This window comes from Mus musculus, chromosome 13 (genome assembly GCF_000001635.26).
Source record: "Mus musculus strain C57BL/6J chromosome 13, GRCm38.p6 C57BL/6J".
Lineage (NCBI taxonomy): Eukaryota > Metazoa > Chordata > Mammalia > Rodentia > Muridae > Mus > Mus musculus.
Genome location: NC_000079.6, coordinates 73455892 through 73517517, shown reverse-complemented (window position 1 = coordinate 73517517; position 61626 = coordinate 73455892). Strand labels below are relative to the sequence as shown.

The window sequence follows — 61626 nt, the reverse complement described above, 5'->3', positions numbered from 1 at the left end:
TTTGCAAGGGTTCCGGAGAAAGGAAGCGAATGTGGTGTGGGCAGGGAGGGGAAGTCGCTTCCCAGCTTCTGTGTTGGGTTGGGTCGGGCTGGGCTGACAAGAAGCCTACAGGGCCAGTGAAGAGTGCGGCAGAGCCTCAGGTGGCATGACGCTTCGAGAGAGCAGATCTCTCCCCAAGTGTTACTGCTCTTAGGACAAAGGCTCAGACAATGGAGTAGTTCTTGCACACCTTTATTCCCTGAATCAGACTTATATACAGTTTTGGGGATGATTCAGGATCTGACAGCAGGTACTTCTCATTGGCTTGGACGGAGAGTTTGGGAAAACCTTATTTGCATGTGGGAGGGCTTGGTGCAGCTACTGGGTGATTGATGCTGCATACCTCTCTGCAGGGGGCTGTGGGAAGCCTGTAGCTACGTGATAGGAGCAAGGTGCCCAGGGGGCGTGGCCGAACACCTGCCATCCCATGCAGGTGGAAATCTCCTCCCACTGGGGCTTGGGCATGGGTGGGGGGGACTGGGGGGTTGTGTGTTCCAGACCTATGCTCAACCAGGAACCAGGTTATCTGTGCACAGCCCACCACTCCACAGCTTGATTATCATATACATGTATGTGTGTGTGTGTACCTGGGACTATGTGTTCTTGCTCCTCAGGCATAATCCAGCCTGTTCTTTGAGACTGGGTCTCTCTTACCAACTTGGCCAACTGGGATAGGCTAGCTGCCAGTGAGCCCCAGGAATCCCTTGCTGTCTCCCTGGCACTCCCAGCTCACTCACCTAATTGCATTTTTATTGTTGGTTCTGGAGACTGACTCAGGTCCGTAGGCTTCTGCAGCAAACATTTACGCACTGGGCTTTCTCCTCAGTCCTCCCCGCACCTTTGGAGGGTGTGATCATTTACCTGTCGTTTTACTTCTTCTTACACAGGTTTCAAAGGATGGATCTGCTAACAAATGTGCTTACGACTTGCGTACGCATCACACAGGAAAACTACAGAACCAGCTGACCCTCCGGATGCAAGGCACCATGGCGTGTCCCGTGAGTGACAGCAAACTTTCTAAGTGAAGCTTTTATTAACAAAACACACTCGAGCCTGTAAAACTTTACGTCGTGTCATGTTTATTCCACTGAAAACCTGAAGCCCGCACCCCAAAGGCGCCCGCAGACAGGGCGGGCACTGCCCCTTCCCCTGCCCGGTATGTACATTCACAGTTCTGATGCGCGGACTGAGGTTACTAGAGAGAGTCATCAGGAGGATGAACATCCGTCCCAGGTCTGCTCAGGATTCCTTCAACATGACCAGTGGCCATTCCTCAGGAATCCATCACTTGCAGATGGCAGGGCAGAGCCCAAGCCTCGGGACATCTCAGTTCATCTGTCTCCTTCATTGGCCTTTTAGTGGCTTTTCTCTTCTGAAAATTTGTACTCTACAGTTATAAAACCAACCCGTTAGCTACAAAGGCTGTGTTCACATTTCATCCATACCTAACCAGCTAAGAGCTCAGAAATCCATCTCCCTGCCCATCCCGCGGCAGTGTGGCGCTGTGTGACTGAGGTTGACAAGTTTTGTTTATGTGACCTCTCTTGGGGAAAGCACATACTGACACTCCCTCTGAGAAACTCAGAAAACAGCTTTCCTGCATTTACTGGCTTGGTGGTCATTTCCTATAGCAATGCCCCAAATGAGAAAAAAAAAAAAAATCTAGCTTAGGAGTAAAAAACAAGATTCCAAAGCTTAGGAAACAAACTAAACCTACAGTCACTGTGCTTTACGGATAAGTCTTGTCATAAAAAAAGAGGAAACCAGGTAATGCTGAAGGTGACAGCCTGGACCCTGTTCCTTCCTGATCTCATGAAGGGCCAAGCACAGCAAACTCTGTGGCCTGTCCCCTTCAGCTGTCACCCCCACAGAGTAAAGCCACCTACGCTCAGATGGTGGCTGCTTTCCCTAAGTCACCATGGCAACCAGTGCAAAGAGAGGGTGATGGGCTTTGGGCAGGACCTCCTGGCCTTCTCAGTATGTCTGCTCAGAGGGCTAAAATCAGCACAAAGATAAGGGGACACTTTCCAGTTCTTTCCCTCTGGCTGACTCTTTAACCCACATTCAATGCTTTTACTAGATACATGAAGTAGACTTTGTCATATTGAAACTGAAATACCAAACTGGCAATGTTTATAAAAAAGATGGAGATTCAAGAAGGCTTAAGGAAAGCAGAAAAGGACCCCGGGGCCGGTCTTTGTGGCTAAATGTCCCATGACTTCAATGGGAGCAGGGCAGTGAGGCCCCTTACGCTGCGGCCACCAGGACGTCTCAGAGTCTATCAAAAGCAAGCCTGGAAATAAATATCCTTTCGTTAAGGTGAAAAATGAAGTAGAAAACCAATTTTCTTTTCTTTTTTTTTTTTAAAAAAAGGTTGAATGTTTTCAAAGTACTTAAGTGAGGTTTATAAAAGAGTCACGACCTCCTGCACCGACACAGAAACACTTAGAATCCGATGATGCCCCCGTCACGTGAGCCAGAGACGGCAGAGGCACTAAATTAGGACAAGGTGACTGACTGTTCCAGGGAGGGTATGTGCAGCGCACGCACAGAGGTCCTGCATTGTGCACACCGCACAAACAAAGAGGGGAAAGACAGACACAAACTCAAGACCAGCGTATTCTAGGTGAGCACACAGCCATACCTGTGCCCACTCAGCCTGTGGAGTCCTGCCCCACAGGGAGGCCCCGAGCAGCCGCCCGCCCGCCTGCCTGCCTGCAATGGGCAGATGGGACACACATACAGCTTCCCTGCAAATGCCCAGCTGGGCCCTGAGACAGACTTTACAGAAAACAAATAACATCACAAGTCTCTTGGACCTCAGGCCTGCAGACATAGAGAGACAGGGAAAGGTAGAAGGCGCAACACACAATCAGGCTCCAGGCCACTGGAGGCAGGTGGTGATGCGGGAGGGGCCTCATCCCTCCGGAATCTTCCATTCTAGTCCGCTTTCTTACAAGAATTCTTTCTCCCAAAGTCTGAGTTCTCAGGGCTGAAGTCAATGCAGAAGCCATTGGGAGTTGGTGCTGGGGGTGTCTGTGCACAGCTGTCGAAATGTGTCTGATCAGGGTACAAGTAGTCCTCTGCGTAGTCGGGGTACATTTCCGCAAACCCGCAGAAGTCATCTGCAAAGACAAGGAAGCTGATTATTGGGACCCAAGAGAGCCCCATTACCAGGCACTGGTTAGAGATCCCTGCTAGAAAGGCGAATATTTCAGGAAAAGTCGTCACCCCCAATGCTGGTACAGGAATGACAATTCCTCAAGCCAGGGCCCAAGTATAGGGTGCCAGGGTTATGGTGCTGAAGCCTTCGGGAAAGCAGCTTCAATGGAGCTGGGGTGGGTGTCCTCCCCACAGGGGACCCAGGTCAGAAGTCCCTGCAGCTTCTTCAGGGGATCCAGTGCTATGTGAGGGGAGAGGGTAGCCTGGTGTGTGCAGATGGGGCAGGGGGCTCCATTCATGTCCCCTGGCCCCCTGGGCCGGAGTACCCAGAACATCCGACCTCTGCTTCACTTACCAAAGGTGATTCTTCCCTTGTCCTCTTGGTCAATAGCCTGGAACAAGTCGGTCACTGTTAATTCTGATACACCCAGTGCAGTCTTGAGGATGCAGGACAGGTTGGCCTCATCTATGCTGCCATCCTCAGGAGATCCGTACATCTGCAAGGGACAGTGAAGAGTTACACTGGGGACGCTCCTTCTGGTGTTGGGCAGGCCTGGGACATTTTCCCCAGTGCTCCTGACCCCACTTTGTTCAAACAGCTGGCACCCTTGAGCAAGTGGTGCCTAAAAGTATATGTTAAGGCTCAGGGTAGAGTTGTGCCTCTGCCTCTACTGACCTCTGCCCGTCCCTTATGGACATTGCACAAACATGTCTTGGTTGAGACTCGGATGCTATAACTGTGGGAGCAAAGCAACAAGTAGAAGGAGACTGAACAGAGTCTCGACTCGAGCTGGAAGTAGCAGAAGGGCTCAGTGTGGCAGAGCAAACCTGGGGCTGCAGGGCTCTTGCAACAAGAACCGGGAAACCAGAACGGTGTGCTTCTGGTGCCACCTAGTGGTCAATGGATAAACTGCAGAATCGTTTGGTGATTAAGGTCAATGCATTGGGGTTGTGAGGCTGTGGTTCTGAAGAAGGCAAGGACCAAGTCTGCATTTCTAATCAGAAATCTTCACTGTATGAAAAAAATGAGCAACAGAAAAAAAGCAGCACCCAGCCTTGTTATAGAGCACTCCACTGATACCTTGTTACTGCCACTCCTGTCTAAAGTTCCCAGGGCCATTATGACCTGGGGATAGCAGACAAGGATAGTTGCAGGTATGGTACTGTGGAAGTCAGAGGGGTGACAGCTGGCCTAAGGAGTGAGGTGCAGTGGGGCATGGTCACAGTGGGGATAAGGCCCCAGCATGACCACCAGGATGCTCAGCCGCCTGCTGCACTTGCTCTTCCAGGCAGCTGTGAGAGGTTTGGACCATGTTCTGCTGTTTGTGTTGCCGACGAACCCGAATGCTGCTTGACACCGTTACACTCCACCACTACAACAGATTCTCCTTGATGACTTTAAGTCATCCCAAGTGGGATCGAGCCATTAGAGCAGAACACATTGTAAGTGCAGGAGGGCCAGACTTTCCCAACCAGTCAGCAGGTGTTGACACCATAGTATTCTCCTGGAGTGACCCATATGAGTGACCTTGGCAACTGGGGGTACATCCTAAGAGTACTGAGGAGGGGTGCAGCAGGTAAGAAGAAAGCAAAGGAGCTTTAGGAGGCCGTGAGAGACCAGGGGCTCCTAATACCTCGGAGCGTTATCTATGAGGGTGCTCGCAGATAATCCTGTCTAAGAAGGAAAGACCCACTCTGAATGTGGTGGTGCCATCCCATGAGCTGTGGTCAGCTGAGTACCAGCATCCCTCTAGCTCTGTTTGCTGGCCGTGGCTGCCTCACACTACTGTGGCCCTGCTTTCTCTGCCATGTTGGACAGTAGTCCCTTAAACTATAATCCAAAACAAATCCTTCCTTCCTTAAGTGGCTTAAGATTAATTTATGTGTATGTGCCTGTATGTTATGAATGTAAGTATGTATGTATGTATGCATGTATGTATGTATGTATGTGCACCATGAACAAGCACGTGCCCAGAGAGGCCAGAAGAGGGAATCATGGTGTATGGGTGTAAGCCATCTGACATGGGTGCAAAGAACTAAACTCGGGGACTGTGCAAGAGCAGCAAGTGTTCTTATGTTGAGCCATCTCTCCATAAGACATTCAAGTGGCTTCTTGTTAGGTATTTGGTTACAAAAATGACAAAGGTAATTGATATAGAAAACTGCTAACAGTTTGTCTTAGTTAGGGTTTTACTGCTCTGAACCGACACCATGACCAAGGCAACTCTCATAAGAACAACATTTAATTGGGGCTGGCTTACGGGTTCAGAGACTCAGTCCATTATCATCATGATAGGAGCCTGGTAGCATCCAGACAGGCGTGGTGCAGGAGGAACTGAGAGTTCTACATCCTCATCTGATGGCTGCTAGCTTAATTCTGGCTTCCAGGAGGCTAGGTGAGGGTCTTAAAGCCCAGACCCACGCTGACACACCTACTCCAACAGGGCCACATCTTCTTATAGTGCCACTCCCTGGGCCCATCATATTCAAACCATCACACAGTTCTTAGGCCTTTGGAACTTTTAAAGGGGGGGGGGGGGTCTTGAAGTCTGGAGATGCAGGTTAGGAAACACTTCTGGGCATGTCTGTAACGGTGTTTCCAGAGAGGTCTAACTGAGGGAGATACCCTTTGAATGATATAGAGCCACCCCACAGGTTGGGGCTCCAGACTGAGTAAAAGCGGGAAAATCAAAAAGCCACCTGAACACTGGCATTCATCTTTTACTTTTTAACCTCTAGTGTGACACAGCAGCGACTTGACAGCCTACCCTTCATGACTTACCCACCATGGCTGTCACCTCCTCAAACCACATCCCCATAAACCTGCCCTCCTTTCAGACGCTTCTGCCAGGTGTTTGTCGCAGCAATAATAAGCGTAACTAACAGAGACACACATCCCACTCAAGGAATCCACTTGCCTTGAATGCCAGCTGGATGGTGGCTAAGGTCTGGGATGGCCTGCACACCACAGACAAGGCGACCACATATTCACGAAGGTCAATCTCACCACCACCACTCTGCAAAAGAGACGCACATTCAGATGATGGCTTGGTGGCTTGCATGTCCCAGGGGAGCTCTAGCTAAGTGACTTGGTAAAATCTACAGACATAAAAACCTGTACTTGGAAGACCATTCCCAGACGTAATTGCTTGAACCCCATTTAATTCTTGAACATGAAGCTTTGCCAGAAGGCAAACCAAAAGCCTGCACTTGGAGAACAGGCTGGCCGGCATCTTTGTGGGTTCCAATCCACTAAGACTGGCTTACACATTCATAAGCCAGAGGTTTTGCCCTGAGCTCCCCAGTTAAACTCACCTCGTCAAAAAGCGAGAACATGTCTTCCAGTGCATCTGAGACAGGAACTTCCAAGTAGGCCGCAAACTCTGGAAGGCGGATTTTCTCTCCTCTCTTCATCCTCGCACTTTCTGAATATTTGTCTAGATCTTTTTCAAGATTTTCTGGTTTTAGTCTAAATAAAAAATGAGGGAGAGGTTTATTGATAAAATCACAGCGTAGGGCTGGGGAGATGGCTCAGTAGTTAAGAGAGCACTGACTGCTCTTCTGAAGGTCCTGAGTTCGAATCATAGCAACCATATGGTGGATCACAACCATCTGTAATGAGATCTGATGCCCTTTTCTGGCATGTCTGAAGACAGCTACAGTGTACTTATATATAATAAATAAATCAATCTTTGGGCCAGAGCAATTGGGGCCTGGAGCCAGCAGGGTCCGGAGCCAGCAGAGGTTCTGAATTCAATTCCCAGCAAACACATGATGGCTCACAACCATTTTTACAGCTACAGTGTACTCATATACATTAAATAAATAAATAAATAAATCTAAAAAAAAATCACAGCATAGAAACTAAGACAAGAGACTCATTTTGAGGTCTGGCAACTCATCAAAATATTTTTAAAATTTCTTAACAATCACAAAGTCAGTTTCTGAGCCTGGCACATCCTTACTTTACAAGATGCTAGGCTTCTGGCCCCTGGGTATATTCCTAAGCTGGTGTACAGGGGCAACACCCATACACACAGGTGGTGTCCAACAGTAAGGTTTTAAAGGTCCTTCTATGTGGCCTGCTGATGACACCTGAAACCCAACATAAACAGAAAGAATTTCCTGACATATCTCTTGCAAACCTCAGCAGCACGTGGTTCTAATGAACACTCGAGAGCTACAGGCAACTCACCCGAGGCCCCTCACAAGCCTGGCAAACTCTAGCAGGCAGGTGTCAGCAGGCAAGCGAAGTTGTCCTTCTGCCAGAGCCAGCTGGCAGTCCTCAAATGTATAGTCGGTTACTGAGACACCCAGGGCCCTGCAAAAGAGATCCTTTCATGAACCCCATCTCTTCACCCAGCAGCAACAGTAACCACGATAGCTACAATGAACTAAGTGTCAGAATGCAACCATAGTGGACAGCTCCTGATGGTCTGGGGGGAGGGGAGGGAGGGGCACTCACTATGACAGAGATGCTCATACCAAGAGAAGAAAGCCCAGGGGACACCAGAGGCATTGACTACTGGACACCCTAGTACCAGGATGTCAGGGCCTTCCCTGAGGGGAAGCAGCTGATTAGCATCATATACCCTTGTCTGAGACCAGGATGGGTAGGTACGTCCTTCCCTTCCCTCCTGGAACCTGGAGCTAGTTAATCATGTGTAGACAAGGCTTTTGCCGAGATGACATTAAGTGCTAATATTTTAGCCATATAAAACATTATTTTAAGTTATATACTAAGAAGAGAAATTTCTATGAACACAGAGAGAAGCAAAATGAGAGTGGCTGCCACTTCCTAAGATCGTGCCCTGCACAGGGCTCCTGAGAACAAGAGTTCTGCTGTGTCCTACGTGCAGTGAGCCCACACGCTGGCACTGCCCAGACATCCAATGGGATGCCTGCAAAACCATCACAGAAGCACACACTGAACACTCAGATTCGCAGGAAAACCCTCTGGACTCTGGTCCTCAGGTTCATTACATGCTGTGAGCCCACCAGAGGCGAGGGCTGGCATTCGGCAGAGGCTTAGGGCTGTGGTAACATGGTGTGTTTTCTTTCCCATGGGTATCAAGGAACCTGGGAGGAGCTGGAATGGAAGAGTTTGCCTAGCATGGGGCCTGGACCCCAGGCTTACTCTCCTGCGTCCAAGGGTAGGGGCAGCTCTGCCACTATGTCACTGAGGTAGACACAAACAAGCAGGAAATGCCACTGTTCTCTCCAGGAAGCTGGTCCCTCCCATGGTCTGTCAATGGAAACCTAGAGGGAATGGGTGAGGGAACCACAGAAAAGACCCAAACAGGAACTGACACCCCTGCCACTGGAATGTTCCCCAGAGCCAGCCAGGATGAGACTTTTACATGAACTCTGGAAGAGAGGAAGTAGGTTATGGCCAGCAAAAGCCTTGACTGAAGCCCAGGGTGGCAGTGCTGAGTCCCCAAGGGAAGTAGTGCTGAGTGCCGAGTCCTTAGGGATGGCTATACAGAATGCTCAGCCCCACAGTCCTACAGCTACAGTCCACAATTTGCACTGAACATGTGTGCTTGACAGCCATCTCAAACTTCCCTTTCTCAGCACTCAGGCTGCCCAGACCTGTGTCTGCTTGTTTCTGCTACCCATTCCACGAATACCATGTGTGTCTGTGGTCTGAACAATTGCAAGGTGTGCATGTTCTGTATGCAATCAGTACAGCATAGGCCCTTAGACCAATGGGCCTGGAGGAGCTATTTTATTATCCCACAGGGCCTCTGCAATAGGACAAGGTCTTATCCTAAGAATTTAACTGTCATAAAGGATATGTCAGATTTCAAGAAAAAAAAAATACATCCCACCCCATATTAAACACATTTATGGAGAAAAACTCACTACATGCATTATGAAGAAAACCCCACAAAACTCCCCTAGGAATCTCCTTAGAAGAATGGGCTTTCCTTTGTTTTGAGTTATTGGCCAAGGTTGTCCAAGAGACACTCAAAACATCACAGGCTACTGATACTGCCTTCGGTTATCCTCAGAGGTGAAAAGAAAATCCCTACTACTGAAGACACCAGGCATTTTCCACACAGGGCCCAGAGGCCTCCATGCTAGATCTGACCTTAAAGCCTCCTTCCTGAAGATTAACTTTCATGTTACCAGAATACAGTAACTTGCAAGCTTCCAAAGGAGGGCAGTGACCATCGGTGCTACTCAGCTAGCAGGGGTAAGAAGCACAACTCTGACTTGAGGGCACTGTAACCAGAAGGATAGTGGCACACATACCTTGGCAGTAACCGAACGCTCTCTATCGGATTTAACATCTGTTCATTAAGAGGGAAACCATGTCTGGTACCAAAAACCCAGCAAACTACCAAGGGCTACTTAAGTCATGGATCTTGAAGGATAGCCTGTAACTGCCACATCTTTAAACTTACAGCACAATCCCTAATTATGTTCTAAATATTTGCCCTCATATCCATAGATAAGTGTCGTTCCCACCCTTCATCAAGGAAACTTTCCCTCGCCACAGAGACGACCATAGAAAAACCACAACCGATCAAAACAAAGAGTTGTAGAACCCAGCGTCGACCGATACTCCTGCACCTACTGCTCAAGAGTCATGGAATAGTGGGCAGAAAGACTGTCAAAGCCAGAGAAACAGGGAGTTTCCTGTAAGGTTGTGTCTCCTAGAAATATCAGAGATGCTATACCAGTGAAATCTTACCAACATGGCTGCCTAAACATGACCTGAAGAAGGATGGCACCAACAGACATACATGCTAGCATAGGCAGGGAAAGCTCGGGAGGCCTACACAAAGAACCACTGGCAACTAAAGAATCCTGAGAGTGGGAGAAATAATATTCCCAGGAGTGAGCACACCGATGACTTATCCAACACCAAATGGTCAGCCCTGGAAACATACATACAAGTAACATTATACATACATACAAGTAACATTATAAAGACAGGCTGTATTTATGTATTTAGCAACACACTCACACACTCACACACACACACACACACACACACACACACACACACACGATTAGAGAAAAAGAGGCTGCCAGGAGGCAGGGGCAGCAGATTACTGAACTGAAGGCCAGCATGATCTACAGTGTGAATTCCAGGATAGCCAAGGTGACACAAAGAAACCCTGCCTTGAATAAAACAACATCCTCCACCCCAAAAAGGCTATGAGCTTGCAAGAGAAAGGGTGAATGGGCACATGGGAGAGTCTGAAGGGAAGAAAGGGAGGGGGAAGTAATAAAAGTGTATTATAATATCAAAAATATTATTTTATTGAAAATAATTTCATACAATATATTCTGATCATGTTTTCCCCTTCCCAACCGCTCCCAGATCCCCCAACCTCCATACCCACCCAACTTTTATTTTCTTTCTCTTTTAAAAAGAGAAAGAAAGAAAACCAAAAACAGAAAATGCACTTCTGGTAAGTCTGATGCTGCCCAGCAATGCTGTATAAGCAAGCAACCAGAAAGCACATGATAACATGCGGTTAGGAATGTGGGCTGCAGACAGCCCACAGAAGGGGCTGAAGCATGGGGCGGGGATGGGCATGGGACAGGACACACAGCAGTCAAGTTCAAGGTGGATTGGATGGTACTGTAAGAGAACACTGTGTTCTGTTCTCTGCACTAACTCCTTAAAATCCCTCCAAATCTGACTTAGGCAGGTGCTATAATCTGGTAATAAATACAATGGCAATCACTTGCTGAGTTCTAAAAGATCCAATTTCTTTCTTCCACCCTCAAAGCAGATCAAGTCAGAATGGAAGACAGGGATGCAGGGACCTTGGCCTGGCCTGAGTGGTCCCTTAGTTAACAAGTGCTCAGAGTTGTCTGTGGTGAAGGCTAAATGAACTTCAGGGTGGAGACTGGAGTAACCCACTCCTTCTCTGGGCATATACCATTCAAGTGGGACAAGGAGGAAGTAGGCAAGAACCAGCTCTAAACAGTGATTACAGATCTGAGCTGGGGTCTTGTCAGATGCGCTCCTAGAATGCTCTCTCCAGGTCTGTTGTCAGGAACTGAGAGTGGGACAGCCCTCCCTGCCCCCATCCCCACTGCCAGGTGGAGGAACCTCAAAGGTTCCAGCAGGTGCTATTGGTAGAGGCTACAGTTAAGCTCCACTGTATACAGCCTCTTCAGGAGACGAAACAAGGCTGGCCCCCTGGGGCTGCGATTTTTGCCTGGTGTGTATGAGGAATATTAGGGACCTTGTTTTAAGTATATGAATGAGAGATAGGGCTCAGAAAGTCAGAGAAAAAGGGTACTTGCATCACTGTCCAGACTCCAGGAACCAGAAAGAGAAAACAATACTTATGTTCTCAACTGTACACCAGAGGCAGATGGCAGCACAGGACACCCTAGGGGCTTAAACATACAGATACTACAATTCTGCCCAGCAGGGGGCGTGAGAGTGCCAGCAAACAATCCCCAGACAGAAGCACAGTGAAGCCTCAAGGAGGCTGTGACCTGAGACTGACATCTTCCCAGGTCAGTGCATGACCCCAAAACACACCAGGGTCACAGATTACTACGGCGGGTTTGAAACTTGCGAAATGAAGCAAAGATTAACCATCTTCTAAATGTTAAACAAGTCAAAACATCATCAGATAAAAGCAGGAGACACAAACTCAAGGGCAAGCACACGATACTGCTAGCACATGCAGAGCCTGCGTGTTCACTCTTGTACAAACCCACTTCCCCAGCACCGCTGGCAGCCGCTCACTCACTTGGCCATGACACGCCTCACATTGCTGGCATACAGGGCAGGATTCCTCTTCTCCTCTTCAGAAGGGCAATACACAGGCAGAAACTGAGAACAGAAGAACGGTGTTATCTCTGCTAAGGCATGGCACTGATCCCACCAAAGCCACCATAATGGTTACCTGTGTGACATTAAAACTAGCAGAACCCTTCCTCTGGAATTGTCCACCCATGACTATACATATTTACATACTCATAACTACAATGTCCACACTACACATACACATATCTAGACCCACAGGCACACAACACCCATGTGCATGTATGTGTACACACAGACATACACAATACATATATACTCACACTCACACTCACACTCACTCACTCACTCACACACCTGCAAACTTTATAGCTCAGCACTGCTAACCAGGAGTACTTACTGGCCCAGGGTACAATGTTCAACTCCTAATGATATGCATATTTCTATCCTTCCATGACAGTTTTATGTTGGGGATTATAGAGAATGCAGTTCTGTAATACTACAGTTTCTACACCTGAAATCTACTGTATCTCTGTGATAAAACATCCTATAAATACAGCACTTAAAATGATCGAGTGGCTCATGTTAGTGCCAACTTTACCATGCATGAAAAGTCAAAAGACTATTTCTGATTCCTATTCTTAAATGAAGATATTAAGAATATAGGAACATCCTGAAAACCTAGCATACAGTGTGTAATGTGTTTACAGTTACATTTTAGGAATTTCGAAAATTACAATGGTCTTTCTCATTAACGGTACCATATACCAGGCAATGTGAAGAAGGATATGTAAAGATTATTACAGGGCCATTCTCAGTTTCTCTTATCTGAAGATGAGACCAGGTCTGGAACAGTTCTGCTCAAAACCACAGGGGTCCCAACCAGTACAAGACCATGTTCCTTCTCAGACCTGATTCTGTTCTCTCCTGACAGCTGAGAGAAGAGCCACAGAAAGATCCACAGCAGAAGGACCAGCACGCTCTGGGCTGGGCTCTTAGTAGAAGTCACATTAGCTCATCTGTCCATTTTGTAATGCTCTGCAGTACTTATGGGAAGTAAACAGACTGTTTGACTCAATACAGGAGTGCATAAACTCATCTCTGAGGTTAGATGTAGGCCCATCAGAAGAATTCCCTTTTTATTCTTTATTTTCTTTTTAAAAGAAAAACAAATAACAAATCCAAAATCAAAAACACCAATCCTTCTACTTAGAGAAAATTCTATAGGCCACACATATGATTGTACTGAATTTAGCCAAGAGGGTAAGTTCAGTACTTAGGAACCTGCCAGGAGCTGGGAGCTGGGATGGCGGGTTATACTCCATGACTTACAGCTAAGCAGTAAAGTGACAGAATGAATTTAGTTATTCAAATCTAGCTATAGTAGTATTAGTACTGAAGGCAAAAAGGTTTCTCTTTTTATTGGTTTTTTTTTTTTTTTTTTTTTTTTTTTTTAAGACAGGGTTTCTCTTTGTAGCTGGGGCGGCCTTGGAACTCAAGAGACCTGCCTGTCTTTGCCTCCTGAGTACTAAGGTTAAAGGCATGTGCTACCACTGTCTTGCTGGCAAAAAGATGTATATGTATCAATTTTATATACTCTTAGACAATTTTATATACTCTTATATACTCTTCATCTCAATAAAAAAAAATGATTGCTTTAGTTTCCTTGTTAATTTTTAAAAATCCTGTCGAGGGGCTAAAGAGATGGCTCAGAGGTTCTGTTTCCAGCATTCATTTGGCAGCTAACAACCACCTGTAACTCCAGTTCTAGAGGATATGGCACCCTCTTCTGACTTTTATAGGCAACACACATACATAGTGCACATACATGCAAGCAAAATACCAATAAACACAAAATAAAAACAAACAAATCTTTTTTTAAAAAATCCCATCCAAATGTATTTAAGCTATACAAAGGGCACAAGGCCACTAAAGAAAGATGACTTTAAAGTTCTTCTAGGACCAAGACAAATGAAAAGATACTTAAGGACTGCTATGTAACAGTATCTGTATAGATTAAATACTTTGTAACAATCAGCACAGCTCTTGCTTAATAGCATTTTAAATAAGTATCAGATTACAGCGTTACACTGTATGATATTGTGTCAATAAGAGTCTCAGTGCAACATTATGTGACATTGTATCCACACAGCTCTGGGTTAACATTGTTGTAGCACTGTAACATTACAGACCCCAGTGTAACACTGTATGACACTGTATTCACACAAATGGGGGGTGGGGGTGTTTAACCCTGCTGTAACAGACTCCAGTGTAGCACATTGTATCCATTCATATCCCAGTGTAACATTGTGACACTGTATTCACACAGCTCCAAGTCTAATAATGTTCAAAAGCTGCAGGATTTCAGACCCCAATGAAACCCAGTGTCCCAAAACCCATGGCAGAACTGACCCTAGCCAGATACCACCCCCACCCCACCCACTACCCGTACTTCATAACACTATGTCCACTCACTTCAATTTCCACTTGGTTTTGAAACTGGCACAGAGTGAGCCACAGGATTTTCAACCTTAAAAACAGCATTGAATAAATTTACAACCCGGTTAAAAAGTAAGGCTCCTTTTTCTTATAGCTGAATGATTCCAGATTCTGCCCAGAGCCTCTAGGAGGTGCTGCTGAGCAGTGAGTCGGGGAGGAATGGGAGTCTTCTAAAGTTGAAAGGTTAAAAAAAAAAAAAAAAAAAAAAAAACCTGAGCAAATATGATTTTAACCAGGCAGGGATCTTTGGTTTTCTGGTTAAATATTTGCTTTGGTCCTTTGGTTATTCTAGACAGGTATATACTCCCCTTGTCCTTCTGCTTTGACAGCCTTGTCTCCAGGATGCCCAGCTACCTAATCTAGGCAGACAGAGATCCAGGCTTTAAGTCATGCCATGGCCCATTTGCCTGACTTCCAGGGTCCTAGATATTGAGTGTTGTTGCCACCACTTGTTTGTCTTAATGGAATTACAGAACTACCTGGAGTTCCCATCCTTGAGGCCACATTCTTTTCTCACCCCCTTGAAGTCAGTCATCCCCTGTACTGGCTAGTTTTGTGTCAACTTGACACAGGCTGGAGTTATCACAGAGAAAGGAGCTTCAGTTGGGGAAATGCCTCTACGAGATCCAGCTGTTAGGCATTTTCTCAACTAGTGATCAAGTGGGGAGGTCCCCTTATGGGTGGTGCCATCTCTGGGCTGGTAGTCTTGGGTTCTATAAGAGAGCAGGCTGAGCAAGCCAGGGGAAGCAAGGCAGTAAAGAACATCCCTCCATGGCCTCTGCACCAGCTCCTACTTCCTGACCTGCTTGAGTTCCAGTCCTGACTTCCTTTAGAGATGAACAGTAATGTGCTAAGTGTAAGCTGAATAAACTCTTTCCTCCCCAACTGCTTCTTGGTCATGTTTGTGCAGGAATAGAAACCCTGACTAAGACAACCCCTAATTTTGAGCCAATCTGTTTCTGCCCTACTATGTCAGCTTGAGCCCAGGAAGAGACACTGGAGCCCAGTTCCAAGTACTCCTCTCAGCCTGACTTCCTGCCTCAGAAGTGGTGGTCTGACATCACTGGAGTGGCACTGCCCCAGCACTGTGCTCCAAATACTTTGGAAGGCCTAGGAGCAAACTTGTATCTGACTTGACTTCCTCCTTGAAGGCCTTGAGGCTGTCTTGTCCCTGGATGGCCCCTTCTCCCTACACACAAATGGCAGCTGCAGTATTATGGACATCCTTGTGCCCCAAGTTTGGCTGCTGTTGTTTCTCTTATTCCATCAGGTTGATAATCACAGCACAACGGATTCCCGGTGTGTGTGCTTGTAGGACAGGGACACCAACTCTAGAGGGCCACTCTCACCTAGCACCACCTGAATCTCACTGCCTGCACAAAAGCCACCATCCGGAAACACCAGGCACTGCCAGGTAGACAGTACCAGATGTACTAGGAGGGGAAGGGAAGGGCTCAGTTACCTTCCCATGGGTGCTGGCGTCGAGGAACTTATGTCCCCAAAATCCAGGAGTGTTACATAGCCACACGGGAACACTTAACTTTTTCACAATGGGCCGACCCTAATTGCTGTCAAGAGTAGTTTTCACATTTGCAAAAGTAACGAGGGCACAGGGAGTCACCAGCGGCCTGTGTATCCACAGAATGAGAGGACAGACAGGATGACACGGTGTCCGACTTACGCTCCAGGTCCTTGCCACGTCCATGTGATGGTGTCCTAGGAGTGAGAAAGAATAAGGATTAAATGTAGAGCCAGACATGTGAGGGCCAACCTCGTGCAGCCCAGAGATGGAGTTATTGTCCTCCCACATTGATATAGGCAGAGTAAGGAAGCTTGTGTCCTGGATTCCAGGGCTCAACCAACCCAACATCTTAAATGTCCATCTTTCTCATCACTTCTCCGAGGCTGCCAATTCTAACACTGGCTTAAGTAGGCTTGGTAACCATTACCTCTCTCCAAAGGTGTTCCAGTGACCTGTAATTCCCAACTGTGCTGTGTCACCTGCCCCCTCTTAAGATGCCTCATAAGTGCCTCAGGTAAGGTTTGTCTAGACCTGGTCACGAGATCTCATTGCCACCTCATCCCAAGGCAGTATCCATACCCCAAGTGTCCCAACACAACCACAGATGTGCTCTTTCCAGGTCAAGCCTGGACTTCAAAGGGGCCCCTGGCACCTGAGAGACTTGGCTGCCTCACCTTATGTGTATCCAGACGGATTTGAGAAACTACCCTTAGCAGCTGCACCATTTTCACAGGAACTGGGCAATAGTTACTAGACACCTCGCATGGCTTCTTTCTTTGCCATCCTCAATCTATTTTTCCTACCATGATTTGGCTCCCTAGGCAGTCTATGCTCAGAACTCTGGCAGTGGGGGTACATCCTGCAGCTAAATGGCCGAGGAATCTCACAAGGACCTTAAAAACGTAAGTATAGGCAAATTTCCTGTTTCTCTGATAACCAAGATTCCAAGGCTCTAGGAGACCAGTGAAGGCTATGCCCCACCCCCTCACCCCAGGCTGACGAATCAACTCAGAATGGAAACCTCGCTCCCACATAGGCTGGCAGGCTGCTCCATTCCTGGGTGTTCAGACTCTCTGCAGAGGGCAGGACCTTCCTCAGGAAACTAACAGGAAATGGACTCTTCTGTGGTTCAGCAATACCCGGTAGAGTCGTCCACTCTGTTAGTGTTAGTAACTGATGGTCCAGATGGCCCCCACTGCTTATCCAGTTGCCTCAGGGGAGCCCATGCCTAGATAAGCAGGCCTGGTTCCCAGATGGGCAGGCTGGACCCTGTGTCCATAAGGTGTCTATATTAGATTGTGAGCTGAAAGGTTATCTTCCGTACTGTCCTCTGCTGTCATGGTGTCTAACTGAGGCAGACAGGGAAAGCTCTCTGTGGTAAGCACCTCCACTTCATTATTTCCACCAGGAGCTTACTCCACAGATGAGTAAGAAATGCCACATGTGTACAGTACCTCAGGGCCCTGGGGACTCATATTCATAGGCTGACCACTTCTAACTGTGCAAGCCATCAAGGCCTAAGAAAGCCTGCTCCAAGAGTCACATCAGAAGGGAGGCTGCAGCTGGCATCTGTGAAAAGGGCTGGCTCCGACTCCTCTCCTTGGGGCATAGGGAAGGGTTAAGGGCACTGAGGAGAAAGGCCCAGTGGCAAACCCAGCAGAACTTTCTCTGAGGCCTCCCTCATGCAGAATCCTCTCTCCTATGGGCTGGGGTCCTTCCAGGTCATCGAGAGCTCTGCACCCAACTGCCCTGTCTTACTTTAAAACAAGTCACTGAGACTTCTAATTGGAGTAGGGGGAAGTACAATAATGTCACATGACCTCTACAGCCACTTGATTCCTTCTTCAGTCTTCTAGAACATAAGCAGCCCTGGATTTTAAACCTGCCAGGATGTATGTGAGCCAGGCTTTTGCTTCAGGGCCTATGCAAAGTGGAACTTTGTGTGCCAAGACCGAGACTATTCTAGAAGTGTCACAAATACACCACAGAGATAGTTTACACTCGGGACTCCACCTGCAGAGCCTGCCTCTCCCTTTCTGGGCTGAGGCTGTGTGATGGTGCCAACTTTTCTCTCAACTATTGTGTATGAACAAAGGACACAGGGACACGGCAATCCAGGCACAACCAAGACATCTACCCAGCTCTCATTCCTCCTGAACTCCTCTCAACACGTGTCCCAGGACATGACTTACCAATTTGTTTGGGTAGCGTAGCACCACGGGCTGGACAGGAACTCCAGGAATGAACGCACCTGACAAGGAAAGTGTAGGGTCTCAGTGCTGGCAACAAGAAGCATGGGAGGTGGAACCTAGCTGTGGCACTGTTGCAGGCTTAATGAATTGAGCTTTTCTGGGCCAGTTTTCCTTGTCAGTGGAGATATTTTCTGGATTCCTGGACTATTTCCTCTACCTCTTTTCCCTGTTCAGGAAGAGTTGCTAGTGTCTCAGTACCAACATGAACACACAGATGGGAAGTGAGGGGCTCCAGTGTGTCGATATCTCAGAGCTCAGAACTGTCACACCCTCTTCTCTATAGATCTGTGCTGTCCATCTTGGTTTCTTCTCATTGCCCATGGCCTGGATTTGGGGTAGGTCACCATGGAGAATGAGGAACACCTGGTCTTGCCTGGGGTAGGACAGTCTATCCTAGCCCTGTCCCCATGTGAGACCAGCCTTTGCCTGAACACTGGAGAAATCTCTCTTGAGAACGCTCAGGACTGCCCTGACAGTTATTTCTACTGTCTATATACTGATTGAGCTACAATGTTCTATTCCATTTAAATAAGGATGTTTGAAGGTTCATTCCTCTGAAAACCAAGGTGTCAGGGACACACATACACTGAAGGATGGGCAGTTGAATGTGTGTATGCGTGTGTGTGTGTGTGTGTGTGTGTGTGCGCACATATGCATGTGTGTGTATGCATATGCATGTGCTTGTGCATGTATGTTTGTGCATTTGTGTATGCACGTGTGCTTATGAATGTGTGTGTATGTATATGCTTGTGCATGTGAGTGTATGCATGTGTCTGTATATGTGTATACATGTGTGTGTGTGTGTATGTTCTTCTGAGCTGATGGAAATCAGTGTCCATTAGTAGTGTGTGCCCATTCTGAGAGGTGAAGGCCCCAGAGGGAAGCTCTCTGATTGCTTCAGCAGCCACCTCTATCTTTTAGTTCAAGATTTCTGAATACCTCTGGAAACATCTGCACGTGGGGTGGTCAAGAGTTTCTGTCTCTAAGGCCAGCTCCCTTTCCACAGTGGTCCAAGCCAGAGACAAGTGTCAGAACATATCAGAGCTGATGACCCAAGCTCTTTAGATTCTGCCTCAGGCACAAGAGCCTACAACCCTCAAGTCTGACCTTCAGTCCCATCCCTGGACCCGTAGGGCTGGGGTCATGGCTACGCAAGCATTTCTATGTACATGTATACAGGCAGGGGTCGGTAGACCTCGGCTCATATTTCATCACCAGGACCAGTCAATGGAGCCCCAGCATCTTCAGACGTGCATGCTAGTGAACATGCTTATCACCTCAGGGGACTAAGCATGGACCACAAATGCCTCCATGATTTGCTGGCATGACAGCAGTATTCACTGACACATTCATCTTGACATGCGTCATGGTGACACTGTTCAAACCAAGTGGTAAGCGTTTAAAAGCCACTATTTTAAACTTCTCATGTCTAATCCTGGAACTTGGGTGAACGTGAACATCTGAACACATGTGGCCATGAGGCAAGTACAATGTGGGAGAAACAGATGCCGGACTGACATCAGGCTCCAGAGCAGCAGCCACTGCAGGCATACTCTCAGGAGATGCCCCTTCCCAGACTGCAGAACACAGGAGTTCATACCACAGAGAGACTTCGCATGTATCATAGAGTATGGTAGCAGGCTGGATGCTGGTCCAGTGCTAACTAAACAACAGATTTGGTGTGAACCACAGCTGGGAACCACACAGTTAGTCCTTGTGGGTAACTGAGGCATACAACCTCCCCCATGATGTGCGCTGCCCTCTCTGTGTCTACATTCCTTCAGCTTCACACAGGAGAAGCCCAGCTGCATCTGTGAAGTGCCAATACTCAGGTGTTCTTTTCAAGGACAGGTAAATCCCACTATTATGGAAGACAGATGGCTCCCTCACAGCTACCTGTCATGGCTTGAGATGTCCAATTCCCTCACAGTTCATTTATACTCTGCCCATGGCCTTGGGGACATGGCTAGGTATCACTACTGAAGTTTCAAACAAAATGGTTGGGGGTTTTATGGGCCATACCCAGGATGAAGGTTCCAAGTGGGGAGGGCTCTAGACACTCCCCTGCAGCTAGGCCTTGATCACAACATGCTGCCTTAGCTGCTAAGCCTATTTTAGAAAGAGCAACCACGACCCATTGGAGAGAGAATAAGGGTTCCCTTTCTTATACTCTATCTCTGTCCATGAAAGTTGCTACCACTATTTGTGTCAAGGAAGGGAGGACTCAGCCATGTGCATGTGAGCAGAAAAAGCATGGCCTGAAGAGGGGGAAGACTCTGGAATTTACCATCTAGTACTAAAAAGAAAGGTAAGATCATGAATTCTGAAAGCACCCAAAACAGCGTTGTGTGATGCAGCCCAGAGCAGAATACTGGCAGTTGTGGCCCGTCTGACCCAGTCTGTGGGAACTGGTGTGCATACCCCATGCAAAGAGAGTACAGGATAGTCCTATCCATCTCTTAACAGCAAGCAGTAATAGTTACAGCAGGACCAAGGACAAACCTATTACATCACCCAGGGCATACAAAACTTTTAACCAGGTAGTCTGGAGTGGTCTCTGTACGCTGCTGATAAATGCTGGGGCTCAATCTTAGTGCTAGGCTTGGGGAGTGCCCTGAGGAAGTGTCCAAATTGATGGGTGACTGACTGTTCATTCCAATGGAGAAGGAGTGCTGTTTTCCAGCTGTTCTCAAACCAGAAGATCGAGCTACAGGCTGGAAGACCTCTAGTCAGTGGGAGTTGCCAGGGCCCAGGGCACCCTGTATCCCAATGGGCAAAAAAAAAAAAAAAAAAAAAAAACCTCAGCATATCAGGACCTCAGAGCTCAGGCAAACATTACCACTCATAATAGCCACTGCCTTCACAGCCTTCTCATCGACCTGCAGACACTCTAGCTCCTGGCTCAAACTCTGAGACTTCCTGTGACTTCTAAGAACTTGCCATACAAGATAACAATAGAGATTTCCATTATTGGCAGATGACATTACTTCAAAAGTCACGATTGGTTTCCTCTTTTTTGAGGAAGATAAAAACATAACAACAAAAAAAGCTACATACCAGGTTTGAAGGTAATGAGGCAGGTCCTATTTGTACAAGTTCCTTCTGGAAAAATCATTATCTTAAAATAGGAAAAAGATAGCATTAAACCATCACACTTAAATCCAGAGCCCACAAGAGCCCACCTACCAATGTGCTTTTTTCTATTACTGACATAATTTTAGACTATGGCTCCTGGAAAGGGAGGATCCTTTGGGAAGCCACCCTTAGGCTTGGGGGTGATAATCTTTGGGAAGCCCCGTACCCCCAGGGCTGGGGGCAAGGGGAATGAAATGAAATGAGCTATTAACAAAGTAAGCAGCAGTAAAGGATTCACATCATGGTTCTCAGCCACACATGCATCACGGGAGAGAGTGGAGGCCAAGAGTGGACACACCAGGAGGTGTGGAATGAGATGGGAACTGTGTAGCAGCATAGAGATGCTGGGAACAAGCAGGGAACTGTGCAGCCACTGGGAACTAGTGTGAAGAAACTCCTGTTCCCATGGACACGCCAATGGCTGACTCACTAGTCAAGGCAGCACAGAACAAACTAAGACTCCCCATGGTGGAAAGCACAGCTCATACAGCATATCTGAGCCCTGAAAGGAAGGATCCACTGAGGAGGCTAGGTGGGCTCCGTGGGCATGCACAAAGACACAGAGAGCACAGGGAAGCTCCTTGGAGAAGAGGGAGCAACTTTTGTCTGTGCAGGCATGTGTGTGTGTGTGTGTGTGTGTGTGTGTGTGTGTGTGTGTGTGTGCGCGCGTGCGTGCATGCACACGCATGCCACACCTTAGAAACCAGAAGCCTCCACAGAGGCTGACTGTGGACATACTTAGCACCAGATCTGCAGTGCTTTTGAGCAACTACAGATAGGACATCCCGTAAAACCTCCAGCCTCTATCTGTTGGCTCAAAGGGAAAGAAAACAAACTGAACATGTATGACACCGAGGCAGTGTACGTTTCCAGGGGCCGTGGGCAAAGGCGAGCCTATGGATGTAGCTATAGCAGTCAGTCAACAGGACAAGAGGCTCAGTCCAGGATCTAGAAGTGTTGAATTCCCCAGGCTCATAGTGACCTCGAAGAGTAGACTATACCCAGGGCAATCAGCAAGGTGCCCGCTGTATGATACAAGAAGTGGACACTCAAGGGAATGTTTACATTCTAAGTCCAAGCACAGAAACCCAAAGTATCCAACACCAAGCACATCTTGGATGCACACACTGTGTAAAGGCAGAGCAAGGTGAACTTCAGCATACGGGGTGGACAGAGCAGGCTTGTGGTTTCCTCTTTCTCCCTCTCCCATTAAGTCCACATCTATTAAAGCAAGGAGGATGGTTCTACCTGAGGCCACTTTCCATTCGACTGTGCCCGTCGCTTGATCTCCTCCACTGTCTTCCTTCGCGAGTCCTGGTCAGAGCGGGACACGAACACTGGCCTGATGTATCTTATCAGAGCTGTAGGAGTCAGGAGACAGGATATCAGCATGCACAGCTTCCAACTGCAGGCTTGAACAGAGACCTCTCAGGGGCCATAGTGAGCTGCATATCCCAGACACCTAGAGCCCTGGGCCATGCTGATACACAGAAGGTAAGGAACCTTCCAGTAAACTCCCGAAATCTTTGTGCCCTGGACTATCATCAGCTAGAGCACAGAGCACATAATGGAAACCTAACCCCACCCTCACACACAGGTTGTCTGCGGTTGCTCCATTAGCAGAACAAGGAGATTCAAGTACTCCCGACCTCACAGTGGGCTGAACTTGCATTCTTCAAAGTCAGGGATGAAGGCCTAATTTTTGGTACTTGGGAATATGATCCTAGCTGAAGATAAGATATTTGCAGATAATCAAGTTCAGCATATCACCCTAATTAGTGTGGTCCTAATCAATGTCTGAGGTCCTTGTAAGATAACACAGGCAGGGGGAGAGAAGGCTGGATAAAGAGAGAAGATAGGATGTTATCTTCAAGCTACAGAGTAAAAAGGACTACCAGTTCCCACCAGGTGCTTGTCTGCCAACACCCTCCTCTTGAACTTCTGTCTTTCACGGTGTTGAGAACAAACTCTTTTTGCTTCTCTGCTGCAAGAACCCCAGAGATCACACACAGCCCTGGGGAGTAATTGCTACACCACGGTATCTCCACATCTGGTCTAGGTTCACCGCACTTATTCTGCCATGACTGACGGTGCTCAACTGACCATACTGTTAGGGAACACCAAAGTAAGACCATGTAGAAATAAGATATTGCTTAAAATACTCTGAAGAGGTTTTAATATGAACTGCCCTCAGGTAAGTCCCTGTTCTGAGACAAAAGGAGTGGGCTCCAGGGGCTCTACCATGTCTGCAGCTGATTTCCCGGGACCATTTTAGCTGTAGGTTCTTTTTGTAGCATCCTTTTTGAAAAGGAGGCTTTGTGGGTTGTAGAGATGGCTTCGAAGTTAAAAGCACTGACTGCTCTTCCAGAGGTCCTAAGTTCAATTCCCAGCAACCACATGATGGCTCACAACCATCTGTAATGGCATCTGATGCCCTCTTCTGGTGTGCCTGAAGACAGTGTACTCATATATATTAAATAAATAAATATTAAAAAAAGAAAGAAAGGATGCTTTGTGCTTCTTTCTAGGAGGTTTTCCACAAAATGCAGAAATAAAAAAAAAATAATTTTAAAAAGGAAAGGAAAGGAAATCCCTTGATTGTACAATAACCCACTGGGTCTCCACAACTCTTCTAGAAAGCCAAGCCCACCAGGGATGCAGTCATGTCTCTTTGCTTTCTTGTTATTCTAGCATGTGCTTTATCCTTTCTTGTCAACTCCCTGATGCTGCTAACGTGACTAGAGAGTAAAAGCGAAGAGAAAGGACCGGATGTGGTGAGGCTGCTTTGCCTTACAACACCATCATCTTCCCAGAGGCGCTAGGTTCACCTGGGCTCACTGTCTAGTGTGCTTCATGGGGCTGAGTACAGAAGCTTACTGTGTCCCTGATGCCAAGAAAACTGACTCAGACAGTGGAAGATGCCTGCTGGTCCTTTAGGGAATCTGATGATAGACACAGAGGCAAGAAGGACTCCAAGGACAGGACAGGACAAAGTGATCATCTAAGCACCCAGGCAGGTATCGTGAGGCTTCCTGGGTGTGATCGTTTGTATATGCTTGGCCCAGGGAGTGGCACTATTAGAAGGTAAGGCCCTGTTGGAGTAGGTATGGCCTTGTTGGAATAGGTGTGCCTCTGTGGGTGTGAGCTTTAACACCCTACTCCTAGCTCCCTGGAAGCCAGAATTGTGCTAGCAGCCTTCAGATGAAGATTTAGAATTCTCAGCTTCCCCTGGATGCTGCCATGCTCACACCTTGGTGACAATGGACTGAACTTCTGAACCTGTAAGCCAGCCCCAATTAAATGTTGTTCTTATAAGAGTTGCCTTGGTCATGGTATCTGTTCACAGCAGTGAGATCCTAAGACAGGCTCCAGGGATAGGACAAGACAAAGTGATCATCGGGGCACCCAGGATGGTATCTTTGAGGGGTCCACTTTGATGGACAAGTTGCTCCTGAAGACAGCTCCCTGTCAGCAGGCCATGCATGCTGTGTGAAGGGTCAACACAATCCTGCCCGATGCTCCAATAGGCCTGTGAATATGCTCTCATCCCTTAGCATTTTACCTCTAAACATCACTTGACCAGTTTTGTCAGTTTAACACAAACTCAGACTTATCTGAGAAAAAGGACCCTTAAATGAGAAAATGATTCCATAGCACTCCCCTCCTTGTAGGGAAGTCTGGGAGGTATTTTCTTGATTAATGATTGAGTGATACCCCTGGGCTATATAGTAGAGCAGGCTGAATAAACCACGGGGAGCAAGGCAGTAAGCAGCACTCCTCTATGGCTTCTGCTTTGGTTTCTGCCCTGCTTGACCTCCTGCCCTGCCTTCCCTCAGAGACGGACTGTGACCTGGAGCGCAAGCAGAAATAAAGCCTGTCCTCAAGTTTCTTTGGTCGTGGGGTTTTATCACAGCAAGAAAACCAACCCAGACAGACACATTATCAAGGTGACTCACAGACAGAACAGCTTTGAGGTTGGTTACTCCTGATACTCAGAGACCTAGAGATGAAACCCTTCAGATAGTTTCAACATTCATTCCTTCAACAGCTAGGAGCTGTCTGTCCCAGGACCCAAATAAAGGCTGGACGTTGGGACAAGCATGCCTACATGAGCCTGCTCTGAGATAGGACCCAGATCACATCCTGGGCTCTTGAGGGGGAAAGGAGACCCTTAGCTGAATGCCCAGGATAGCAAGTACCTAATCTGGCACACTGCATTCACAGGTAGCTGGGTAAGGAACAGACCGGGAGGAGCTATATTTGGAAGCTAACTAATATTCTTCTCCCTCTAAAGACAGGGTCTTGATGCGTTGGTCAGGTGACCAAGTGCTGGGACTATAGGCACGCATGACATCACTGTACCTGGATAATGAACATTTCTGAAAAACTTGCCACCACCCTTCAGTCTCAGGTCTATGGACTATCAAGGTAAACTGCACATCTGCCAATTACAACCCCAACTAGTTTCCAAAAAATTTTTGGAATTCAACCCAACTTCCCAGGCAGGTGCAATAACATCTTCTATTTGTGATCAGACTGATAGATCTATAGCCCAAACAGCTCAATTTCTCTCCAAGGGCTTGATAGATCTATAGCCCAAACAGCTCAATTTCTCTCCAAGGGCTTTGTCAAGAAGGGGAGTAACCCTGCTTGCTCAGAGTTGTTTCATAACTGGTGTCCTTACACTGGGCTGCTCATTTCTGTCTATAGGATCTGTGCTGTACCACTCACAGGTGCAAAAGCTACACACAGTCCCACCTTTTGCCTTCTTGCTGGCCTCTCTGCAAGGTCCTGGCTATCTAGATCAGGGGACTGATACAAATGCTTGACAAAGATGAGACACTCCCATCTAATACTCCATACAAACCACAAACCACTTGTCAAGCCCCAATCTGGTTTCTTTACCTCTACACAAGTCAACTGGGTACCAGCATCTTGTGGATGAAAGGAATTCACCCAGGGTCTGTGAGTCTTGGATGTGCTTAGGATACTGACCACAGTGTTGCCTGAGCGCATGGTGAAAACTCACATTTCCCGTGGGTGGGCATGACGACACCTCCCGAGTAAAAAAAGCACATAGGCTGTGAAGGCCATGTTTGCAGTGGATTTAGCCACGGCCAGATGCCTCTGAAAAGTCACAGTTGTGTTGGGGGAAGGGATGTCTGTGTTGGTCTGGGGCTAAGGACCTTGTTTGCCATCTGCCTAGGTTCTAGCCTCCCTCACCACCTGCTTCCCCATGGCCATGAGCCAGTTCCTTAATGTTTCCATATGCAACGGGGAGAGTGCCTGCTCAGGAAAGGAAAAAAGATGAAAGCAAGGACATGTTTTAGGTTGCAGGCACATCTGAAAAATCTAGTGCCCTTAGATAAGTGTGAGAAACATTTCCTCATAACCCTGCCAAATTGACAGCAGGCTATTTCTGTGGTTACGTCTAGGAAAGGCACTTGGATCAGGGCCAGATCAGAGGGATCAGTGCTTGGTAGTTCATAATGGTAGCCATGTCCTTTCTTCTGCACATCTCTCAGGCAAAACATACCTCAAGATTTTAGAGGTTTCTCTGAATTCAAAAGCGCAGGAGCCTGGTATATACAGAGAAATCAGGATACCAGATAGTATCCTGGCTAGTTTTATGACAACTTGACACAGGCTCAAGCCATTTTGAGAGAAGAAACCTTGACACAGAAAATGCCACCACCAGATTGTCCTCTGGGCAAGCCTATAGCATATTTTCTTAATTAGTGATTGATGTGGGAGGGCCCAATCCATTTTTGAGTGGTGCCACCGCTTGGGCAGGTAGTTCTGGGGTGTATATATGTAAAATCGGGCTGAGCAAGGCAGGAAGGAAGATCTAGCCAATAAGCAGCACTCCTACATGGTCTCTGCTTCAGTTCTCTGCCTTGCTTGAGTTCCTGCTCTGACTTCCTCCAGTGAGAGACAGTGGTGTGTATCTTTAAGCTGAAATAAAGCCTTTCTTCCCCAAGGGGCTCTTGGTCATGGTGTTTCAACACAGCGGTGGCAGCCTAACTAAGATATAAGGAAGCACTGCCCACACAGTCTGGAAGAATCCAACCCATGCTTTATAGTGTAAGAGAGACTGCTGAGTGGCTATGCTCATGTGCCTCACAGAGCCACAGAGTTACCCCAGGGCATTTACTCACAGACACAGGGTGCTCACACAACACAGCAGGGCTGTGGGACATAGCATAGAGCCCTCCTGCCAAGTCTGTCTCTCTCCTCACCATTTACTCAGGAGATTCATTCATCATGATGGGGGTACAGAGCTGTGGGCTCTTGTAACACAAGCCTCAGGTTGAACCATCCTCCTTCCATTGTTCTTGTGGGACACCACAGTTACCACATCTCTATAGTACCCGGTGAACCACCACTACCCTCTGGCGCCCCAGCACTGTACCTCATGTCTAGAAACTTCCCTGGGAACCTGGGAACCATTTCTCAACCCCAGAACCTGTGACCATGGCCTTTCAGACCAAAAGTCTATGCAGATGAAATTGTGGATCTTAAAATGAGGCTATCTTGAATTATCCACTGACAGAATTCTTAGCTAAGACACACACTGATGAGGGAAAGAGGAAAGCCGGCCATGTGATCAGACAGGCAGGACAATCCCTTGTGGAAACTCTGGAGGGTTTCCCCCTTGCACACACGGTGACCCTGTGCTTGTGGTTCCTAGATGTGACAGAAAGGCCTTGTGCTACATCAAGCCATTCAGGTTTTGTGATCTGACCAGCAGCCTCAAGACACCGCTGTTCCTGATCTGTAGGGGTCACTGGTGCTCAGGAGCAGCTGCCCAGACGCTCAAGAGACCCTGAACTGCTAAGATTCAGAAAATGAATGCTTGCAGGACAAGACTTCAGAGATGCATCTCTGCACATGACAGTACTGGGGGACATGTCAGTACTGATAAATAAAGGAGCTCATGCTACAGGGAACCACAGTGACAAAACCAGCATAGTCAGGGCCTGTCAGTGAGATGGTGTCTCACCCACTCCTGCAGCCTCATCCACTCCCACGGTCTCACCCACTCTCAGGTGCTCACTCACTTCCCCAGATTGGGATGTCTCTGCTCTCTGCCTTCATCACAATGGAGGACATGGTCATGGTGACCGGGATGGCATCAAAGTAGGAGGAATGTGGAGCCAAGGTGAGGATAGCAGCCTCAGTAGGCAGGGCCTGCCGCCCCTTCACAGCTACACGGTGGAAGCCGCCAGCAAACCACATGGTGCGCATGATGGCCTTGAGCAGGAAGTCCACGACCCTGTAAGAAAGAATTAGGCAACACTGAGTTCCTGCCACGGCACAGGCACGGAAGAGGCAAGGGAAAAGGATGCTGCGCTCTGTCCCACTAGAATGCCATGTAGAGAGGAGAGCACCTGCTTGTCAGTGGTTAATCAGGCCTAAGTTTCTCTTGCAAATCCTCTTTCTGGGAAGAGAACTTGACCCTCCAGAAAGTCCTCAACAAAAACCAAGAGGAGGCAGGACAGGGGACAGACTAGGTCTCAGAGACAGATCTACCTGAGAGAGAGTGGTTGATCTGGATGTCCCAGGAAGCCAGCACTACCCCCAGTATGGCCTGACCGTGGAGGGCTTAGCGAACTGGGGCTGAATTGGGGGTTTTGACACTCTTTCTGCCACAAGCAAGAAAAAGAGATATTGAAACTGCAAGAGGAAAAGAAGAAGAGAAAGAGAAAAAGAAAGAAAGCAAGCAAGCAAAAAACAAAGGCTATAGTCCACATGCAAAGCAAAGAATGTATGTAATTTAAAACTTTAAATCACAGGGTGTGGCTAGGAAGCCACAGACAGGGGAAGTTCCCCAGGATGGAGATAACCTTTCTGAGGGTAGAGGGTAGGCTACTCAAGACCTCCAATCTCACAGTAGGGTGACACTGCATCAATCTCACAGTAAGGTGACACTGCATCAATCTCACAGTAGGGTGACACTGCATCTTATCAGCCCAGGAACTGAGTCCCGAGGAGCTCTCAGGAACGGAGCCTCCTCCTCTCAAGCTTCCGGTCAGAGAGCCAAGACCCAGCAGGAGGACCAGGCTGCCGGCCTGACCCACCCTGGGAATTCTCTGGTGGTAGAGGAGCCAGTCGAGGGGTCAGTGCTACCAAGAGGCAGCACTGTGAGTTTTGTGACACTTGTATTTTGAAAGTAACTTAAAATAAGCTTCCTTTTAAAAACTGTGTCAGTCACTGAGATTTTCAGGAAACGTCTGAATGCTACCAACTTCATTCAGGGAAAAAAAAATCGTCTTTAACATCAATCTGTTCACAACAGTTTTGCTGTGCAAACGTAACACGAGCCTGAGTCTGAATGAATCTGCTGCTATAACTCAGCAGAACTTTACTCTGCAGCCGGTTATTTTAAAACCTGCCTTTTCTGTACCACTATAACTAAGGCTTCTTATTACTATGTCTCCTTCCAGAAGTCAAAAGCACCCATGAGAGCCAAAGGCCACAAATCCAGAGTTCCCATAGATCCTGAATGATGGTGTCTAGGGCTTCATGTGTCACAGCATGTGTCTAATGTACATGGGTGCACTGCACATGACACTCTACACATATGCACCCATACTCATCTACATATTCTCCAACTTGTACAATCAAATGATTGTATGTACATCATTCTCACCTGTGTACATATGCATGTGTACATGCACATACATATACACTCCAACACATGTATGCACTCTATACATATGCACATTTCAACATGTACACACTTGCATACTCCTAGCTATACACATATATATAGTACGACAGGCCTACTCCTACATGTTCACAACACACTTATATATGTAAGTATACTCCCACACCAAAATATACTCCATCATCTTCATATATACATGTGTACTCCAACATGTATACATACACACATACTTTTACCTGTGTACACTCATACATGTACATATAGCAACATATACATATTTCAACATCTAAACACATATCCATACTCTCATCTAAATGCACACTCCAACAAGCACACACACACAAATGCATATTCTCATGTATGAATATTCACATATGTACATGTATGTATATGTTTCATATACACATACTCATTTACACACTTGGGCATGCTGAAGCTCATTGTGTGTGTACACAGGAGAAGCCAGGGGAGGGAGCACGGGGGTGGGGGTGGGGGGAGTTCAGCCTAAGTCACCCACTTTGAAGATGGTCTTGTTGCTCTGGGACTCTGGAGTGAGGAAGGAAGAAAGGAAGGGGTGATCAGGACCTTTTGTCACCATGCAGCATATGGAGCAACAGCAAGTGTCCTCAGTCCCTTGTCATCAAGAGCCAACACCTGTGACCCAAATACCCTTAAATCCACTCAAACTAGCTTCCCAGAATAAGTTCTGGACTCAGTTGTAAATGTAACTTTTACTTGCCAGAGGTAACTGTCACCTCGGAGGCTTACTCCTGAGTGAGCCCACACTTTCTAGTTCTGATAACTGACCCAAACTAACTGACTGACTCAAACTGGCTTCTCTTGCCTTCTGGCTGAATTATTCTGCTTGGTCTCCAACTCTGGCCATCTGTTTCAACCTTCTAAAGAGCAGAACATTCTCTGGCTCATTCTGTCTTCACCTGCAACCCGTCTCTGTAAACCTCCATCCCATCTGCACGCAACGCTCTCTTAGGTCTTTCCTGTCTGCCATCGTGAGAATTGGGCGTATCCCATTTCTGGCTCATTCTGTCTTCACCTGCAACCCGTCTCTGTAAACCTCCATCCCATCTGCATGCAACGCTCTCTTAGGTCTTTCCTGTCTGCCACCGTGAGAATTGGGCGTATCCCATTTCTGACTCATTCTGTCAGATCTTTCTCTGATTCATCACTTTGTCTGTCCCTCACTTTCAAACATAGATGTATCTTTCTACAAACCAACTTTACCTTCACTGTTTAGGATTAAAGATATGTACTCAGGGCGTGTCTGTACTGCAGCCAGAGGAATTAAAGGTGTGTCTGTATTCCAGCCAGATCACACAGACCTACGGTCTTTGGATGTGATTCCCTGACAGAGCAGCCATGGTGCTGGATTAAAATCCCTCTATACTCAGCATGCTCAAAAACAGGATCTGGTTTGGCCTAGATTTGAAGTACTTGATTATATTTCATACAGACTCATATTTTATGGTCTTTTGTCTTTTAAAGGATAGTCACAACAAAGCATGCCATTTAGAGGGTTGGAAAAAATCTCAGATAAATGAAGAAGTGAGAGCAAGCAACAACTTCACCCCTGACCAGCGTCACTTAACACTCATACTGGGTGTTCACAGATCTTCAAGTCTTACTGTGATCTGACATCCAGAGAGCTGGAGTTTAGAAAATGAGGTCCCCTCTTGCCTCTTTCCTGAACAAACATCTAGTGCATGAGGCCCTCACAAGAAAGAAAGGAAAAAAAAAAAAAAAAAAAAAAAGGCTGGGTAGTTTGGGTGAACACTCAGCTCACAGAGCTCCAAGTGGTAGGTAACATTTTAGGCTTTGGGGCCACAGAGGCCCCCCCCACCCCACCCCCCACACACACAACTCATGTTCCTGTAAGAAAGTATAGAATGTTTCAGGAAAAAGTTACTTGCATAGCAGTCAGATCTGGCCTGTAGGCCTCTCTGTCAGTACTTCCAGCAAGGATTTATTTGTCTTCCTGAGCTGACAGTGTGCTCTAGAGACATCAGCAAAGCATTCTTAGAGCTCTGGGTATGATACCTGTGTCAGGTGGAAAGACAAAAAGAGGATCACTTAAAATGTCTATGGCATCTTTGACACTGTGATTGGTTTAACAGAGCTTCAGTTTGGCTGTGTTCTCAGCATAGCCATCTTCAGACAGATGAGGTTCATGTGTATCTAACACTTATAGGCACTGGGTCTGAGGGACACACAGCCTATAGCAATAATGTCCACCATTCAGGAGGCATGGACTGCCGCAAAGTCCCCACTAGGGCAGGACTGTCTGGCCTCAGCCTATTCTAGCCAGAGCTTCATCTTTATCAAGTCTAGTCATAAAGCAGGCTTAGGTATCAAATAGCAGACTCGGTGCAGGTTTGTCTACTTTCAGTGACCCCAGGTGGGCAGGGTGTGTCAGCTACAATCTGCCACTCAGAAGGTGCTCCCCTTGAAACTGCTTTAAATATACCTGGAAGGTGTGCTCCTTCCCCAGCCCATGGCACCCACAATGTGGGGGCTGAGGCAGGGACCTGTGTCACTGTGGTGCTGGGTCACCTCAGCCTAAGACCTGTCCGCTCAGCCTAAGCAGATTGTGTTCTGCAACTCTCACCAGTAGATCCAGAGCTGGTTTAGGATGGCCTGGGAGCTCTGGTTTGAATCACAACGCCATCAAGAGACAGAAGTAGTACCGGAACACAGTAGGCCATGGTGGTGGGGAATCTCTGTGCTCTGGGACATGGCTATAGCAGCCACATAACCCAGAGAACTCTGAAGATGAAGCCTAAAGACCAGAGCAAAAGACAGGAAGGAACAAGCTAGTTTCAAAGGAAGCAGCAAGAAGATAGCATGTCTCAGTAAAAGCAGGCTTAGAAAGGGAGAGAGGGGCCCACACTGGTGAGCAGTATGCTGTCTGGTGACAAAAGGACCTGATCACCCCTTTCTTCCTTCCTCACTCCAGAGTCCCAGAGTAACAAGACCATCTTCAAAGTGGGTGACAATAATTGCGCACACACACACACACACACACACACACACACACACACCATGCAGACTGCCAGCCAAGAGAGCTACTTACTTCCTCCATAAGGCCAGGGGCTGCTCTGGCTCCTTATCAGGAGGTCCCAGGGAAGCCAGGAGTGCAAAGGGCCAGGCCAGCAGCATCATGAAAGCAGCGAACAGGAGCCGGATGGGGAACAGCGTCAACGTCATGAAAGCCACCTGGGAAAACAGGTGTTATTTTTTAAGCACTCCTTTTTGAGAACAGGTTGGAGTTGCCTGTACTCTGGCAGAGCCAGGTCACAGCTAGACAATGCACTGTCCTCCCTGTGGCTCCCATTCTCCACTTCTCACTAAAGACACTGAGGGGACACTTTGGGAACAACAAGGCGGAGCATTTGCTGGCACTTAGCTCTGCTCCGACTGACAGCACATCCATGCAGAGGAACTGGTGCCCAAAGCTGGAGCCCAAGCACCCAGTGCTGGAGCCAGGCCCCCATGCCTGTTCAACACATAATATCCACATTATGGTGGGGCTGAAGATGAGTTCAACCCCAGAACACAAGCAAGACAGCTAGGCGTGGTAGCCCAAACTTGAAATTCCAGCACTGGGGATTAATGGGGCTCTGGGACTTACGGGTCAGCCAGCCTAGCCTACTTGGTGTGCTCCAGACCAGTAAGAAACCCAGTCTCAAAGTGTCCAGGGAATCTCAGCTGAGGTTGATCTCATGGCTTCGACGTGTATATATGTACGCATGCAGAAACTGTCGATGTGAACAGAGATAGTATATGCAGACACAATATTGGTGAAGCAGTGAGGGCTAAGCGGAATTGCAAGACCAACCTTAAACCAAAGAGCAGAGGAGTCAGGGCAGCTCTCTAGCCAGAGCCCAAGGGAGGCATGGCTCACTAGCCAGTACTCCCCTCGGGGCAGCCGGAAGCTACAGGACCAGGCTGTTGTTGTTGCCTGTGTCTCTGAGTTTGGAAGACATGTGGTGGTAGCTCAGCTCTGTGGGGCAGAGCCAGATGCTGCATTAGTGGAAGGTATTTTTCACAGCCTTAGAAATCAGTGTAGACTTGACACTGAGAATTGTCCATCTATGTTCACACCTTTTAAAGGCCCACCAGTCGCATGTGGCCTGAGGATAGGACAGATCAGCTACCAATATCTACTCCAACACATAATTCACTCACTGGGGCAATGATTACATATGACATCTCATAGCTGGCAATGACTCTCCAGTCCCACATAAGCCAGTAGTAGGCTGTCTAATGTCTTTGGAGGTCAGAACATTATCAACACCTCTCTTGCCTCTATTGGGATATAATGCTTATTCTTATGCAACATGCTAAAGTGCTGTGGTCAGGATCCCTCTAATGTCTGGTGCTTGCTTGCAATGCTAGGAAGTAACCTGCTGTGGCTTGTGTTTGTTGGGGCGCTGGGAGGACACCTGTTAGGGCTTGTGTTGGGGTGCTGGGAGGACGCCTGTGAGACACCTCTAATACCCTGCTGACCCTGTGCTGTTGCAACTGCTGCTTCCTTCTGACACATCCCTGCCTAGCTTCTAGGATTTCTAGGATCCCAGCTTTGCAGACTGTGGTTTTTTTCCCCCTGGGTTAGTCCTGTTTATTTTCCATGAGGAGTTTTCCCAGAAACCGTCAGCAGGCTTCCTGACACTGCAAAACTGAGAGTTGAGGAGCGAGGCCTCTGCAACATTGTTGCAGAGGCCACAACACTGTTAACGGTTATGGGGAGAGTTGTGAGCTAGAGAGGAAGCCCTTTGCATCCGTGTTTTGCGTGGGAGAAGAGAGCAGACAGACCTCAGCAGCTCTGCAGTGTGTGGGTGGCTTCATGGAGTCAGAGAGTACAGCATGCTAGGGAGGTCAACAGGCCTCAGGTGTCCCAACCACCTATAGGTGTTTCCTCTGTATTCTGTCTCCACCTTTACTCAATGCTGGCCCTCTAGTTTTTGTCTGTACCGCAGGGAGCAGTGAACGAGGAAAACTAAGGCAGGACTGAAGGGGCCTGCCACAGTCCTTCTAGAACCTACTACTGTACCTTCTGTGCACATCTCAAGCTACCATCTTCCAGAGGACTCTGCATAGCCACTGGTCTCTACATCATCAATGCCCACCCTGGTGCAGACGAGTTTGAACAGACTAGGGGACCACAGGCCATAGGAGAGGCTGATATTTCTGAGGCACTTCAAAGGGAAATGGCTAGCCTGAAGACTAAGACAATATTCAGAGTACCTGATTTTGCTAGTGATTGTGCGGGGTATGGGGAGAAGCAAAGCTGTAGGCAACCACAAAAGTCATTCTTAGAAAGTGAGGCTAGACCAAAGAGCAGGAAAATGTCAGACAACTTTCCAGATGTCCTGCCTTCCAGGTGTGAGTCCACCACCAGGGCAGGGTCTTCCTTGATCAAAGCCCGCAAGGCACCTTTTCCTGCTGTTGCTTATGGGATTGAGACCTGTTCACATCAAGAGCATGGGATGCCAGAGGGAAGCTGGGAAGAAGACAGGAGTCTACTTCCCACACCTAGGAAGCCCAGGTTCGTGTTGGATGCCAATTTGTGGCATATGTATGAGAAGGTCTCCAGGGCCTATTTTACCAAGAACACACACAGTATGGCTGCACACCAGAGGAGGTTAGGGAGCAGGTAGAGACTGACTACCCTATACTGGAACTGGTCCTTTCCCCTGTAAGCTGGAAGTGAGTAACTAAGCCACAATTCAGTAAAGAATTACACCGACCCAAGGCTGTGTTGATTTAAACTGCCCTCTGAAGCATTAAGAGAGATAGAGACCAGATGAACAGGCGCTGGTATACACACACAGTCCATCACAGCAGAGAAGACAGTCTCAATTAGATTTTGAGAGCCCCCTTGGGAGGGAGGCTATGACCTGTCCCCAACAAGAGGATTCTGTCCAACAGCACCTATCCCATGAAACCTAGGCTCCCTGTGTGGCTGGGCCTGGGTCAAGGACAGGAGGTGTGCAGTATCCAGTGTAGCAAACATGGACACAATAAAAAGTAGCAAAAGCAGGGCAGGACAGCAGGACAGCGCTTCAAAGCATCAATGAAGACAACAGACACAGGGCTGGGGTGTTATATACTCAAGGGTATCTGCTCCCAAGTATACACACACAAACACACAACATTCAGTGACACAGGCAGATACACAGTCACACACCCATTGGTAGAAACTGATACAAATTCACATGCTCATACACACCAGTATATACATGGACACATTCATATATGCACTAAAGATGTACATATAGACACATGTACAAACATTCCAATTCATATAACATGGACACATTCATATTTATACACACACTAAACACAAATGCATATATATACATGCATACACATATACCAATATACATAATGTGGACACATTCATATTGAACACATATACATACACATAGATGTTCATCTACACAATTATAGACAGAAACCAACACATACAATATGGACAAATATTCAAACACATATATACAATACTCATGAACACACACACACACACACCAATATACATAATTCATACACACATGGAACACATACAGTGCCATATGAACATACTCACATACAATGACCACACTGCACAGTTAAACATGTATACATTAGTATACATCTAAGTCAGTATGTATAACATGGGCACACTGAACACACAGTTACTCATGTACACATACTAATACACACCATGGATATGCATTCTCACAAACACTGAACACATGAATACTATGTTAGTTAAGGTTTTATTGCTGTGAAGATATACCACAACCATGGCAACTCTTATAAAGGAAAACATTAAATGGGAGCTGGCTTACAGTCTCAGAGGTTTAGTTCATTATTGTCATAGCAAGAAGCATGGCAGCATGCAGGCAGACACGGTGCTGGGGAAGGAGCTAAGAGTTCTACATCTTGATCCACGGGCTACACTAGGCCTAACTTAAGCATATAAGAGACCTCAAAGCCTGCCTTAACAGTGACATCCTACTCCAATAGGCCACACTTCCTCATAGTGCCACTCCCTATGGGTCACACATTCATACACATGAGTCAATGGGGGCCATTCCTTTTCAAACTACCACAGATCCATAAATACACTTTACTCTCTCCACGGTCCCTGGTAAATACCTCTAAACCAGCTTTTATACATGAAGCTGGTCACTGCTGAACACTGAGAGCTACAACACCCTTCCTATGAAGACTGTTTGTCAGGCAGTCTCCTATAGATACAGGGGCAGGATCAAGGAAGACAAGCAATAGACAATAGGGCACTGGAGTGGTATTTGGGGGCAGTTAGAAAGCCTCAGACAAAAAAGTGATGGATAGCAAAAGGAAACCAGGAGGACCAGTTCCTGAAGGTCAGCAGGACAAAGACCAACAGTAGTCAGATAATTCTTAATAGCCTGGCCCTGAGCCAACAGGATGGCTCAGTAGGTAAAGATGGCCACGCTTAACAATCTGAGTTCAATCCCCAGGGCTTACATTGTGAAATGAGAGAACTTACTCCTTCAAGTTGTCCTCTGACCTCCGAATGATACATGTCACTATCTCACACACACTCACACACTCACACACACACACACACACACACACACACACACACACACTATAATACATTCTGGCTCCTTAGAAAAATCAACCAGGGGTCACAGTCACACACTCTCATGAGCAGTCCTTCCTGGGAGGCTGCTAAAAGACTCTCATGTTTGTCTGGGGAATCAAATGTAGGCCAATCCAGGTTGATAGCCAAGGTCCCATTCTATCCCTGCCCTAGGCTGGCACCACAATGACCCAGAGCCACTGGCAGAGGGTGTCCCTGCACTCTGGAGGTGATCATTCTCTCTGCCCTGCTGTCTAGTCTTTGGGCAAGGCTCCTTCCACATATTCACTCTCAGTAGTTCCACAGCCTTGGCCACCCCCACCCCTCAGACTTGAGGGTCTCTCTCTGCCTACCAAGGATGTGCCAGGTCTACTAAGGGCCTACCACTCTACCTCCCTGACAGGGCTACTTCTGGTACCCCTGAAAAAGAGCCTGGAAGGTTCCAGGACAAGTGCTTTCTGCTACATGGTTCCATGCAGAAGGTGATGCCTTGTATACTCAGTGGGAATGTGGGTAAGTTCTGTCCTCTGGGGAGCTGCGCTCCTCCATCGATCCGGGAGACAGTCTGCGGCTGCCAACTTTAATGTTGCTGGTGGCAGCAGAGCTGGATGCCACCCTAGGGGCACCACTGGGGGACAGGTGAGTCTAGGTTCTCTGTGGGACAGCTGAGGGTGGAGCTTCAAGTTACACAAGGCACCAAGGGAAGAGCCGAGGTAACAAGCGTAGGGACATAGAAACAAACAGGGATGGCTCCCTAGCTGCCTGGATGACTTCAGCATTTGGGGCAAACACAGCTCAAGGGTCACAGAGATGTCCAACTGGAGGAGTCCCAGACAGGTGCAACAGTCTGGAGGACACAGAGAGACTGGGCAGGGTGTTAACAACACAGTCAGCAACTTAGCTGGGACCACAGCAATGAGCAACATCCAAGTACACGAAGCCCAGGCCAGGGCATGCAGAACTATCAAATAAACCAGCAGAGATCAAACCATCACACTTGCGCAGTCACCATAGCACACAGGTAACAGAGACCTGCTACCAGCCCCCAAGGGGTTGGACCAGAAGGTCCAAATGTTATTTCCTCATCCAGAAATTCAGGGTAGGAGCTGGATTTGCTCAGGGATTGGTGGGATGGTATGCAAAATGAAGGGCTGCTGGGGTACAACACACAAACCCTCACCCACCCTAGAGGGAAACACACAAAGGACTGCCCTAAATCCTCACCTACCCTAAAGGAAATGAGAAACACGGGTGGCCTGAGAGTGGAACAAGGCAGCAGTTGGTCAGAGCCCAAGGCAGGGGTTCAAAGAGCAACAGGAAAACCACTTGGGGACATAGCAGGCACCAGGCCCTGGAACCACTACTCTTCTCAGGACACACACATCTCTGACATGCTAGCTCATAACACAAGGACAGTACTACTACAGTGGCATCACCCTGGACTTCCTTTACCAGTGATCAGCAGGGTAACTAAGTCACCAACAAGGTGGCTGAGTCTGTACTCCTCCTAGGGTCCCCTCCCTCCCCAGGGCACAGCTGTCCTGCCCCACAGGTCCTATGTGGGGGACAAACAGCCACAGTTGTCTCTCTCTTAGCAGCTCATTTTGATTGCTCCTACAAAAGAAATTCAGAATGCAGCCCAAGATGGGCCTCTGGCTCTTGGGTTTGGGACTACTATGGTGGCCGAGAAGGGGTGGAAAGATGGCTGCAAACGTCATATGTTCCTGGTCTAGATGACCCCAGCACAAGAAGTAATGGGTGAGACATTCAGTGCCAAAGTGACAGCAGCCAGAAGTGGGAGTCTGGGCCAGAGCCCTGTTGGGAGCAAGGCTGAGTCCAGAAGGGAAGGCAGATCTGCTTCCTGTGCATTCCAAAAATCTATCCTGGTAGGCTGGTGGGCAACCTGCACATCTCCAGGCTCTGAGGATACAGCACTGGGCTTCCCAAATGGGTTACAGAAGACAGGTTAAAAACTCCAGGGATGTCTCCAGGGCACCTGGGGAAATCAGGCCTGGGGTCAATTGTGGGCCAACACCCCAAACTGGTAACTAATGAATAATGTCTGGAGCAGCATAAAAGCAAAACCTACCGACAAGAGCTACTGTCCAAACCAGAGAGGAAAGACACAGGTGGTTTATTTTAGCCTTTACCGTGAGGGTGCACGAAAGCTTCAAACAAACAAACAAACAAACAAAAAACCACTATAAATCACGCACATATTTCTCAGCTGGAACCCCAAGGCACACTGCTGAAGCCTACAGCCCACAGCCACCCAGAGCCCCAGGTGACTACAACTAGATCCACATGGCACGGAAGCAAATAAGCAGAGTAGCCAACAGGTGGCCCCTGCCCTAGGCAGTCCCAGCACTTTAATTAGGTCCAGAGTGACTGTTCCTGCTGAACAATGGCTCTGAGGCAGGGAGCTTTCAATAGTCACGTCCAGAACCAAACCTCAGGAAGTAGAAGAGGAGAACTCATCTTAAGCTGCTGCAGGCAGTTTCTCTTTACCAAAACCAGCCCTATCAAGCAAGATCCTCTGACCCTAGCCTCTTTACGAGAACAATCCCATACAGAGCACCTGCCTGCTGCTCAAGGATCCTATATACCCCAGAGCCCAAGATGAGGCTGGACACGGGACATCCCAAGGACACTTCAGCCGAGTTATTTACACTGAGTTCATTTGTCCATTTCTCACTGGCATGTTCCTGTCTTGATGGCCTTAGACCCCCGACTGTGTAGTGGGCTGAAGTTTCCTGATGCTCAGGCACAGCTAGAAGCGTCCACGTCTCCACCAGAACTTTCCTCAGAGGCTGTGCTCGTGGCTATTTATAAATACTTCTTAGTTCTCCCACTCAAATCTAAAATTAAATATAGCTTTTCTAAGATGGAGCTATTTTTTTCTTCTAAGCCCTCGGTCCCAACTCCCCAGGTCTATCCTGGGTCTACCCAAGGGCTATCCAATGAAGTCTCAGCCTATCACCCAATCCAGAACATTTCTGATGCGGACGATCGGAGCCTGTCTTTAGGGAAACACTCAAAAATACAAATCACCTTAGGAACCACACACGCAATTACAGGAGCGATTTCCTAGAGGGCTGGCCCTGCTACTCGCCTTGGCCGTCCCGTCCTCACGGTCACTTTGGTCTTACAGAACCACTAGCTTCAGTACACCAGGACAAAGTGTGGGACTCTCTTTCACCAACCGTTGTGGGTCTGCTGGGGAGATCCTAGAAACTGTTTTCGTCAGCTGGATCCTCCCAGTTCAGGCCTGTGTATAGTGCCTCACTGCTGGGACACACATGGCACTGTTGAGGGAAACATCTTTGGGGTGGTGCCAGAACGCCCTGGCATTTGCCTCAGATTCTGGGGACACTGGTGTGTGACCATGGAAGGCTGCAAGCTAAGTAAGGGAAGGCTGCACATGTGGATGATGTAAGAGGGTTGGTTTCCCTTGTCTGTGGTACGTTCCTGTTTTCCTGTGGCTAGCCACACATGGTTGACCTCTTTGCAAACTACAACACAGGTTGAGAACACACCTCTTCTTGGAGATACACTATGACCATGTCAAGCGTTGAGTCAGGTCCTAGAGATGGCTCTGGAAGCCCATAATTTAACAAACAAGGACCTGGGAAGTCACCCTCATTACAGGCTCAGGTCTCCTCTTGGCATTCTGGTTTTTTTTTTGGTTTTTCGAGACAGGGTTTCTCTGTATAGTCTTGGCTGTCCTGGAACTCACTTTGTAGACCAGGCTGGCCTCGAACTCAGAAATCCGCCTGCCTCTGCCTCCCAAGTGCTGGGATTAAAGGCATGCGCCACCACCGCCCGGCTCTTAGCATTTTGTATGCAGCACTACCGCCCGGCTAGTCATTCCCTGAGCACAGCTGTGCTCCTATGGGCAGGTGCTGGGACTCTGTGCCTGCTGAGCAACTGTTTATCCATCTAGTTCAGCAGGCTTCCACAGCACAGGTACTGGCATCATGTGGCTACGTCTCCTCTATGTGGGGCGTTGGGTAAGCTTCATCCTATGCAAGCCCCATAGAGCAGGGTAGGCTACATAGCTGTCTATCTCAGCACAACCCACCCCCAGCAGGGAGGGTCCAGGCCTGACCCTAATATCTGTGCAGTCAGAGGAAACACTACATAATCACACAGTGCAGCCTTTGGAGGGAAAGAAGCAAGGCACCAGACAGACAGACAGACACACACACACACAAAGGGAGAGTAATGGGAGGCCTGGAAACTCCCAAGAGCAGGCTCTATCAGAGACACTGCAGTGTCACAGACGACCCGAGTTCTTGAGTTCTAGATAAGCTCAGAAGAAACACCCTAAGCACACCCAGGTGTGGCCTTCTCACTTGGAAGATAAAGAAATGAGCGTACTAGAAGCAGTCATCCTACCTTAGGGTGAGGGTTGGGGGTGGAATAGGTCAGGGTGCATCCCAAGGGCAGATGAGTAAAATAGGCTAGGTGTTAAGAGACCGCTCTGGGCCTGCCTCAGAGAGACAAACTCTACTCTTTAGCCTCATTATGGAGGCCTCTGGGCTTTGAGAGCCCTGTAGACCTGTGTGCGCAAGGTCGAGAACTTGTCCAGCCCTTAGAAAGGCGGCGCTTCCATCAGCTCCGTGGCTTGTAGATACAGACTCCTAGGCATGCCTCCCTCTGGACAGACTGGACTGTCTTCTCCCTTCTGGGAGCCTGTGGACGGAACACTTACTTAACCAGCCTTTTACCCACATGCTGTCTGGGCAGCAGGCTTCCTAAAACAGCAGCACAGAACCCCATTGCTGGCAGACCCCTATACTAATTAATAAATGGGTGATGTGACTCTGAGAGGCCTCTGCAGTGACTGGTGGATTCCAGAAAATGGGCAGAAGGCAGAATCCCAAACAAAGAGGTGCAGTAAGGGTGAAGTTCTTAGGTGCAAGGGCCCAGGTGGGGCAGCATACATGGCTACTCAGGACAATGCTTATTCTCTGACTCAGGACCATCCTGGCAGGCATCTGGCCTTGGTCTGGCATCAGGGATCTCTCTGGGCTTTCCTCTCTTCTTCCTACAATTGTCAACACAAATCCTCTCCTTGTGTCTCTGTGTGTGACTGTGCGCGTGTGTGTATGGAGGTAGATGGGTGGTGGGTGGTGGCTCTGTCTCTCTGGTCCCCAAGTTCTGTTCTGACAGTCTTGTAGCCTAAGAGGTAAAATAGTGCAACAATATAAACTATAGCTGGGGTCCTGCCAGGGTGGCCTGCCACCCAAGGGCTCTGCCCAAGCAGAAAGGTCTGAAGACATACATTTGGGGGCTATGCACTGCCTTCTAAGAATAAGACGCAAAAAACAGAAACCGGTCCTAAATCCCTCTCCAGAGCCACAGGGACTCATTGGCAGTTGACCTACTTTAGGGAGCACTAGAGGAAGGACTCCCCATAATTACAGTCCTCCAAAAGGGAGCTTTCCAGGCACTCTGCTCAATACCACGTGTAGAGATAGCTCAAGCTACCAGGAACAGGTGGTGCTGAGACAGGAGTCCTGCCAACAGCTTCCCAGGGCCTGCGTGCCTGCAGGAGTCCCAGGCTTCCTAGGGGTGAACAGTTCAGTCTCAGGCGACTAAAGAGAGAACTGGAATTAAAGGGCTTGCTTTCTGCTGGCTCCCAGAGATCCTAACCCTAACCCTGTCCCTGCTTGCTGAGGACGGTGGCTCCCAGAAGAGGTACTTAAGTATCAGCTGTCAGAGAAGTGCCTGCTTCTTAACACCCTGTTCCTTCCTTGGGTCATTCCTGCAGGTGTCCGGGACATGGAGGTCCTGTCTAGGGATACCATTCAGGATGGGCCATTCTCTCCCCAACCCAAGCACCATTTTCACATTCTAACTCCACTATTGAGATGTAGGTGAACTCAGCAGCACCGTGTCATGGGGGTTGGAACCCATGAATATCAGACAACAGAGGAGGGGACCCTGGGAAAGCTTCAACAGTAGAGGTCTACCATGCAGTGGAAGAGACAGACCTGAGAGTTATGTAGGGATTCACTCTGGTGCCATCTTCCTTGAGGAGCCAAGACTCAGCTGGATCCAGGAGACAGATCCACCCTGATCTGTGGCCATCCCAAGACCCACTGAGTATGGCAATCACAAGCGTCATGCTCCTGAGCATTCTTTCCTTGGCAGGCAGGCTATTTGGAAACAGGGAGGCTCACACGCTCTACTGTTGGTAGGAGGGCCACCTAAACACCCTGTGTGGGTGGGAACCCCCTGCCCCAGGCACTCCCCTCCCCGTACTACCTGCAGACGCAGAGGGTTCCCCTAGTACATCTCATCTGTTTTAGCTGGCAGGGGAGGTTTATGGAGACTGTGTCCCAGAGACTGGTGATTCTGCTGAAGGACAGTGTCAACTTGATCCCATGCCTCTGGAGAGAAGGTTCCCACCTCACTGACCATAGGAGCTACACAGTCTTAGGGTGCTGGCCAGAAAAAGGAGGCCTGGGAGGCATAGAGGAGGATGAAGCCTGTTTGGGAGGTGGCTTAGCTTTCCACATTGCTGTTGATCACCAAAGGATGCAGGACTGGAACTCAAGCAGGTCAGGAAGCAGGAGCTGATGCAGAGGCCATGGAGGGATGTTATTTACTGGCTTGCTTGTCCTGGCTAACTCAGCTTGCTTTCTTCTAGAACCCAAGACTACCAGCCCAGAGATGATCCCACCCACAAGGAGCCTTTTCCCCTCGATCACTAATTGAGAAAATGCCTTACAGCTGGATCTCGTGGAGGCATTTCCCCAACTGAAGCTCCTTTCTCTGTGATAACTCCAGCTGTGTCAAGTTGACACACAAAACCAGCCAGTACACAAAAATACCGTAAAAGACTCCTAAAGTATAGCACTTGCTGCCTGATCCGGCTAGAGCCTAGCCCATAGGCCTCTCTGCACAAGCTCTCCTCTCCACTACACAGACAAAAGCCAGTCCTTGCCTTTCCAGACTTTAGGTCAGTATAGTTCTATGTCTACTTAGACAGTTAAAATTATGTTTTAAAAATTCCCATAGATGGCAATTAAGTTCTTAGGAAAAATTAAGTCACTTTTCTGACTCTAAAGCAGATGCAACTGAACAGTAACATGCTGACTCAGGAAAAGAGCTGCCCACAACATTAATGGTCTGCTCCAGTGGCATTTCCCGGGTTAAGTCACAGCTAATAGTGCCACCCATTGGCAGCATGCTGAAGGGCCACCACATGGAAAACAGCCCAGAAGCACAGTGGTTAGCTTTAACTCATTAAAAAAACTGCCACGGTGATACAAAATAACATAGGCTGCCACCCCAGTAAAACATCACAAACGCCCCACCCCCAAAACTGGGTACTTCCCTCCAGGCTCAGGGCTCATTTCCACAATAATTCACATCTAGACTACAGGTTAGAGTCTTCAGGAACTCCAGCTCAGGAGTGGTAAAGATACTCTAACATACTGCAGCAGACCCACAAGGATTGAGTGCAGAACAGCAATTTCGATCCTGGTCATATGGGTGTGTTATGTCCAACGAAACTAGACATGGAGGAGCCCCATGTTCAGGTAAGAGGAAGGCTGCCTGGGGTCTGGCATGCTAGAATGCAGCTCTGAGAGACACAATTTGATGAAAGATTTGTTTGGACACTCAAGCCTCATGGGTCTGGGAAAGGAAGCTTGGGGAGCCTTCTCAAACACTATAGGAGTAGATAATTGGACTTGTGGGCATTTTGCTAGGGGTAGGGTGGGGGTGGGGGGCGGCAGCACAGGACACAAGTGCCTGACAAGGGCAACAGGTGGGTCCCAAGCCTAGGGTCTGCAGCTGGGTCTAGATGGCCACCATTTAAGACGCAAAATTCCCATCTTAAAACACAGGCTAGCATAGAGATGGCTCACTGATAAAATGCTTGCCACTCAAGTGTGTGAAACAGAGTCTGGGTCCCCCGAGTCCAAGTGCCTTAGTTAGGGGTTCTATTGCTTCAATGAAACGCCAGGACCAAAAAGCAAGTTGGGGAGGAAAGGGTTCATTCGATGGCTTACACTTTCCAATCACAGTCCATCATTAGGGGAAGTCAGGACAGGAACTCAAGCAGGCTGGAACTGGAGGCAGGAACTGATGCAGAGGTCATGGAGGGGTGCTACTTACTGGCTTGTTTCACATGGCTCGTTCAGTCTGCTTTCTTATAGAACCCAAGACCACCAGCCCAGGGATGGCACCACTCACAACGGATTGGGCCCTCTCCCATTGATTACTCATTGAGAAAATGCCTTACAGCTGCATCTCATGGAGGCATCTTCTCAACTGAGGCTCATTTCTCTCTGACGACTCTAACTTGTATCAAGCTGATACACAAAACCAGCCAGCACACCAAGAAAATCCCTAGCAAGTATAGCAGCTCACCCTTAACTCTAGCCCTATAAGCCAGACATGGGATCCCCAGAGCAAACTGACTAGCGGAATGACCATATTGGTGAGTTCTGAGTGTGATGAAGAGACCAGGCCTCATTAAATGAAGTGGAAGAGCTACTGAAAATGACTCTTGACATCAACCTTGGGCCTCCATCCACATGCATGTGCACCGACATGCTCACACCCCGACAGAAATGGGGACACACACAAACATGTACACACACATGAAAAGAAAAAAAGGAAAAAAAAAAGGAGAAACATAATTCGGTTGCACAAAAAAATATAGTTGCATCAGGGTTGGCAACAGACTAAGGTTGCCACAGGGAGATACATATGGAAGAACAGAGCAGCATCCAGGAGCAGCCAGCAAACAGCCTCAGGCTCCTGGTCTGTTCTTCGAGTTTCAGGTTGCCATGTGCACTAGCATATGGAAGTTACTAACACTACCTGCTTGCATGGAACTGGCACAGACCTAGAGGGTTGATGGCTGACCTGGGGTTCCCTTAGGCTGCATACCTCTTAAGCCCATTTCACAAGTTAGGTACGGGTCATTGCTACTTGTACAGGTCACTGCCCACTTGTAGATGGAAAGGGTGACATTCAATTTAAACCAAAAGGCTGGAATTACAGCGGAAAAAGAATACAATGTAAGACACCAGCCAGTGGTTCCCTCTGGAACACTATCCCCCATGACGCCAGCTGCATCCAGCAGGGAACCACGGAAAGGAGAGGTCTTGACATCATAGCAATCTGGAGGCCAAGATGTGTGCTCTGCTGGACTCTGGGGGCTGTGACCAAGGCCATGAGGGGGAGGCTCTCCATTGTCATCTCTTATCTGTGCTGTTTGAAGTGCTATTCTACCTAGGCCTTGTGTGGAGCCCAGTGCAGAAAACGTAAAGAGCACAGTCCACAGCAGAATAAAAGTCAGCTACTGCTGCTAACACTAAGGAACATGAAAGGGAAGCCCACAGAGGGACCACTACAGGCTCTACAGATAAGGATTCCCTGTAAAGGCAGGCAGACATCTACACTAAGGTACACCACACTTCTGTGAGAGACAGTCAGTTCAGAACCTAGTCCTTGATACCCTCATCTGAGACTCAGGAGGGCTAGGTACTGTGCAACCCAAGCCAGCTACTCCAGTGTCTCTCCTCCTCCTCCTCCTCCAAATCCTCCCTGTCCAGTGTTTCCCCAGTGTGTCTGTTGTCCGTAAGTCTGTAGAACACCTGTACCTCCAGGCAGCTTGATGAGGTGCAACAGGCGCTTTTAAATACAGACCACCCCTCTCTAAGTCTCCTGCAGTGGCCAGGTACCCAGAAGGCAGAAGGAATCCACAGGACATTGCCATCCTTGTGCCTTTTTGCCTGGAGACTAAACATAAAACACCAGCTGTCTACAGGAGCGGCAAGATGTGTGCTGTCAGGATGGCATCACCATTCCTCCTGGAGCCAGGCCACAGCCACAGCCCAGCTGTGCATTGCTGTAGCGCACTATGCCGTGCATTGTCTTCTGACACTAGAAGGAAAGCGGGCTATATGAGACTCCCAGTATTTATGCAAATTCCACTCAGGGCTCTGAAGTTAGTTGAAGTCACCTGACCTCACTCACCATCACCTGGGATGTGCCTGGGTGCTGGGGGTTCACAGCCTCCTCTGAACATGCCACTGACCTAGGACGGGGCGCCAGCAGACGGTGGCTCTGCTGTCCAGGAAGTAAACTCAGATCTCAGTAAATTTTAAAACTGGGGAAACACATCAGAGCTGGGACAGGAAACTCTTGTACCACAGAGCCCATGGGAAGTACCCCAAAAACCCTGTGACAGAAAAGCACTTTATGACTTCAAACATAACAAACTGTAAAGAATTTTAGCTGACATGACAGCCCAAGGCCTTCCGAGGCTTTTCCTTCATCTGTATCCTTGCTGTAACAGGAAGCAGCGAGCACTTCAACCCCAGCGTACAGACCTTAGCCTGTTATTTTCTGTCCACTAAATGCTTAAGCTGCTTGCTAAATCTGTAGTTAAGTGACAGATGGGCTGCTAGAGGCCGAGGTGGCCTGTGTGTCCTTAATCCAAAGCTATCCAGTAACTCCTCCCAGGGCAGTTTAGAGCCGCTTGGAGTTGGAAGTTTTTGTGCTTCAGCCTTAAGGGGAAGCTGGATTTTTTTTTTCCCCCTTTAAGGACAGGTCATGTACCCATTCTCTAGAAACTTTTTAACAGAGCCTTCCATAAAAGCAAAGGCTCTGCAAAGCATGTTTTGGGGAACGTACAACAGAGAATTCTGAGGGCATTTATAAATATGTTCTTTAGCCACAGGCTGTAGACTCCCAAGCAGTTACACACACTAATGTTCTGGACACGGCCTTTGGACACATGCTTTTGAGCAACAAAGACCCAGCCCTAGAATCAGACTAACTGTGCTAAGATCGTGACAAGCATGGATGCATAAAGAATGTGGAGCTTGGTTTCTGGGAGAAAGATGCTTCATCCAGACTAAGTTGAGGCAGAGCATACAGAGCAGGAAGGGACAGGAACATAAAGTAGGGGGTGTGGAAACAGTGTGAGGTAAACCAGGAGATTAAGATGAGGGTAGGAACCTACCAAGATGGGGTAGAGGCAGACTAGCAAGGTCAGAACTGGAAAGAATAACTAGGAATGGGTTGTTGATGGTGATTAGGGTGGGATGTAGTAGGATGAACCAGGAGGGACTTGACTTGGGAGGGGTCCCAAATCCACACAGGCAGCAGATCCGGGAGGAAGGAAGACCCACAAGTGACAAGGGATAGAGTTGTAGGGTAGGAGGTTGTGGACTGAAACTGAGAGTAATAAAGTTCAAATATGACTGCACCCTAAGCCCTCCTGCTGGGCACAGCCCCAGGCCGTGAGGAGCAACCTGACAGCAGCAAAGACTTCAGGAAAAGCCTCACAGGCTCCAGACACAACCAGGAAAGAGGACAAGACCTGGGGGCCAATATGAGGCCTTTACTTTACACTCTCCGTGTTCAATTCTGCTGACCATCCATTCCTACGGGTGATAACTAACCCCACTGGATGCTTTGAGCAGAAACCGGTGCTTGGGAAAGTAATAATTTCAACAGACTTTACCTTAATATTATGTCTGATAGGTTACACATTTAAAAACACCATCTCCTCCTAGAGCTGGTCCCTTACAGTTGGAAATACTACTCTGCCTGTAAACCACGGAAGTCTGAAACTGTGAACTCTGCTCATTACTCAAAGAAGGGTCCCAGAAGTGACCACAGCACCACAGACCTGGCCCCTGAGTAAAAAAAGGTCCCACGTGCCGGGTCTCACGGTGAGAACCACAAGAACAGATAGCAACTGTGCCTAGATCCAGGTCCCCGCTCACTACTAGCCAGCCGCAGCGCACAGGTTCCCTCTCACGTGGGAACTATGTTGTATAAAGTTGATACCGGGCACAGGCAGCCCAAGGGAGCATCGCTAACAACCGACACAGTGTACTAGACACAGGAAACAATCTGCAAACATGGATGTGGAAATCATCCTATTGGGTTATGCCAGGGGCCCCGCGCGTCCGGTGCTCCAGATGACAATTCAGGTTCCGACACTAGGCCACGGAGACACACAGTAGGCCTCCTAGCTGTGCGGAGACGCTGGAAAGGGGCTGCCTGATGCGAGGACACCCCCCCACCCCCGCCCACCTCCAGGCCTCCTGCTGGCGGGAACCCGGGCCAGGCCTGGGATGAGGGTGCAGGGCCCAAGGGATGGAGTGCAGGGTCCAGTACCGAAACCAAAAGGGTGTAAGTCGGCGTGCACGCAGGCGGCGGGAAGCGGGACCCTGGCGCGGGTTGGAAGAGTGCTGCAGGGGAGGGGTGCGGCTCACGGAGGACCGGGCGGCGCCCAGCCCCTCCCCACCGCATCCCGAGCGCATCCTGGATAGAGTACAGCAGCGCTGCGGAGAACCCACCTGGGCCTTCTGCAGGGCGCTCAGTCGCAGCTCGTGCACGAAGGGGTTCCGCCCCGGGGGCGCTAGGCGCCGCGCGTCGCCTGCCCCAGAGCTGGAGGAGGGGGCGGCCCGCGGCCCGCGGCCCCGCAGCCTCATGGCTGCCCGCGCCTGAGCAAGGAGTAGAGCAGATGGAGCTCAGCCGACCGAGCTCAGCTGAACCGAGCCAAGCACAGAAGAGCCGAGAGCAGCAGAGCTAGCAGAGCGCGCGGGAGAGGGCCTAGGATGCGCGGCCGCCCGGAGGCGCAGGCGCGGGAGGGGCGGCGTGACGTGGGTGGGGCCAACGGGGTGCCCCGCCCAGACCGCTCTGGGCTATGAATGCGCCTGCGCGTCTTAAGGCTCCTGGACTTAGGGGAATCCTGCGAATTTGCATGTGTAGGGAGACCTTAAATTTTGGGTCGCAGGACTGAACTGGGCAGGCCCACTTCTCAGCGCAACGCTGTCCTCACAGGCAGCTTCCTTCCCCTAACCATTGTAATCCATCAGTCGCCATCGAGGGAGAAGATAGGCTAGGAGACCCTAATTTGTATCACACCATTAACTAGGACTCTAAATAGCCTTTCTGCTAAAATGTATTCATTTGACTCACTGGATGCCTTTTGTACTTTGTATCCTGTTTTAAAATAGGATACAAAGTAGCTTTCTGATCAAAATGTATACATTTGAAAAACTAAAGAAATGCCTTTTGTAGCAACACCAGGTGCTTTTATTTGTATAGCTCATAGAACACTCAACAAGCAGGTACTGGGAGACAGAGGGTCTAGCCTCAGTCACCAGACAGGAAAAAGGAGCTAAATTCTGCCTAATTCCAGATACCCTTGGCTTCCTGTCTAACCTCCCCAAAGTCCAAACTTCCTGTGGACACCAGAGCTCTCAGAGTCTCCACCACATCCTCTCACAATAGAGTGACCAGAGCCTCTGATAACTCCTGACAGAAATGTGACCAGGCTCTGTTTTGAGGAGTTGGCTAGAAGAAAAATGCTCGCACAGATCTTGTCACTTCAAAGCTTCATCTTGTATTGGACACGTGACGTTATCTTGAGATTCCCTTGTCCCCTCTGCAAAATGAGCCATGAAGCAGCGACAGTACACATAGCCTTTCCTCTGGGCTAAGAAGGCTGTGGAGATCCTTAAGGACTATGAGCAAACTTAATGTTCTTTTTTTTTTTTTTTTTTTTTTTTCAAGACAGGGTTTCTCTGTTTAGCCCTGGCTGTCCTGGAGCTCACTTTGTAGACCAGGCTGGCCTCGAACTCAGAAATCCACCTGCCTCTGCCTCCGAGTGCTGGGATTAAAGGCGTGCGCCATCACACCCGGCCTTAATGTTCTGATATGTTGTCCTGTGACCTAGATTCCACTGATTCTAGATTTTAATTCCCATTTGTTCAAGTCTCAGACACAAGAGTGTAGCATCCAAGGATCTTCAGCTCCCTGTCAAGAAAACCCCAGGGCACAAAGGCCTATCAGGCTTACAAACAGACCTTTAGAGGAAGGAAGACAGGCGGGCCAGGTGCCACCTGAAGTCTACAAGCAAAGAAGCCTGCGGGTATCCTGGGCCAGGATTTCTGTAGCCTCAAAGCTGGGTCATAGAAAGCTGTGAACATCCTGTGTAGCGGTGTTGACCCAAGTCCACATATTTTGTGGAAAGAAAATCTTTTGCAGGTGATCATGATGACTCTAATAGATTTGTCAGGACCCATCCAGTATTAGTGATGTCTTTGTGAATGGGAGATTTGAATGAGGAGACAAGGCAGAATGGGGGGTGGGGGGATGCCATGTAAGACCAAGTTTTCCTAATTGAGGATGTTCAGCCACCTGAAGCTGGAGAGAGAGCTGGGAGGACCCTTCCTTAGAGACATCAGGGAGAGCTGCCTCTACCTTGATCTTGGTCGTTTATCTTTCTGAGGTGTGAGAGGATGCAGCTGTTTTTTCATCCAGATTGTAATCAATTGTTCAGAGCCCCAGGAGGTTCACAGTACAGTATGAGTCCCTGAATGGATTAGGGAGGAACCATGTCCCAGCCCTGCAATCTAAGCAAAATGAATAGGCCAGGCAGAGTCAGTGTCCCACTCCCAGGAGAGGACTTGTCTGCACCACCTGCCCTGTTCTACCTTTGAGGAAGCCCCATCGGAAATGTGACCTGGTGGAAACCCACAGTGTATCCTTGGGCCGATGAGGCATGTTTGGAGGAAGGAAATGATTTGTTTAGAGCAGGTTTTGGTGAGACACAGAGGCCAGAAGATAACTGTCAAAAGGAAGACATTCCTGCTCACAGATCACAGGAGTGGCAGAGTGGAAACTGCAAACCCTTTTATAGCTGTACTGGCTGGAATTATTTCTTTCCCTCTCCTTCACATTTAATGTGGTAGTCTTTCACTGCCTTTGAGAGGTGGGAGTGCAGATTGCTGGTTCAGACCTTTCTTATTTAATACTGTCCATTTTCTTATAAGCACGGCTTTGTCTGCATCCCACACATGCTGGCCTGCCGGTTTTCCACTTTCCTTCAGTTTTTAATTTACTTTCTATTGTCCCTGGTGGTCTCTTTGACCCATGTGTTGTTTCATTAGCTGGATATTAATGTCCAAATATTTGGAAAGGTGCCAGGCACATTCCTGTCATTAATTTTAATAACTCCTTTGTGGTCGCAACACATAGGCTCTGTGAACACATTAGATTTGTGGCCTGTAATTATGCATTTGGGGTGGAGTGTTCTGTGAATGCTGGTGGGTTACATCGTGCATGGTCTTGTGCAGGCTCTACCTCTTCCTACACTTGTATTACTTGTTCTGTTAATTATGGAGGCAAAGCTTATTTGAGCACTTTTCTATTTTACTTCTGAATGCTTTTAGCTCTTGTCTTCTGTATTTTGCAGCATTGTCATTAGGTGCAAACATACTCAAAGGGATTGCTTCTCCACTAATCTCTTTATCATGATGGAGTCTTATGGTCATGCTTCCCCATCTTGTTAACATACTTTTCTTTTTAACCGACCTCAAAATCCAGTCCCTTTGGCATCATTATTTAGATAAATGAGATTGGTGGTTCAACCAAAAATTCTGACACTCAAGAAGCTGAGACAGGAGGAGCTCTGTGATTTTCAAAGCCAGTCTAATGTACACTGCAAGATTCTTGTTTAAAAAAAAAATACCCCCCATCCAAACCAAACCACACCACACCACACCAAACCACATCAAACCACATCAAACCAAGCCAAACCAGCAGTATTTATATCCTCTGCATCTGAGGTGCCAGCAGACTTAGAGTTAGATCTTCAGTTCTGTTGTTAGCTTTCTGATTATCTTCTCTGGCCATGCTTTGTGCTTTTTCTCTTCTGGACCAATTCAGCAGGTTTTCCTTTATCTCTTACCATTGGCTCATCGGCTTTACCTCTTCATTAACATTTTAGTATTTATTTTAGGGCTTAGTATGCATTCTCTGATGGCATTTCAAGCAGTATGATGTCACTTTACATGTGAGACTCCCTAGCATCCACTTCCGTTTCTTTCCTGCCCTTCCCACCACTGCTCTTGTGTGTTTTAACTTTATATATGCTAAACCTCTATTATTATTTTTGCTTTTAACAGTCAATTATCTTTTCAAGATAATAAAGAGACTTTTGTACTTGTGCCAGTGGTTGCCTTTTAAACCCATTCATTGCCCTGTGCATATCCGAATCGTCTTCTTGTGTTGCTTTCCTTTGTCCTGAGCAAATTCTACTAAACATTCTGAATTGTAGAGCTGTTTGTTTGTACTTTTCTACATTGTGGTTATCTGAGATATGTTTACTTTGCCTTTGTTTCTATGGGTTTTTCTCTGGTGACTGTAGAATTCTGCTGCAGCTAGGCTTTGTTTTATACCTCTATTTACTTCCATGTCCTTGCCAACACTTAGTACCTGGACTAGCGTTCATGTTGTGGTCCCTGACTAATAGGATTTGCAATGGGAGAGCATCTTTACATCATTTGCCATCTGTAACTCACCTAGTGAGCTCTCTGTCCAGAGATCTTCCTCATTACAATTTTGTAGTGAGTCTGTTGAGATTGTTTCCAAGACAGAAACTGGCCTGTACAACTCAGAGTGGCCTGCAACTCAATCATCCATTTATTGTAGCTTACTATGTGCTAGGGCTACAGGCAGGCAGCCTATGAGGTTTGTGCATTCTGATTTCGTTTCCTTATAGTGTCTATGACTTGAAAATACATTCTAACATCCTCTAGTTGTCTTTTCATTCTTTGAATAGGACTTTCTTTTTTAGCATCAGAATATTACTATGTTGCCCGTGCTGACTTTTTTGAAGCATCAGAATATTACTTTGTTGCCCAGGCTGGCCCCAAGTCACAGGGTCACATGGTTCTTCAGCCTCAGCCTTCAGAGTAAGTAGCACTATAGGCCTGAGCCACCACATCTAGCTCTCACATGAGTATCTTGAGAGACGTAAGCTCTCTACACTGCTGGGCCTTTGAACCATTTACCCAGTGTTCAAAACACATTTGTCTAGTTTGGATCATTTCATCCAACAACAATGTTTTGTGGCTTGCCATGGATAAAATGGTTGACCTCTGCCATATACAATAGTTTTGGACTAATATAAATGATCCTTATAATTTTTGACTGTTTATTGTTAGCATACAAAAATACATTTGATTGACATCTTGACTCCATGTACTTGAGTTTTATCAGAGTTTCTTATGAGTCCTGTTAGCTTTTTCATTGGTTCTGGATTTCTTAGGCACAGAATCATGTTTTCTGCTAAAAAGACAATCTTGCCCCTTCTTTTCTCACCTTGCTTTCTTCTTGTTGGGCTTTACTGGTTAGAGTCCCTGGTCCTCTTGAAGGGCATGAGGAGTGCTCATTCTTTTTTTTTTTTTTTTTTTTCTTTTGGTTTTTCAAGACAGGGTTTCTCTGTGTAGCCCTGGCTGTCTTGGAACTCACTTTGTAGACCAGGCTGGCCTCAAACTCAGAAATCCCCCTGCCTCTGCCTCCCGAGTGCTGGGATTAAAGGCATGTGCCACGACGCCCGCCAGGCTGGAGTGCTCATTCTTGCCTTTCCCTTCGATGTAGGTTGCAAACAATCTCAAGGATATTTGCATCCCTGTCCATGAAGACTCTTCCGTGTGGTGGCTTTCCCCCCCCCCCGCCCCCTCCCCCCACCCCCCCCGGCCCCCCCCCCACCCCCATGCCTTGTTTTGTTATTTGAACAATGTCAGCCTCATGGACAAGCTTATGCCTGTTTCATCCCCCTCTGAGTTTCTTGAAGAGCTTTGTTTCTTCTAAAAATGGTGGCAGAAATTCCCAGTGAGGATATCTTTGACCTAAGATTCAAATAACTCCATAGACATAGGGTTGTTTTGCTTCTTCACAGGTAAGCTTTGATGTGTATATCTCTTTAGGAATCTCTCCATCTCATCTAAGTTGAGAGATGCACTCCCATATTGACACACTCTTATACTGTTCGCTGTTAAAGAAAATCTGTACAGCCTTATGGATGCCACTGTGCTCATTCCTACCTGTCGTTTCTATATTCTCTCCCCATGTTCACCCTTCATGGTAGCTCCTGTGTTCTTAAGGTGCTTAGTTCCCTTGATAGTTCCTGTCAAGACTGGAGTCTGTATTCCCAACACCCAGGAAAATGGCAGGTGAGTATAGAGGCCTGTGTGTATGTAGTCCCAACCCTTGGGAGGCAGAGAAAGGAAGACCAGCAACATGATGGCTCCATGGTGGTTAGTTACTCTTGGTAGTTCCTGTTTTCTTTAGTTCCTTTAGTCAGGCAAGAGTTCCCCCACTTTGTTGATTTCTGCAAAGTCTCTACTTTCTCTGAGGTCTTGCAGTATTTTATGTGTGCATGCATGCTTGTATGGGGACATATGTGTGGGAGTGCCTGTGTATATGTGTACATGCATGTGTAGAGGGCCTAAGATCAACTCAGGATATCAGTGCTCAGGAGCTATCAGTCTTGTTTTTTGATTTGGCGTGTGTGTGTGTGTGTGTGTGTGTGTGTGTGTGTGTGCAGGTGCACATGGAAGCAAGAGGTTGATCAAGATGTCTTCATTGTTTTCTCTCTAGTTTATATATTGAAGCAAGGTCCCACTTTAACCAAGAGTCTAGCTAGCCATCATGTTCCTGGCCTCCCTTTCTCTGCCTCCCAAGGGTTGGGACTACATACACACAGGCCTCTACATTCACCTGCCATTTTCCTGGGTATTGGGAATACAGGCTCTGGTCTTGACACTTACATAGCAAGCACTTTACCTAAGCAGGAGGGTCAGACATGAAGCTTACCGACTAGGATGGGTGCTGGTCAGCAACTTCCAGGATTCTGTCTGTCTCTGTTTCCCCAGAGTGGGGTTTACAAAAGTACATCACTATGCTCAAAAGGGTGACTGGGTCACATGGGTGCTGGGACTCTAATTCAGGTTCTTTACCAACTGAGCCATCTTCCTTTGACATATTTTTCACCAGCCCTTTCTCTGTCTTTAATCTGTTTTTCTTCCTCCTCTACTTCCTTAAAGTGAAAGCCAAGGTGTTTATTTGACATTCTCCTTCATTTTGTGATACAGATGTGCAACAATGTAACATTCTCCTGGGACCTGACTTGGCTGAAGCTCAAGCAGAGAAACATTATGTGCTCTCACTGTTTTATTTAGTTTAGTATATTTTCTAGATTCGGTTGGACGTGTTCTTTGGTCCATAGATTATTTAGAAGACTGGATTTTAGGGATCTGGGGAGATGGTTTATAGTGGATTACAGTGCTTGCCTTGTAATCAGAAGGACTTGAGTTCAGATCTCAAGTACTCACGTAAAAGCTGATCATGGAATTATACATCTGGAACCCTATTGTTGGAGAGGTGGGCAGAGCCCATTGGTCAGTCAGTATAGCCTAAAGCAGTGGTTCTCAACCTTCCTAGTGCTGTGACCCTTTAATTCGGTTCCGCATATTATGGTGACTCCAACCATAAAATTATTTTGTTGCTGCTTCATAATTTTTCTAGTGTTATCAATCATAATGTAAATATCTGATATGTGACCCCTGTGAAAGAGCCATTTGACCCCCAAAGGGATCATAACCCACAGGATGAGGACCACTGGCCTAAAGGGAAGAATCAGATCACTGAGAGACCCCATCTCAAAGATAAAGTGGAGAGTGATTAAGGAAGGCTCTTAACACTGATCTCTGCATGCATGGGAAGTGTACCTACACTGACATGTGCACACATGCTCTTTTTTTTTGTTTGTTTGTTTTTTGAGACAGGGTTTCTCTGTATAGCCCTGGCTGTCCTGGAACTTACTTTGTAGACCAGGCTGGCCTCGAACTCAGAAATCCTCTACCTCCCGAGTGCTGGGATTAAAGGCGTGCACCACCACGCCCGGCTCCACACATGCTCTTATAAAACTTCCCAGACAGACAAAATAAGAGTGAGTTTTGGTTTCTTATTATATGAAAATATTTCAGCTCTGTTAATGACTAATAATTTAATTCCATAGTAGTCAAAAACATATTTAGTGTGACATACATCATTAAATTTATGGATTTTTTTTATTATTAATTACTCTTCTCACTGTGACAACATCCTTATCAGAAACAACTAAAAGAAATCAGGGATTATTCTGGCTAATTATTTGAGGAGAATCAGTCCATCTTGGCAGAGAAGGTGTGATGTAGCTGGTCAGAGAGAGAGAGAGAGAGAGAGAGAGAGAGACTCAACTTTCTTCTTTGTTCCTCTTTATTCAGTGTCCATGGGGAATAGAGATAGCCACATTTAAGATAGTATTTCCTCCTTAGTTAAATCTCTCTGCAACGTTCTCACAGACACACCCAGAGGTGTATGAGTCTGTTAGCTGATTCTAAATCCAATCAAGTTGACAGTGAAGGTGAATCAGCACATGTTCTGTGTTGGCAAATGTCCTTCAGGAAGTTGAGAAGGATGCAAACACTGCCCGTATATGTAGGAGTTCTAAATATCACGTGGCTAATACTCCAGCGGTTCCAGCTGAGGCTTTGAGGGAGTTTGTCTAAGCTGGGCTCCTGTCTCTGTTCACCATGCTCCTCAGCTTACAGCTGCCTCATGCCAGCCTCTGCCTTCTTGCCCTGTGCGCTTCCTTTCTGAGTTTGTGCTTCCTCATCACACTTCCCGTCTCCTACAGGGCATCAGGCACTAGATGTGAGGCCAGCATAAACTCAGCACGGCCTCATCCTGAGCTTCTTCCTCCATCACTCTTGCAAAGATCTTTTCCCAGTTGTCTCATTCACAGAGTCCAGGTTTTCAAATCTTTGGGAGAAGGGCATTCCAAATGAAAGTACTTATCTAATCCAGGCAAATCTAAAGCCAAAGGCAGAGCCTGAAGATAAAGTGTAGTCCTTGCATCTCTGTGTAGTCCTTTGCTGCCTATGTTTCAACACACTGAAGTTGGTGCTGCAGCACCCTCCAGCAGTACAAGACCACAGGATGAGACAATGCTGGGTTTACAACAGCCTTAAATCTAGTGGTGCTGTCCCCATAGGAGAAAGGGCTGTGCGGTTCTGCTGATGAGGCCGAGCCAAACGCCACGTTGAGCAAGCAGCTTGGCTGCCCTCTAGCTCTGTGGCTGCTAGTTTGGAGAATAACAGCACCTTCCCTTCAAGGCAGCCTATTCTGGTGGAACCGCCAATGTCCTTACCACATGTGCTTTCAAAATCTCCTCTATGAAGATACTCAGTTTAAATCTGGACTTTCAGTTCCCCAAGACCTCAACTTGTTGTAGATTCTTTGGGTTCCTGGTTCTGTTCTGTACCAAAGACTCGAGATACTTTAGGTGGTGATGCTCTGGGCTAGCTACTGCTCCTTCATACCATTCAGACCACAGCAGCGGAGCCCTGGGAAACAAAGCTGGGTCTGTAGAGCAATTAGGTTCCTCAGATACTTCATGGAAGGAGGTTCAGGCTATTGGACCTAGACTGCCCTTCTTGATCCACTGCCCCAAGGTGAGCAAAAGATTGTGTTTCTAAGGGGAACGTGACACAGTTGTGTACAGCATACATCATTTTGTGTCCTCTTCCACCAGAGACTGTTGTAGTAAATCTCCTCCCAAATACGCCCCAGCAATGAAAACACAACACAGTTAATGTGATTATGTGCTGTGAGCCTAGACTGGGAAGATCTACCACTACACTACCACCTTCCACAGTTTATAGACCCCTTAGAACTTGTGGTTTCTCCAGGCCACGTGCTTCTGCTCTGCTTTTCTTCATCTTCCTCCTCCTCTGCATCCTCTCCCTCTTCCATTTTCTCCTTCTTTCTTCCTACCTTCTGCTCCACCTTCCCTTTTATCTGCCCAATCATCAGCTCTCCTTTATTTTACAAATTAAGGTGGGAAAGCAGGTTTACAGGAAATCACCTGAGTGCTGACTCATGCCTCGTTCACAACCACTCACTGGAGAATGGAATGAACAAGAAATATAATTAGCCCCAGGGCTATCCACAACAAAAGACTTATGCCCAAACTGGACAGAGTGGGTCACATCTGTAATCCCCACCAGGGACAAAAGGCTGATCCGGGAGTATTGCTATCAGACTAAGATCAGCCTGGTCTACACTGTGAGTTCAAAGCCAGTCTGTGTTGCATTGTTAAGTTCAAGGCCATCATGTAGCTACAGGAGTGAAATCCCAGTGAAAAAGTAAGGCAGGGGAGGACTTCAACCTCTCAGAGCTTGAGGTCAATAAACATTAGCCAGTTGAAAGTTACACCAAGCAAAAATGACATTCAACAGATTTTCTCTAGTGCATACTAGCCATTTCTGTCTACTCCCTTTAGTTTTAAGGCACATAACCAAATAACCAAAAAAAAAAAAAAAAATTCTTTAAGGTATATTTAATCTGATGTTTCAGTACTTCATCTCCGCCCTGGACTGAGCCCACATTTCCATTTCAATGAGGGCATCAAGGTATGTAAGCAGCCTGTACCAGATACTTTTTGTCTGAGGAGCCAAGTTCCTTGGCCATCGAGGAGTTTACAGTTCTACAGAGGGAGGATTATTGAGGCTACAAGTGTCTTGGCTACAGGTATCTGTTTGGTCTCATGTTTGTCTACTGGCCCTGGTAAAGACAGTAAGAGGAGCTGCAGTGAAAGAGTAGTAAACTCAGTGCTCCAAGGTATGCTAATCATAAAACAGATAGCGACATTCCTCCACCCACCCGCTTCCTGGGTTCAAGGAGTGTTCATTCAAAGAAAGTCACCCTGACCCACCCTGACCATTGCTGGAACCCGCTATGCAAAGGTGCTATTGTTAGGGGCTCTTAGAAACTGTCTTGAGAAATAACCCTCACAATTACCAGGTATTCCTCGTGACTCTTGTAACTTTGCACTTCCTTGTGACTCTTAACTGGTATTTTTGGTATTTTCCAATGCCCTTCCTACCTCCTTGAGTTGTGGTTTCTTCCTTTAAATACCCCCTTATCCAGCTACTCGGGGCGCCACGGTCCTCTACCCCTGCGTGGTGTATGACCGTGGGCCTGAGAGCACTCTTGAATAAAAATCCTCTTGCAGTTTGCAGCAAGACTGTTTCTTGTGGGTGATTTTGGGGTGTTGCCTCTCCTGAGTCAGAACGTGGGGGAGTCCTCACGTTGTGGGTCTTTCAGCAGCAGCAGCGATAGTCCTATGTTTGCATTAGTTAGAAACTGTAGGTGTGGGACTGGTGAAATGGCTCAGCGGGTAAGAACACCAACTGCTCTTCCGAAGGTCCTGAGTTCAAATCCCAGCAACCATGTGGTGGCTCACAACCATCCATAACAAGATCTGACCCCCTCTTCTGGAGTGTCTGAAGACAGCTACAGTGTACTTGCATATAATAAATTAAAAAAGAAAGAAAGAAAGAAAGAAAGAAAGAAAGAAAGAAAGAAAGAAAGAAAGAAACTGTAGGTGGATCCCCTTCTGATGCCCTTCTTGCCTGCTTCCCTCTGTTCCTCTTGCTTCATCCTGTGATCATGGTGTTCTTGGGGTACTCTCTGAGCCCACTTCTGCTCCACTGTTCTGGCTAAACTTGAGTCTCACACGCTGCCCTCTCTTGGTGACTATCCAGTGTATGACCACCTTCTGGAGCCAAGATCAGAACCACATACCCAGTGGTGATCTCACATGCTGGTTGTGGTGTCTTAGTCACAGAACACCAGAGATCATGTAGCTTAAAGCCCAGGCATTTGCTTCTTAGTGTCCTGGAAGTTAAGGGAAAGGTACCAGTGGATTATAGTGTCTGATGAAGGCCTAGGTTCCAGTTTAGAGATGATACCTTCTCCAGTGACCTCTGTAGTTGACAGAAAGAGTGAGTCATATCTCTGTGCCTGTCCTCTAAGTATCTCTTCCACTCCTAATCATGATGTCTCCTAGCCCTGATGTCTCCTGGCCCTAGTGTCTCCCAGCCCTGGTGTCTGCTGGCTCTGGTGTCTCAAAGACACCCTCTCCTTTCTGGTGACTCAGCCTGCACATTTCATGAGGAGCACTGACACACAATGTCTTACTTAGGGTTTCTACTGCTGTGGTGAAACACCATGCATGAGCTGAGTAACTTGGGGAGGAAAGGATTCATTTGGCTTACACTTGCACAGCACTGTTCATCATTG

General features: G+C 47.7%; 1 protein-coding gene across 4 annotated transcripts; it reads right to left on the bottom strand.

Annotated features, from left to right (window-relative positions):
* Positions 1 to 1097: 1097 nt before the first annotated feature.
* Positions 1098 to 50287, bottom strand: Lpcat1 (lysophosphatidylcholine acyltransferase 1). 4 transcript variants are annotated; one of them, NM_145376.6, is made up of 14 exons: positions 50001 to 50287; positions 33115 to 33257; positions 28417 to 28631; positions 22604 to 22716; positions 21278 to 21338; positions 18161 to 18219; positions 16128 to 16162; positions 14423 to 14477; positions 11934 to 12016; positions 7397 to 7522; positions 6517 to 6670; positions 6120 to 6218; positions 3557 to 3698; positions 1105 to 3164 (listed from the first exon to the last, which is right to left on the bottom strand). In NM_145376.6, the coding sequence occupies exons 1-14, from the start codon at positions 50133 to 50135 to the stop codon at positions 2980 to 2982; spliced, it is 1605 nt and encodes a 534-aa protein (NP_663351.3). In that variant the 5' UTR covers positions 50136 to 50287; the 3' UTR covers positions 1105 to 2979. The 4 variants fall into 4 exon arrangements, with proteins under 4 accessions (XP_006517252.1, NP_663351.3, NP_001355610.1 ...); NM_001368681.1 differs by lacking the exon at positions 33115 to 33257; NM_001368682.1 differs by lacking the exons at positions 28417 to 28631; positions 33115 to 33257.
* Between the last annotated feature and the right edge of the window lie 11339 nt (positions 50288 to 61626).

Excerpts from the sequence above, each read along its gene's own strand:
- Lpcat1 (NM_145376.6), bottom strand. The coding sequence starts at position 50,135 with ATGAGGCTGCGGGGCCGCGGGCCGCGGGCCGCCCCCTCCTCCAGCTCT. Across the intron at positions 18,220-21,277 it reads CCTCATTACCTTCAAACCTG|GTGCGTTCATTCCTGGAGTT; the intron begins GTATGTAGCTTT and ends TTTCCTTGTCAG. Across the intron at positions 16,163-18,160 it reads TACGCTACCCAAACAAATTG|GACACCATCACATGGACGTG; the intron begins GTAAGTCATGTC and ends TCTCACTCCTAG.